Genomic DNA, 72089 nt, shown 5'->3' on the forward strand with positions numbered 1-72089 from the left:
TAATAAATTACTGCAATTATTTCAAGAGTACTTTACAGCCAAAAATAAAAAAACAAAGACGCACACAACATTTTTCGTATGGATTCGAAGTACTTCACATTGAGTGGATATTTGAGTTAGATATTACGTTTAACGTTACTGGTTGCAAATGTGAAGTACTTTACAGCAAAAAAAAAAAAAGACGCACACAACATTTTTCGTATGGAGTACTCTTGAAATATTTAAGAGCGTGAGAATTTGTTTCATTGAATACAAGATAAATTAAATTATTACTGCTTAAAAGGGACATAAATAATAGTTATGTACTTTTTAGAGTGGATTGTTGCAGTAATTTATTAATTATCAGAAATGTATCACGGGAAGCGGAAAACGCGTTTTATATTCAAAGGTTCAATCATTTATATTTATAAAATGACAGGCAATATTTGAAAGAGATATTACGGTAAATTACAGGATTTGAATTCAAATTTCTGCGATGAATTGAGATACCCGAGAGTGTTAGCTGTAGTTTAAAACCTCCGTTTTATCTATCTGACTTAATTTGGCCCCAATATTGTCTCAGAGATATAATTTATTAATTTACTAATTCTATAAATGTGCCCATGAATTTTGGCTACTTTAAGTACAATTTGTGGTGCCTCCAAAGAATCATTTTTTCATTTAAATGAACTATAATTTGTTGGAAAATGTATTCCATGTTCAATTTTGAGACAAATTATCTAGCTTCCTTTTGGGTGGACGTGCTACAAACATGTAATTTTATTATAATGACTCAGTACTATTATGAGTTGGTCATAAGTTACATATATATAATATATTTTAATAATTAATTATGACTTAATTCATCTATATTTACATACCTATATGATTGGTGTACGGTTGAGTAAGGTTTTTTTTTTTGGTCCGCTGAAGCGGACAAAGCGCAATACTGACGTACGGCCCTGTGTAGCTTTATAGTTAGCAATTGTGCGTATCCTTCATGATAATAGTATGATGTTATACAAGCATAAATAACGGGGCGGGGAAATCTTTTTTGATGCCCTTAATAAGAAGTAATATCGCCGGATATTACTACATAATTAGCTGTTGCACTAAATCTTTACGATTATAACATTTTTTTATGAGTAGATTTATTGTCTAATTTTATGATTTTGACATTTACTTTATTATTAATAATTATTTAGATCTCATCGATCTATCCTGTGCACAATTGTATATAGCAACTTCCACATTAGGAAAAAAAAGGTGATAATCTTTTTAATTAAACTCCACGTCGGGCTTTGTTTAGCAACTTAAAGTTATGACATATTTAACTGAATTCATGTCAGAACAAGAAAGTATTATTTCAATATTCTGTATTTATAATTTATTGTTATTATTAGTTATATGATTCCAATTGTTTAATTTTGTATATTTAACAGAAATGTATGATGGTTTATTTTTTAGTATGTCGATTATATTTAATTTAAGCCTTCTTTTTTAAACTTGGAACTTCAAATATATTTCGAAATACTCTACTTTGTCGTTTCATTAGTTATTATTCTGAGAATATGGTTCATAATAAATTACAATTTCATGGAGTGTGTTCAAATCTACTGTAACTGATAAAAAAACGTCTAAGTCAATTGGTATACGTAGAAATCTTCATTAAATATTTTGCTAATAAATACTTTAGTTACACCCTCAAAAATCATAATAAAACAGGCAGCTGATAATCACATCAGTATTGTAAACAACGATACCATAAGTATTTCTCCCCCTCCCCCTTTCTCCTTGCATGCATTTTTCTCTACAGAATTATCAACTTTACATTGATATGTCTCACTCCTGCCACCTCCTCGCACTCATTTTTTCCTTACAAAAAGTCAACTCTAGCAATAATAAATATTAGATATTTAGCAATTTATTGCGGCCGGACTCATAGAAAAATAATGAAAAGTACTTTGTTGTTGAATTGCTTGTTTTTATAAATTATAAGTAAATATTTCTTATTATTTGATGCTATTCTCGAAAAAAATAAATAAAGGACATAAAATTAAAACAAAAAAATTAGTAATAGGTACAAGATCGAAGCAGCAGAATTTAAAGAACAAAACATAAAAACCCTGTTTTTTATTTACCAACTATAAAAAGTTACTCACCTATTTTTAGGATATCTTCTACACCTCTGAATCTGTTTATTAAAATAAAAACATTATTTTGCACTCCTGTCAAGCTAGGAAAAAGAGCGCGTTGGATATTTATTTGATTGAGTGTTCCCTGAGAGGTAGCTAGGCTATCTAGCTAGAGAATAAACTAAGTGAAGAAGAGAGAAGAAGAAGAAAAGAGGAGAATCAAGAAGAAGGAAAATAAGAAAGAAAGAAAAAGATTTACTATTGTTATTATTACTATTAATTATTATTATTGGAAGAATTATTTATTATTCTTAATTCTAGATCGAGATTTCGATGTCGATTTCGAGTAGGGATGAAGAGAATAATTACGATTGGAGAGGAAACTGTGGTAAATGGAGGGGTCTTTTATCGAGTTCCCTCTCCCGTGTGCTCTATCAAGTGCATCCCACTCTGATGGCGCAAGGAGAAGCATTGGACTATGTGGAGGGACTGATCCTTCGCCTTCTAGCCATGCTCACCACCAAACCCACTCCTATCACAGTTTCAGACGTCTCGGATCGTGTCTCAAGGACGTTTCCTACTCCTATTGATAAATGGGCTCTGAATGAGGCTCAAGGAGCCCTGTCTCGGGGGCGCAAGAGAGCCAATCTCGTTCTCCCTCTCGATAAAATACACTCCCTTCTCTCCAAGGAGGTTCTAGTCAACAAAATCGATGATGGAGTCACACTCTTCATCGTGGCTGTCTTGGAGTACATCTCCGCAGATATTCTCAAAGTGAGGCTCAACTCTTAGTAGAAAGCATCATTATTCCATTCTCTTATCAATATTTCAATTCTCTTTCAGCTCGCTGGAAATTACGTTAAAAATATTCGACATGTTCAAATATCCTGCCAGGATATTAAAGTTGCAATGTGTGCGGATAAGGTAATAATGAATCTCTACAATACATGTTCCTTTACATACAATTCAAAACATTCAATCGCTCTTATGAGAATGGAAATATCTTAAGCTTTCATCATCATCAGTATTATTATTAGTGATGTGTCACGAGTAAAATTCCCAATGAGAATTAGATTTGTGTGAAGCCACTCTAAAAAATACCCAAAAAACTCGCCTCGGTGGCATCAAAGTAGAGTATTACTCGGAACTAGATCTCTCTTCTCCAAGATACCTTTTTTCGTACATAAGTAGAGCCCTATAAGAGCTTAGCTCAGATATATTAATATTTTACTTACACAGTCTGCCCTGCAGGCACATAGATGGGTAACCCAGCGTGCCTAGAGCAAACACCCTGTCCCAGAAAGGCTCTTAGTGTGAAAGCATGTGTTGGCTGGCAATCCAAAAATATATTGCACATTCCTATAAGTCGGACTTAATCCATCTGTTAATCTGCGGAACATAAATTACTAGGACAATTTTTCAATATTTATATATATATATATGATTTTTTGTCTGACAAGTTTGTTAGCGAGCAAAAAGTGAAAGGGCGAGTAACGCGTGTAATTCGTAATCGTTCAATCCCCTCTCCTACATACATAAACTCGGAAATGCTCGACTCCAAAATTTAACTCGTAGCATATCACTAATTATCATCATCGTCACTTGTGGTTGGTGGTTGAGGAGGGAGGAAGTCCTCCCCCTTCCCCTATGAAAAAACACATGCTAGGGTTTATATTGGGACATTTATCCTATTTGATTTAGCAGCTTTTGTCTATAATTCATTATTGTCATCGCGCCATGATCTCTATAAAATGCTTATTTTTTATTGTCAATACGTCATTATAATTATTTTGAACCAATAAGCGAGGCTATAATAATAATATAGTTAAATATCAAGCAAACCACAAGTGGCCTTAATTAATTAATTATCTGCATACTTCTGAATATGTTTGCTTTGTTTCTTACTTTTCAGTTAATTAAACATTCTTTAAGCTCATTGGACCTAGAATACCGTACAAGTGACTGAGGATCTTTGTATATAATTTTTTTTTTTTTTGGCATTACTCAGCTTTTGTGTATATTTTCCAAATTTGAGTATTGTGCCATCATCAATAAGGTTTAATTTAATACATTTATTTTCCCCCTTTATTTACGCTGCAATTCTTCATCTAATTAAAAAAGGGTCAAGTGGTAAGAAATATGTTTTGTAAACGAACCTTATTGACGTTAATTTACTTCTTATTTTGTAGTTTGCACGAATTTCAATCATCTTTTTTTTTTTTTTTTTTTTTTTTAATTTATGCTCACTTTTTGATTGAATATGTATACTGAGATATCTTCACTTACTCATGTTCTATTAATCACAACCACACACACACTCACACAAACATGTAAAAATAGCGCTTTCATTTAAAAAAAAAAAAAAAAAGAGCAATTTATTATTCAAGTATTAATTTTTCTTCTTATATATAATTCGGAGATATCTGATAATTAAAGTAGATTGTTATCTATAAGTCAAAAACTTTTTTTCTACAAATATCAAAATACATATTTTATTATTGTTGTAAGCATTCAAAAAACCAAGAAAATAAAAACCTCTTCCATTCTTTTTTTTTTCCCAAAATATGTAAATTGTTTTAGTGATAATTTTGATTGCATGCCTATTCTTTATACTATAGCCCTAATCTTGATTGGTCATATTGTTTAAAAGAATTATAAGTTATCCCTTTTCTTTTCATAGGTTCTAATGGATATGTTTTATCAAGACGAAGTGCTCACATTTAATGACGATGAACTTGCAAACAAACAAGCCGCTCAAACATACGACGAAGTTGTGAAAGATCTCATCATGGATGAAAAACAATATCTCAGAGATTTACATATGATTACAAAAGTATTTCGTGAACTCTTTCAGACACATAACATTGGAACTCAGTGGGAGTTTGACCAAATATTTTCTAATATAACAGACATTACTGAGCTTACAATGACTCTTACTGGATCTTTGGAAGATACATTAGAAATGACGGAAGAAGGAAACGTTTCTGCTGTTGGATCATGTTTTGAAGAGCTAGCTGAGGCTGAAGAGTTCGATGTGTACGATAAATATTCTACGGATGTTCTATCTGAATCATGCCGATCTACTCTTGATTCTCTAGTCTCTAAACCTGAAGTTTGCGAAGCGCTTCTATCATCTGGTCATGGATTTAGAGAAGCCGTGAAATTCTATTTGCCAAAACTTTTATTGGGTCCTGTGTATCATTGCTTTCATTACTTCATATATATTGAGGTAAGGTTTTGAGTTTTAAATATTTAGTGTCTCAATTAGGATTATTATTTAAAATAATAATAAATTTTAATAATTATTATTTAAAATAGCAACTTATGAAGTTAACACCTTCAAAGGAGGAACGTGACATATTGAAACAGGTGACTGCTATGCTTAGTCCTCTCCACATGAAACTTTCTAGTGTTGTGCAAAGTGTAGGCTCTACTACCAAACGAAAACCGGGGTAAATTAAAAAAAAAAAAATCTTACATACCTGAATGCAAAATTTATTCTTTATCCATTAGTGATATATTTCATAAATATGGTCCTTGTCGTATGAGTCGACAACAGAGTTTATTTAAATTAAATCAACTTCAGCATTCTATCGTTGGATGGGAAGGGAAGGAAATTTCATCAAATTCTTCAGAACTAGTTTGCGGTAAGAAAATCTTAATGGATGATGATGAACTTCATGTTTTCATCTCTGTATAATACTTTATTTTTACTTATTTAATTAGAAGGAAAACTTAAAATATTGGATGGTCGAAGGAAATTAACTGAGCGTTATATTTTTCTCTGTGATGGTTTGATTATTATTTGCAAACATATAACAAAACGCACCTCTATTTCTGGCTCTCAACCCGAGTATCGATTCGTCAAAAGGTATCTAATACGCCGAATGGATATTTACGACCGAGAAGATGATGATACTTTTCGACATACATTTGAATTAGAACCTCGCGACCAGCCTCGAATTGTATTCAAAGCTGAATCTGCTGAAGAAAAAAATAATTGGATGGCTGCTCTCGTCATGTTAAACACAAAATCCATGCTGGAAAGGACTTTGGATCTTATTTTGTTCAACGAAGAGAAAAAACATCCACTTAAGTTTCCTCCCAGTCATTTATACAAATTTTTAGAGCCTAATAGCCCCCAAAATATCGTTTTCGAACAAACGGCAAAGACATCTGGTGTACCTTTGATCAAGGTATCCATTCTTCGTTATAAATATTGAAAAACAAAGCTATTTCTATTATTATTTTTAAGGGAGCAACGCTGATCAAACTGATTGAAAGACTTACCTATCATGTTTACGCGGATCCAATGTTCATGAAGACATTTCTAACCACATACAGAAGTTTTTCTAATCCTAATGAACTCTTGGATCTACTAATAGACAGATTCCATATACCCGATCCCGAATTTTCAAGTGACTCGGAATCTGAATCGGAAGAAAAAAGTTCCAAAATTCGTAATGCACTTGAAATGAAGAGATTTAGAAGAGAGTATTCACAGCCTGTTCAATTCCGTGTTCTTAATGTCCTTAAGCATTGGGTGGACCAACACTTTTATGATTTTGAACAAGATTTAGAGCTTTTGCACAAATTAACTTCCTTTTTAGATCAAATTGCGGGGAAATCCATGAAAAAATGGGTTGAGTGCATTAGTAAAATAGTACAACGAAGGGTAAGGTTGAATTTTTTTATTATTTTCCTTTAAATACTTTAATTATATTATTGATCAGTTAATTATTGTTTGTTATAGACTTCCTTTTTTCAATTTTAAGTAATGAACTCTAAGCCAGTGTTTGTCAACTATTAGATCTTCATGCTTCTCTAAATGTATAATATTAAATTGAGTGAACCAACAATCTGAACTTGGTTCTATATGAAAAAATAAAATTCAAACTTTGATAAAATATTTATGTATGTAATATAAATCTGTTATGACACTGTTGACTGCAAAAAAGTAACTTTTAATTGAAAATCAATGAAAATGTAAATCCAAAGTCTACCTGTTTTTTTTTACTAAGTATAGGCTATTTTTTCTGTTTGTAGAATAGTTCTGAAATAAAGGAGATACTTGAATTAAAAAAATCATGTAATTAATGTTTTAAGGAATTTAAGGAACTGAATTATTATTCTGATAACATAAAATAAATAGATTAAACAAAAAAAAAAAATTATATTCCTTAACACATGATTTTTTTAATTCCATAATCTATTTCATTTAATTACTATTCATCTCTAAAAAATAGTCATTTGTTAGTAACGGGTAGGTCATTGAAATCTGAACAAGCAATAATCTAATAATTAATGACGGTTGAGTGATTGAAAGTAATTCATATTTCGATATATTCAAGCATAAACAATTAGTTACAAAACAAACCTGAGCTCTCTACCTTACGTACAAGTCGAGAAAATGATACTTGAACCACGAATTTCCAATCGCACACTCCAAGCAGTTAAGCGTCTCCTGTACCACCGTCTATGCTGTCAGTAAATCTGAAAGGCTGGAGAGGGAGAAGGACTCTGTCAAAAAGACCAAAAGTAGACCCAGAAGAGTGAAATAAAACAGCCCAGGCCAATCACCTCTAGTCTATGAGGGTCCATGCAAGAGATCTCGGGATTTCACACCAGACTATACAGACAGCTATTAAAAAAGTGGGTGGAAAGAGCCTTGTGAGGGCGGAGAGGCCACTTTTTTTGAATGAGTCATTTGGACTCTTTTTCTGGCACTTTAGGCCCCCTACTGCCCTGATATGGGGCATGTCAAGAGGAAGCCCTGGAGTGCTGGTCATCCAAATACCGAGGCTTCAAAGCCACTGTCAGTCAGCAATTGGACGTCATTCCAAATGAATGCATCTGCAGCGGGTACCAGGGCTTCCGCCACTGCCCCCTGAAATCCATCATTGCCGCAAATGGCCGCTATATTAATGATTAAGAGAGCTCACACACATCTATTTATAGTATTAATTTTGTTGAAATTCTATTTTACTTTGTAAATTTTAGCTTGTTGAAGTTTTCAATTCAATTGTACATATTTTAATGGACCAGTCGGTAAATAAAAGGGGAAAGGGAAAAAATGCGTGCTGTATATATTGAGCTTGGGTACTCCTAGAGAAAGTTGACGAAATAAGTTAAATGCCTCACCTCAAGGAATTATATATTTTGTAACTCCATGATAATTCTCAACATTCACATAAGTAGAAATAATGGTCCTTTTTTTAGGGAGCAACAGTAGTTGCCGACTGTTGTTCTAATATTTAAAAAAATGAAAAGTTTTTCAATAAAAAGATTGATTATAATATATTAAGGATAATTTTGAGTAACATATCTTCATTTTCAGTTAAGCAACGAAGAAAGTAACAAGGGTATTACTTTCGATTTTGACCGATCTCCACCACCTGTAGAAGAGTTTATAAAAAGTCCGGATCCTGACTGGCCTAAAATTATGACCGTAAGCTTTTAATATTAATGTATAAAAATGGTTCAAGGACATTTTGCCAAACGGGTATTTGGAACATTTAGCCCAAAAATGGTATTTAATATATTGATATATATGATTATATATTTTAATTCAATTTAAAATTATAGTATGATAAATAGGCATTGTTTATATGCTATATATGTTTTATTAAGGTAAATTAATGAGTTTTCTTCTGCAGAAAAATGTTTATTTTATTAATGATATTCATAAATGATCATTATACATATAATACTACTGTGTTGGGTTTATATGATAATTAATTATTTAAAAAAAATATTTCTGCAATTTAATCCTAATTAATTTACCTAACAGTCGTATATATTAAATATCATTTTTCGGCCCAATGGTCGGCGAAATGTCCGATCTGCATAATGTTCGTTCAGCAAAATTGTCCTTCAGCAAAAATGTTTTCGACCAATAGTCCGGTCGCGGTGTATAATGTATATGTTTCTATAATTTCCAATATAGTATCATCCTATCGAAATTGCTAGGCAGTTGACCCTTTTAGAATTTTCCTATTATCGAGCTGTTAAGCCTTCTGAATTAGTAGATCAAGCTTGGACGAGAGAAGATAAAGATAAGAGAAGTCCTAATCTATTGCGAATGGTTCGACATACGACAAATGTAATTGTTATTAAATTTTCTAAAGTTTATTTTACAAATTGTGTGTGTGTTTTTATTTTTTATTTTAGTTCACTCGTACACTAGAAAAGTTAATAGTTGAAACGGAAAATATTGAGGAACGAGGTTGTTTAGTACAAAGGATATTGGAAATAATGCTGGTTCTTCAGGAGCACAATAACTTCAATGGTGTTCTTGCAATTACGTCAGCCTTAAACTCATCCGCGGTTCATCGTCTTCAGTTAACTAAAGATGTAATAATATTTTATTTGTAGTGATGGATTGAGTAATATTTGCCATTATTATTTTACAGAAAGTTGCAAATCATTTGTTAAAATCCCTAGAGGAAGCCTCTTCATACATCGAAGACCACTTTAAGATATATTGGGAAAAACTTCGGTCTATTAATCCTCCTTGTGTTCCTTTCTTTGGTCAATATCAAACCAATATTTTGTTTTTAGAGGAAGGAAATCTAGATTTTCTACCACCTCATAGTCTTATCAATTTTTCAAAAAGAAGGAAAGTTGCAGAAATCATTTCTGAAATTCAACAATATCAGAATCAACCTTACTGCCTGTCAGAAGTTAAGAAATTAAAAGTAAGTGTTTTTTAGAGGGTAATGTTAGCCTCCCAGTGATCTATAATATCTATTGAATTGATTCTAGGATTACCTTGAGAACTTAGAGCCATTTCCAGAATTGTGTGAAAAGGAGATAACGGATCATCTATGGCAACATTCTATCACAATTGAGCCAAGAGTTATGGATGCTGCAGCTAAGAAAAAAGTCTACGAAGGAAAAATTAGATGGAAGGGTCTCACTCTACGATCTCCTGGTATAAAACCTAAAAACCTACCCGGAAAAAATCATCCTAATCCTCTACCGAAGATTCGAACACACTCTGTTCGAAGTGGTGGTGATGCAGAAGATCCATCTCCAATAACTTCTCCGGTTTATCAGTCCCCTGCTTCTGGGCCTTCAACTCCAACGACCTCCCCTCCAGATTCAGATCCAATAAAAATTCCAGTTATACTTCCTTCACCGATCGTTACAAATATTAGTACTGGAGGCAGTGTATCCACTTCCTTGTCGAGTAGTAACAGTAATACCACCAACGCCACCACCAACAATAGTAGTAGTAATACAACACCGTTGGTCGTTTCGAAACCTCCTCCACTCCCACCTAAACCATCAAAATCCACAATAATAACATCTGATATACCCCCACTTCCTCCAAGAGATTCTTCTTCGCCCCCACCTATTCCACCGAGATTAATATCCCGGTCTCCTCTTATGGACCCTGTTCTTCCTCGTAGAAATTCGTCTTCTACTCAGTCTCCGCCAACGATTGTTCCAAGACGACATTCAGGAATGACTGGAGCTCAATGTAAGCTTTTAATATTTCCTTTCTTATTTTTATATATAATTAGATTTAACAGAGCTTCTCAAACTGTGGGGTGTGCGAAAATATTTTTAACGAGTATATTTATCAGGCCTTTCCTTTGATACATCCTTCTCCGACTCACTCATAAATTTAGGAAATATCCTGTCTCATATGGGACAAATAGTGCAAGTTGAAATTGATTGACCTATTGCACAAAATACTTACAGAGTCTATCTAGTTAGTTGGGTTCTAGGACGATTTGCGGTAGAATACTTAATAGGAGATTAGTGAAGTTTCGTGTTTTAGTAGATGGTTGAATATTTCTGAAAATAATGATATATTATTCATAATCACATATAGGAATATTAGCTGATGACTCTTGTGTGCTCAGAGTTATACTGGGTGGTCAAAAAAACTTAACACTTTGAATTTGAAATTCAACAAGATATAATTTATTAAAATTAATTAACAATAGAATATCAACAAAATTAATATATAATTGGATATGTGTCAGAATATAGCCCCCTTAGAGGCAATGATGGCTTCCAGGGTGGGGGGAGGGTAGGAAGGCCTAGCGCCCGCTGTAGATGTAGTCCTCAGTCATGGCGTCCCAGTGGTGACTGACAGTGGCTTTGAGGCCTTGGTATTTGGATGATGGACTAAAGGTGTAGTCGATGGGGTTGGCATCACGCTTTTAGGGGGGTAGAATTGTCAAAAAGAGTTCAAAACTCATTCAAAAGAGTATTCCAAGGTTTTTTTTATAGATGGTGTGAAAACTGGCCTTTCCACTAGAAATAAATAGCAAGCTGAAGGTTGCTGATCCCTGGTGTATGGCTAGGGAAATTACTACTTTAATGGTGTTTGAAAGGCGAGGGTACAATTCAAAAAAGTTTGAGAAGCATTGTATCTTTATTAATGAAATGATTTATTTGCAGCCACTGGTCGTTATCCCGCTCCTCCTCCACTCAATTTAAGAGCCGGATCGGAAGGAACTAGTCCTAATTCAAGTCCTCTTTGGTGTCAATCGAGCTCACCCTGTTGGTCATCGGGATCATCTACTTCCCACTCACAAAATCCACGCTCATGTCAGCAGCAACAACCCTCTTCTTCATCATCATCTACAACAACGACAACAAATCGCCATCAACATTCACAACCCCAGATTACTTCCTCTTTACTTAGTGATAATCGAAATCACTCTGATAGTCATTTTACTTTTGACTCATCTCTTTCTGGACCACCCTCCTCCTCCATCTCTCACCCGAATGGAACACCCCAGCTACCGCCTAGACCTCCTCCATATAAATTTATCTAAAAATTGTTTTCATTTTTTCGCTGTTGTGTGTGCAAACACTGTAGGTATCTCATATTTAATTATACCTATATACTGGGCTTTCCTGATAAATGTACACTTTATTCATCCAAATTTTCTAATGTGCATCCTGAGCTGAGTTCAACAAATTTGAGGAAAACTTTTTATTATTGGAAATTATTTTATAATATATATCAAAGATCACTTTTATTCGATATGTATCCGAACTCATCAAAAAGTCTTCAATAATGACGGAGATTTTCTCTAATTTTGTAATTAGAAATGGTTTATAATATATATCAAGGATCAATTTTATTCAATATACACCCCAAGTCCTCAAAAAGTTCCCGAAAAGAACAGTTATTTTGTCCAATTTAGAGTATATTACTATTATCAGCTGATGCAGTGTTTTTAGGTGAAGAATTCCAACAGCCACTTAGGGACGCCTTATTCCTGAGGGGATAATATTCGAGAGCTCTTCCATGTTTACAATTAAAATTAGACAGTCCCTTAAGCAAAGTATATATGTTGTGTACAAGTTACAAATTGCATAAGCAAACTGTACAAGTGGTAATTTCTTCGCCTTAAAGTCCGTGATTTATTTACAACATTGTTCATTCTAAGCACCATCTACTAACTGATACTATCATTTTATTTTGATCTATTAAGATTACATGGTTATTATGTATTTAAGAGTAATTTCACTGTGGGCATTTGAACTTAATAATGGGGCACAGATTACTCATATTTTAGTAATTTGTATTAAATTTTCTCGTATCAGTTACTACTTGTACAAAATCCCAACTTGTACACAACATATAAATACTTTGCAATTTTTCAGATATTGATTATTAAAAGCACATCTATTTAGCGTACATTTATCTCGAAAAACCCCTACATTTATTATATGTTTCTTCAATATGTTGGGAGTGTATATCATATATATTTATATATATGTGACCCCAAAAACCCCAACACGATAACAACCACCACCACCTTAAACCCAAACTTATACTTATAGCTGTGCATTTATACATTATAGAGTCCCTTTCTTTTAATTGTTCTCCTCGTGTCTTCTTCTAAACATTTCTTCCTCTATATTATTTTTAAATCAATAATAAAGAAAAATCATGTTAATTGTTACTGAAAAAATTGATAAATTACTATTATACTTCATAATATATTATAATATACTGAGTAGTAATGGGATGATGGTATAACGAAATATCTCCATATATTTATATCAATCCATCAAATGACGCGTAACGCGTCTTCTTTTCTATCTCCGTCTTATATTTTGACAAAAAAAAAATCCCCCAAAACGAATTGCTTATCTGTTATTTATTATATACAATAAAAGTGTTTAAATGGAGTGATAAACTATACTATACATATTATATTCCCTCCCCTGGATTTTGTTACTTTAAATTAATTATATACCAAAATATTGTCTTGGAATTCCTTTATTAGATGATTTTTTCCTTTCTGTAATCCGTTTCTAGCTACATAATTATGGTGCGATTATCAATCATCCTGACATCTACTTATTACGTAATGATTACCCTATATTGCCACACTAAAATAAGTCAATGTTAGTTATTATATTATATATTTTTTAAATTTTAAAGAAACATGTGATCCCTCAATATTAAAGCAAGATAAAATGATTTTTCTCAAAATTGAGCGTGGATTACATTGTATTCCATTTTTATTCTTATTAGCCCGTCGGGTGTGCCACAAATTACACTCTTAAAGAAGTAAAGATGGACTTTCACAATCAAAGAATGGTAAATTAATAGATTTTATTTAAAAAGGCCCATATTCAGGGTTGTGTCGGTCCTATTTTAGGACTGCAGTCCGGTCTAGGTCATAAAAACTTAGCAAGATCGGTCTTTGATGACGTTACTTTACTTTTTTTAAATCAGTTCTAGTATTGAGAGCCCTTATGATCGACAGTACCGGTCCTAAGACTGGACTGGACCGACACAACACTGGGCGTATCCGAGCCAAATTAAGTATATTAAATCTAAGAATGGTTCTAAACGACGAATGGCCAATAACCTTTTTAGAGCCGAAATTTCTTGAGGGCATCCTGCTCTAAGAATATGTACAAACGAATCAAGAAATCAAAAGTATACAATATTTGTAGAACAAGTCCAGGGAGCGAGTAAGAGGAAGACAACGGGTGCCCGCGGGCATGGGGTTAGTGGCCCCTGTTCTAAACTAAAGTTAAAATTCTGAGGTATCTTAATTAAACCCACAGATTTGATTAATAAGACAATAATTGGGTTATTTTTAATATATATATATGTGAAGTAAAAAAATAAATTGAGATTTTCTCCTTTTCTTTAAATTTAATTTTGATTTTTTTCTTGTTGACGCACTACAGATGTTGAAAAAGTTCTATCTGATCTTTGTAGAAATTAACGATTATTTAAAAAACTATAAATTAATAGAGAAGAGCAGAATATTTAAAAAAAAATATATAAAATACTGATGGAAGAAAGTCTAAAAGAAAAAAAACAACAACATAAAATACCTAAAAATCCTATCAAATAATTATTAAAAAGTCACCCATAATAGTTTTAAAAAAACATATCTAAATAAAACCATTTTAAAATAAAAAAAGAGTACATACACATACACCACTATCCATTCAGAAAATGTTATAATACAATCAATATATATGTTCCAAGTTGAAGCTTTTTATAAGAAATTAAAAGCTCTGAGCGTTTTTTCGCTTTATTTTGCCAATAAAATTAACATAGTTGGGTCCATCCGATTTCGATGGTTCAAAACGGTTTTCTAGCTAATCTTCAGTTCTTGGGCTATGAAATAAGTGCTCACATGCCGGTCCAACTCGACGATTTCCATTATTTTATCAACATTTTCGTGATTGGCCCACCAGAGCGTCCCTCAACTTTGCTTTGCTGTTGCATTTGATACTGTATTGGGTCCATAAGTAGCATCATTTTTTTTGGGCGCCTGCTCCGCCTTGTCAACTTGGTCGTATGTATTGATACTGAAGAATGTATCGATTTTTCTCCTTTTACTTTCATTTTGGAACGCTGTCTTCGCCAAACACAAAACTGTATATTCACTTTTTTAAGGGTAGGGGAGGGTGAGGATACGTGTTACATAAAATCAAGTTACACGATTTTATAGATAATTCAACGGCCGAGCAAAATGACCTAGGTAGAATTCAACTTCATAATACCCTTTTCCTATAAGCCCTCGTCCCTATTGGCAAAAACTCTGACAACCAATTTTCACAGGCCTCTATTGAGGGCAAGTTTGTACTCCCAAGGGCGTTCACAATAGGCAAGAACAGGTAGTAGTCACATGTTCCAGGTCCAAACTGTAGGTTGGATGCATAGGAACTTCCCATCCGAGGTCCTGGAGCTTCTGGCGTGTTATCAATGATGTGTGCTGCTTGGCGTTGTCTAGATGAAACACGATTCCTCTCCTATTCAGCCATGTTGGCCGATTCTGTTCGATCGTCATCTTCAAACCGTGGAGTTGTTCAAAGTAGAGGGAAAAATTGAGCGTTTGGTTGTAGGGGAGCAGTTCATAGTAGCTTATTCCATGTCAATCCAACCAAATACACAGCATCACATTCCTGACAGTCAATTCTAGGCCGCTTCGTTGCCTTTTAACCACAATCTCTGTCACTCGACATTGACGTAAGTGATCCATTTTTCATCGCCAATCACAATTAGTTTCAGAAATTGATCGAGTTGGTTTAAATTCAGCAGTGATTCGCAGATAGAACTTCGGTCCAGGAGATTTTTTTTGCATCAGCTCGTGTGATAACCAAGCATTCAGTTTCTTTTTTGGATCTAACCTTCTGTAAATGGTTCAAAACGGTTTTATGATCGATGTTCAGCTCTTGAGCGATGCTACGACTGCTTATATGACAAACTATCTCGATATTTTCCATGATTTTATTGACATATTCGTCGACAGGAAATGCAAAATTACTTTTTCCCCAGCCTTATATGTATAAATATAAAAAATGAAATATGTTAATAATACAACAACCAGGGCTGTAAATCATAAGCATTTTTAGGGAATGTATTTTTTTTTTGTTGGTAGCATGAACAGTGTTTATCGTGTCTTCAAAACATTCTTGAAGAGAAAACATCTAAAAATTAAGTAATCAGTAGTACGTGGGTTCATGAATGGCGAAGAGTAACACGAGGTTCCAAGTAGAGTTGATAAGTGTGTAAGGGAAAAAAAAGCGAAGGAGAAGGTGACAGACGTATGTCACTACTGAATTAAGACCCCTTTTAATATCAGCTGTCTATTATATGATTTGGGGTGGGGGGAGTAAATGAACTACTACCTTAGTTAAAGAAGAGAGCCTTCGTCATTTAAAAAAGCATTAATACAGGAAAAATATAATATATTTAAATTCATATACATATACAATGAGTCTCCCTTTTTTGAGTTTTTGGGAACAAGAAAATCCGCGTTCTACAGGAATTTTTGTAGAGCACAAGGTACTTTTGCTTTAAATTATTTTGCCTCAGGACATCTTGCATGAAGGATATTTCGCCTCAAAATATGATTAAATAATGATGTAGTTATTTCACAAAATTTCAATACATACATATTATAGAAATCTCATTATGTAATGTTTTCGATTCGATTCGAGCGGAAGAAGTTCTAATTACTACTCCGTTTTTAATTATCAAAGAAATGATGGATTAACGAACAAGTATAATACGAGGTAAGATCATAATTCCATGGCTATTCCAACGGAAATCAAATATTTAATGCATGTTATAGTAATAAATATTATATATTTTGGTTTATAAAATTTAAAAGGAACATCAATTTCAATCAAAAATGAACAATAACGACGTATAAACCTCATTTACTTATATTTCAAGGCAAAATATTCTTGAGGGAAAATAGTTTAAGGTGATATTACCGCCCACCACTTTTTACTATTAAAACCCGTAGAATTGATTTTTAATTAAAATAATATATGCCAGTATGCCACACAAGATACTTGTTAAGTAAATCTATAATTTAATTTTAATTGTGTATTTAATTGATTTGTAATCAGTTCATTTCAATACTGTAAAAATTAAATAGTTTAAATTTAACAAATATTTATTCAGCAAATTTTTTAATTGCATGCTTGTATAATGAAATAAGTAATAACCAAAAGTTTTAAATCCATGTATCAAATCAAATACTTATAGGACACTCTTCCCTATGCAAAATTAAACACTTTTATTATATGAATATATAGACATAGTATTAATAAACTCCTTAACAACTACAAACATTCTTGTTTACCTCGATGTATAGATTTTATAATTTATTACTGTAATATCAAAAAACAAAAACAAAAAAAAACCCAGCGATATTAGGTGAATATACCGCACTACATGGGAAGTCAGAATAATTCCAAACACTATTATGTGGGGACTTCCTGTAATTTTTACTATGGATTTCAAAACAATTTACTTTAAGTCCAAAGATAGGCGAGAATGCTTACTTCAGAGGGAGAATTTAACATCACGACGACCTATTAAAGAGGAACAAAAAAGAAGAAAGAGCACATGCAACAACCGGTTCTCCTTTTCAAATTATTAAAAGTATTTTTTTTCATTAAAAAAATATCAACTTTAATTATAAGGGTAAGTCCTTGTTGGACTTAGAGTAGAATCAAAGATCTAAAGCAGATTATTTCCTGCCTTTATCTTTCTAGATAAATATAGGGTGGGATTTGTGTTTATTTTCTATCAAATTATAGCTGCTGCGTGTTCCTAATCCATAGAGATAAAGAACATAGAATACTTGGACTGAGCAAAAACAATTGATTTTTTTAAAACCTGTAGATAGTTGGCCAAAACAATAGAAAATATCGTTATTTACACATTAATGACTCAATTTCTTGCATGGAGTTATCCTACAATTCTATAAAAACAAAAGAGTTTCATAAATAAATATTGTAGGAACATATAAATATTTGAAGCGCCCTCTATGATGTCAATATATATTTTTATTACTACTACAATTTGACTATTTTGGTCAAATAAGACGGCGTCAACTTCTTATTTGCATAATCATCCTCTGTGTTTTATCTCTAGAGGGAAAATCTAATCAAACGTCATGACAGCTAAGCTCCTTTCCTCCAAAACATTTATTAAATTGTCAGGGTTAACATGTTGTTTTTCGTATTTGTAGCATATTGGCAGGTCATATTATCTACAACTCTAACAATAAATAGATAAATAATCAATCCAATATTTTTCTTCAATAATTACATATGTACGTAGGGGTAAGGAATTTGATTTTTTTTTTGGGAAGGCATTCATATTTGCTCTAAAATTTGTGTCTTGCATAAAAAAAACAACGAAATTCCCTTTTTCAAAAGAAAATAAATTGAAATATTATCCAAATATACAATGTTGCTTGCCCGAAGATATATTTTAATTAATGATGTAAATCCGGTGTGTTTTTTAGCTTAATTTGTAATTGGTAATATTTTTCTTTTTTTTAATGTTCCTTTAATTGGTTAGATGGAGTTGCACTGATTAAGTATATACTATTCATGATAGTATTACAATTACTACATCTAACCTAGGAATCTTTTGGTGAAATCCACATACATTAAGTTTATTTCTTTCTCTAGGAATTACCGGGGCACGAACGTATACATATAAAAAGTTCCCTTTCTTTTTAGGTATTCTCCTAAATTATTATTATCTTCACGTATATGTATACAAAAATAGAAGACAATATAATAATATACATTTTTTTCCTTGAACAAGGCTAATAACTCTATACTCTGCAGTACAAGGAAGGGAAATTCCTCGGTGTTCCTTTTATAACAGGTTCCACTGGACTTCAACAATGCATTGTTACATTGTACCTATTGGAATCATGGAACCTGAAAAAAAACATTGTTGGTTAGGATTTGACTCAACAGCTAGCAATAGTTACATCAACAACAGTGCAGCAAAACTGATTGAAGACAAACCTGGGCAAAAAGTTTTCTACTTCGCTTGCCAACATCATGTATCAGAGGTGATAATTGGAGGAGTATGGTAGGCTATTTTTCGCAAGACTCAGGGTCCGGACAATACAATGTTTGGTAAATTAAAGAAAGTTGGGTCCATGATAAAGACAATCCAAGAATTTTAGTCAACGTTGAAAAAGATTTGGCGATCATGAAAAGAAAAAAATAATTATCAATTAATGCTAAAAACAATTTTCTAGGGAAGACATCTCCAAGGGCAGACATCAAGTAGTAGAACTGTGCCTGATTATTCTCGGTAAGAAATCTAGTCGAGATATTCATTGGACCAAGCCCCTTTGATGGCTAAGAATATATGAATTTGCTATGAAAATATGAATTTGCTATGAAAATATTCATATTTTCAAATGGACTAAATACAAAAACCATCATCAAACTAGAGAGGGGGGGGGGGGCTAAGCCTTTATTTTAAATAAAGCACGGGATAACAGCAAAATCTGCTGCCGATGCTCCTATCGACGATTTTTAATTGAATAAGAAAATGCTTCACTATTATCAAAGTATTGATAATGAACTCGCAACCTCTGTTCTGAAGAAAATGAGAAATCACGGTTATTGTTTGACTCAGAAATTAGTAGTACCATTCACCTTGTTCAGTTCACATGAGAGCTTGACAACGCCTATAAAACAAAAGCTGGAAATCAAGCTATCAAAAACCAAAATCGGGAGTGTTATAGGAAAGGCAAGGTAACTTTTACAGTCATCACTCAAACTACATCTCTCACAGACTTGGTAGGACAGGACCCGAGTCACACTTTTTTCTTTTTCATACTCTCGGATTGAAACGTGACTGGCTTATTGCACCGATTGATACCTGGAAAAATAATAAAAACTATAGAGGAGTATTGGAGTTTGTAAAGTCGGTAAAAGTGTCCATGAGTAAATTTGCAACTAGGATTACCACCGGTCAAGACCAGAGAAACTGTAAAAAAAAGCAAGCTGTGGAATACCACAGAAATAAATATATCAGTTTCAAAAAATTTATTATAAACCATTGAGAATCAATATATTTTTAGTAAGACTAAAGGCTAAAGTGTGAATAACATAATTATAAAAATTGAAGCACAGTTTATTGGCTTTTATTTGATACCCATATCAATGCTCTACGAGAAGGAATTGTAAATGATATATATATTTAGTTTCTATAGACCTTGGAAAATGGGAAAAAGTCAAATATTGAAAGTTTAAAAAAAAATGTTAAATTTGTACTGTGTAGTTATAGGTGTTACCTCTTTAGATATTTATAGAACCGTTGAACTGATTTCTTTAACATTTTCTAAATAGAAAAAAGAACGAGATCCGGCATTTTTTGAAAATAAATGGAAAATAAGAATCAAAAACTTGTATTTAAAAAAAGATATAACGAGATTTAATCGTTTTTTAAGTAGGAATAAAAGGATATAAACTTGGGTTTTGTGATGTTTGTAGAAGTTGCAACCTGTAATACCAAATCGTACAAGTTAAATTTCTACGTTTCATTTTGTAATATGTAATTACAGCGCTAAGTCATTTTGATATCTAGCTAGTAACTAGTATTTATTACTATGAAAATTTTCCTGTATTTCAATTATTGTAAAACCTGGTCTTACCACCACCTATTTTAAGCGTGTCACAGCCCTAAGCGGCCATAACCAATTTTCAAATTTACAATTGTTCCACAATAGGAAAGCCTGTTCAAGAAATCACCTGTACTATGCGGTCGCTCGTTTAGTATCCCTTGCTTGGCCGTTTAATACAGGTTTGGCTTGATTTGGTCATTATTATGCACAAAAAATCAAATTTTTATGAACTACGAGTATGTTAAGAAAAAGAAACTGAAAATTAACGTGAGTGATTTGCGTAAAGAAAAAAGCGATTAGAAAAGGAAAACGGTTGATGCGTTTGCTCTTTCTTCTTTTTTGTTCGTTATTTAACTAGTTGTGTGTATTAACATCTCCCTTTAAAAGAAGAATTCTCGCCTATCTTTAGTGTAAATTGATTTAATTTGAATAATAAAATAAATATATATGAGAATAGAAATACAATTATAATATTTTCCCTGCACGAATGCTTTTTATAATGTAGGAGTAGTTTATATTCATTTTCTTCCTTCAAAATAATAAAACAGGCAGTTGATATAAAAAAGTCTTAATTCAGGTGTACCCTATGTCTCACACCTGCTTTCTTAAAAAGGGTTTCTACCAAAACCCAGATTTAGTCATGCCCAAAAATGGAATTCCTTGAAATAATAAGGTGAGTGTATAAGAAATTTAGAAAAATATATACTAATATTGTTCGAGTGGGATGTCAGTTGTTGATGTATGAGTTCGAATATGAATACGTCATACTACTGCTGACTTTTTATAATAGCTATTAATATTATACTAAAACTAATTATTAATTAAAAATTATTATTCAAATATTAATGTTGATCTGCGTGTAAAGTATAAAGTAATCCATGGTGATTTGGATGGATCTTAATTACAAATCATTCGGATATATGGATCCGCATCCAGGGATCCTTCTCCTTCCTAGAAGTAGTTCATAATTTTGTCATTTGGAGTAGAATAGAAAATACAAATTACATTTAAGAATATAACATAAATGTTGTTTTAACTAGGACTATTAATGAGTTCATATACATTATAGTGTGAAGAAACGAAAATTCAGTGGTTATTGCAAAACTCCCTTGCCTCCAGCACCAATTACTACACGTTAGGGAATTTGCTTAAAAGCCGTTGATTATTATGTTAAACAATTCAATAAAGTAAAGAAATTAATTAATGGTAGGAATGAGATGGAGTAAGTAAACACATCGTATCTAACTTAGTCATAGGCATGAATTACTTTTTATGTTGAGCCTCAATTCTACTCCGAGGACAACAAGGACTTACACAGAACAAATCTTCAGAGTTGCTCTTTGTCTTTCCCGTACTAGGGATCATTTATACTTGTTCTTCTTTTTTCTAGAATAAAGAAAAAATGATGGTAGCTTTGGTAAATAAAAAAAAAATCAGGTTGCAATTACGAAAAGGTTGATAACTTCAAATTTCATATTTTCTTAACCTCTGTTTAAATATTTAAGATTAATATATCTGTGGGCATTTGAATTTATAATGTGCTACATCAAAAATATGCGACCATCCATTAAATATTGAATTTTTGTATTATCCTGACCACAAGCATGGTAAATTATTCACTTCGCTTGTTCGTTTATAAAAGTTACAATCTGTATAAAATTGTATTTAATATATATACAGGTAGATCAACAAAACATGGACTGTTAATTAATGTTTATTTTCTCACTACTATGAAAAGGTTTAGTGATTATTTTTTGATACTATGTTTCTGCTGTCCTTTTTACATAAACAACCTATACTAATCATTAAGTCATTTAATCATAATGGGCGAGTATCAAGCAAAAAGCAGCGTATCTCAGATCTCCTAGATGCTGGAGTTGATATATAATGCCTGATGGTCTCAGGCAAACTATATAATAAAAACCATTTTATACATTATCTAGGCATTATATATGATGATGGGGGTCACATGTCGGTAAAGTGTATAATAAATATAAATGAAAGCCTGTAAATAGAAAAACAAAGCCAAGCATAGGGCATAGGTAATTGTGCTTTGTGCCATTAACTTATTTCTTGTAATCAACAATATATTTTGATTGCATAAGTTCATTGAGTTAGTATGAAGTAAACACATTTGAATTAGAAAAAGGGGGAATTATTTTCAAATATAATGATAATTGCCCTTCAGAAACAAACCTTAAGATAGATTTAAATATATTCGAAAATGCTAGATGTTTACCGCACAAATAGAAGTTTGCATATGACAAACTAGGTAATTCGGGCTTGAATCTGCTTTATATCCTTATAAGTAGAGATAGACCGATGAAGGGTCAACTGAAGTCGGGCCAAAGGTCAAAGTTAGAACTTACCTTCCCCCCCGAAGCTGAAACCACAGGTGACATAATATAAATACAGCCTGCAATAAATGACCAAACAAGATGAGATAAATGACGTTAAGTAAAGATTTTGCTAACAAATGATCCAACATTTTATAATTTTAGACAGAGTATATAATATATATAAATAAATTTCAATATGATGTAAACATTACAGAACTACATATATATATATATGTCCCATACCCAAAATAATAATAAAAAGTTCCATATCAATAGTTCTTATTAACCGTAGTTGAAGAATGGAAATTTCTTAGAAAGAAAAATTTGGTCTTCCGAATTTTCTGGGCTAAGACAAATGCGCCTAACATTTATTACGTGCTTGCAGTAGAAATTAATATCTCAGAGTCAAATGACCCAGAGGGACAACCAGGTACTATTTTAGCACCTTCAAAAACTTCAGGGTAAACTTTGCTATTTTCCTACCAGTACGAAAGGGGACACAAATCCTAGCAGCAACGTAGTGCCTCCCGATATAAGGCCAGGGTTTCATCATCCCTTGTTTCAGAAACTATGGATTACGAAATCTGATTATCTTCATCTTCAGAATCAGGAAATGTATCCCAAAGTTTTCTCTTCTTATTTTTCGGTATTTCTTCTATATCTGTAGCTGCGTACATTGAATCAGCTTTTTGATGGGAAGCTGCAAGGGCCCTATCTTCTATGATGTTTTTAATACGATGACGAAGAAGATCCTTAGCCTTCTCCCGACTGGATAGGAAACCATGAGCTTTGAGCCTGTATTACAATATTGTTTAATTACATGACTTAGAAAACTCTTTCTCTTCAGCTAACTATGCAGTCAGCCTTTTCACCAGCCTCTTATTGTAGGGCTTTGATCTAAAATATCAAAGAGATCTCAAACTAGGCTTCGAACTATAACTGGACTGCAAATGGACTAGGAAACCCTTTTTCTTTCACAGAAATAAAGATACAGGAGAGAAAGAAAGATTGACCATTAAAGCAGTACAATATTTTTCCTCTCAATTTTGGTTGGCATTTGAACATGAAAACAGATCAAATGAGTAACTAGATTATTCCAGTTTTGACTTAGTACCACAGACTTGAATAATAACTGGACATCCAGCTTATATAGTAAAAACTGAAATATGAGCTTCGATATTTTTTATTGATATACAGAGAAACTGAATATTTTATATGATATATATATTTAATAATCGACTTCGCCGCTCCGGAGGAGGTGCTCAAAAAAACTTCGGATTCCAAAGAACCTCGTTTTCCTTGGGCAATTGAAAAGCTTCGTCTATCTCTACTTATAAGGATAACTTTTGATGAAGTCATAATAGTGAAGTAATAAATTTGATGAGTTTTAAAATGATGAGTATTACTGTGATAGTGACTTTCCATCATTAGAAATGACACATCAAGTATAAATAAAGTTTTCTTTTGTTTGGTGTATCAGAAAAATAGGATAATTTAAATTGTATTTGGGGGTACGATTGTATTTAACACAACTCTCCCAGCCCTGTTAATCTGGAACTTAGGCAATGTATTTACTTTCATCATTTATTGCAAAAGAATTTTCTCAAAATTTTTTCCCCGTGATTTCTAGTGCTCGTGGTGTCCGATAAAATGATTGTGGTAAAAAGGTTACGGACAAAAACGTTGGGTTAATAACGTTGCGTGGTAATATCGTTGTGTACATTATCATTGTGAGACAATAACGTTGTGGATAATATCATCGTGAAGCAATATTATTGCTCACAATAATATTGGGAGTAATATCATTGCAAGACAATATTATCGTGTGCAACTTCTTGCAATTTATATTATATTTGGACGATAAAACTATTGTATGATGAAAAACGTCGCAGGGTGGAACTCTTTTAATTTATAATATACCCTGGCCCACCGGTTGTGTAGGTGAGCTACTGGGCCCCGAGGCATGTTGCATTTATCCGCCGCCGCTTCCCTGAGCATCAAGGACCCTTCTAATATCCCAAAATACACCCCGGCCTATAGGCTGTACAGTGGAAGTGCTAGGCATCGAGGCAGTTTAAACTCCATCGCCGCTGCGTTTCTAAACACCAAAGAGCCCTTATAACATGCTATAATATATGCTAGTCCACAGGTTGTGTAGGTGAGCTAGTGGGCCGTGAGGCAAGTTGAATTAATCCACCGCTGTTTCCCTGAGCATCTAAGTACCCTTCTAATATCCCAAAATATACCCTGAGCCACAGTTAGTACAGGTGAAGTGCTGAGCCCCGAGGTATTTTAAACTCCACCTCCGCAATCTTCAATTCAGGGATATATTCTTGCACTCTGCTTCCGGTAGAAACCTTTGTCGACTATATAATGATTTGATATCCAAATAAAGGAAAGCATCATGCGCCTCTAAAACATAACCTATATTTAAAATCGTGGGGAATAGCTAAGAAGATAATAAATGATTTATTTAGGTTATCTGAATTGAGTTAATTAATTATATATGAATTAGGATTTTCAAATAATTCGAAAGAGATATAGATTTAAAATACTATATTCGAATGTCTATCAAAATTTGCCAAAATAAACTTTTTTTTTATTCATCAAATGTAGAATAATTGAATGATTTACATTTTCAGGGTCCTCCACTGGATTATATTTTGGGGGCTTATTTTTTTTGAAAAAAAACTCTACTTTGGGAAATATAGGGGTGCTGTTCAAAATATTTTGGGATGAAGCTCCTCTGTCATTGGGAAAAAATATATATTTAGTGCATACCATAAGACGAATAACGAAAGATAACTGTACTTCTCCATATATGGAGTTACATTTAATCCCATCCTGATAAAATTACTTTTGAGATCCACACAGAAATATTTCCTGAGAATCTCAGAGTTATTATCAATTATTTTGAAGATAATTAAATCGGTAGATATATGGGAAGAACAAGAAGAGGGCCATAATATCGACCAGCTTTATGGAATATCAATAAAAGAACGGAAGAAAGTTTACCTTAAACAAATAACTCCTTAAAGTCTTCGCATATGGCTTTCCAGTCTTCCATGGAGAGCCAGAACCCTTCACTTAGGAAGCTTCTACAAGTCATTATTAAGGTAAATGACTTACAAGAAGTTGTTCAACTAATTATATCAGGATCAGTTCCTTTAACACCCCAAAAAAATATTAAAAGATAAATGATGGACTTAATAATTTAATTTAAAATATAAATAATATGCCTATTCTTGATTTTTTAGGTGGATACGCGTTAAATATAGAAACAAATGTATAATTTGAAAATTGTGGAAGTGGAAGTAAGTAAATGGAAAGATGGAGGACTATACGAATAAAAAGTGTATTATTATTGGTAAGATGAAGGTCAAGATGGGCACGTACAAGATGATAGATTGGTAAAATTATTTTAAGTACAAGTTGTAACTTACACTAATTTGCTCCGATATACAAATATCTAAGTAAAAATAAATCAGACCTGACCTATCAGCTATTACTGATTAATATTATACTTTTAACCATTAAATATTTTTTGTTGTACACATGAAACATAATAACCAAACCCCTAGTTGATATAATATTCGACAAGAATGTGTCAAACTGAAACAGCCATGTTGGTAAGTGTGAGTAGATATTCGTATGATATTGATGTTGCATCACCACACGCGCTAAATAGCTTATTAGTCAATAGTAAAACATATTTTAGAGTTAAAACATTTTTTTATATCTTATTCGGAATAAGTGTGACTATTTATTTTATTCTATAATTCGTAACTTCTATTAAACCAATCAACACAATAGTAAATTAATGAAAATCATGATTTGGCACAATAATTTAGCTATCATCCACGATTAATCAAGATTTTTCAAAAAGTTAGAAAATTATTAAAAAACTCCATCTACGTCTTTCACAGGTTTCCAATCTATATTCTTAATGAGAATAATCTATAAGTTTATAATACATTTTACATTAATAATTGGGAGAATCTATAGTTTAATTTTGTCCTATAAGAATTTCTACTGTCAATGAAACTAGCAGAGAGATGAAAGAGTACCCAAAATATTCATCCAAACTCCCGTGAAACCTTCTCCTAAAAAGAACAAAATAAAAGTAATATGTTTTGGAATCAAGTCGAAAATGGTTCATGAATTAAAGGTTTACTGTCATAACATTAGACAACAAAAATGATCGGAGAATGAACATACTTTTTCAAAGATCCTACTCCAAGGGGACCCATAGATCGAAGTGTTTGAGTACCATCCTACTTTATATGTTTTGTAATTCATCCTTCCAAATAAGCTTAAGGAGTTGTGACGAAATCCAATAAGAACTCAGTGGCTCCTTCCAGACTTCTCTATTTTGATTTTGAACACAGCTCTGGTGTGTGATGAGTGATGACGTCTAATAATGAAGTAATTTATTTGAAAATAATTACTATATTAAAATGCCGCTGAAATGAAGCATGCGGAAATGAATACTTGCTCAAATGAATGTTAATATGATGACCATCGCTGAAATAAGTGTTGCTCAAATGAATGCACGCCATATATGTGGCACTAATCATTATGGCCACGGACCAGTATATATTTATATTAATGTAGTAATATTTACATTAATTTTTTAAATCCAAAGTATTCCAATGTAAGACTCTCAGCTCACTCCTGTGTTTAAAAATTGTTATCATTTATCATTTTTTTTAATGTAGGACTACCAAAGAGTTTACATATTTTTCCATTGTTTGTATTAAAACGTCATGAGCATATCAAACTTATTGGGCTGGGGTATATTATAGTATGTTAGACAGTTTTCTTGCTTCTTAGAAATGCAGCGGTGGTGGAGTTAAATTGGAGCCAGCACTTCCCCTCTACAACCAATCGGCCGGGGTATATTATGGTATATTAGAAGGATACCTTAATGCTCAAGGATGCGGCGGCGGATAAATTTACCTTGGCTCGGAGCTCAGCAGTTCACCTACACAACCGGTGGTCCAGGGTCTATTATAGAGTAACAGGGTTCCATCCTGGGAGATTTCTTCATCATTCAATAGTTTTATTGTCCGAATATAATATAAATTGCAACGAAATTACATACGAAAATATTGGCTTGCAATGAAATTAATCGCAATCATATTGCTTCACGATAATAAATACCCCAATGTTTTTTTCCGTAACGTTTTTACCACTATCATGTTATAGTGACCCAGTGCTTGTATGTCGTAAGACAGTGAAGTGCCAGAGTATGAGCCACTTCAGGCTGACATGCAACAATGATTCTACCATGTATTGTCTCAAATAAGAGCCAACGTTGCTAAAAATAGTGTTTCTCTTTATGAAACGAGATAACAAATTTTAATTGATCAAGTTAAAAAAGCAAAAGCAATCATAAAGAATACACCATAAGTATATTGGCTTCTTAAACATTATGACGTAATTGTAGTCGGAAATAAGACCAAATTAATACATCCCTTCAAAGAAAATTTGAGTAATATTTTATTTTATATCTCAGGATCTGAATTATTTGTCATTCTGGATAAGACCCTTTCGCCTATTGGTCATGGTGGAAGAAAGAAAAGGTGGAAATAACTTGCTCAAAAATACAAGAACATTTTATGTTTTTATGTTGAACTATTTCTTCAACTATGTGAGCCATGCCAGAAAAAAAAGGTACAAAAAGAGGTATTGTGGTAAAGCCAATGGTGTCTTTTGAGTTTAACTCTCACTGTCAAGTCGATCTTATCGATTTACATGCCTATCCTGACCGAGAATACAAATTTATAATGGTGTATCAAGACCATTTCACTAAGTATGCGGTTCTCAAGGCATTGAAATCAAAGAGGATAAAAGAAGTAGACTATCAGCTCATCGACATATTTACGTTGCTTGGTACGCCATCTATTCTACAGCTCGATAATAGCCGTGAATTTGTAAACAGAGTGGTAAATAGTCTAAACGAGTACTGGTTGGCCTTAAAAATCGCTCAAGCTAAACCATACCACTCATAAAATCAGGAGAGTATCGAACGAGCTAATCAGGACATTGAAAATATGTTGTAAACTTGGATGCAAGATAAAAAAACCCGACTGTTATAACGAGAGATTAAGATTCGTTCAGCTTATGAAGAATAGAGCCCTACATTCTGGGATGAAGCGGTCTACATACGAAGTTCTAATAGGCTACAAAGGTAAGAGTTGGCCTTTCGAAGTCATTTCTACCAGATTACATTTTTCAAGATGTAGAGACTGAGGACGAACTCGAAAATATAATAACCCACATTCAAATAACGGGAGAAAAAATGAATAACGGATAAGCCAAAGCAACAATCACCAATAAAATTAATAGATAAGAATCTAAACTATGATGGAGGAAACCAGAAGAATTTTGATTCTTTTTGTGTCGAAAACTTTCTACTTCTGATGGATACTAAAAAACTATTTTTCCTGACATTTGCTGCTTATGTAAAAAAAAAGAAGAAAACAGCAGCTATTTCTCAATCTAAAGAAAGTGGGCAAGGGTTTGCCAAATTGTATGTGCCATACAAAATGCCAAAATAATAGGTGCTGTTGCGTAAAAAAGTAAGTTAAGTGCAATTCAAAATGCCTTCTAGTCTTTCCTGCTGCAATAAGTAAGATTTATTAATCGAAAGATGTATTTGTGAGTACCATCATTTCATTTTCAGTTTTGCTATCATTTTTTTTTCTGATTATAATATCAATTTTTAAGGTTTATTATTTCAAATGCCTAATTCATATTAAGGTTTTCTAATCTCATCTTGTCAACATTTAATACTTTTTCTAAACAGTTACTGGTCATTATATATAATACCTAGGAAAAGTATAGAAAAATTTCCTTTATTATATAGTTTACTTGACAACATCAGGCATTATATACATTACCTAGGTATTCTATATTATGCCTAATTATGCATATTACCGGTGATATATACATATATCAGAAAGAAAGAAAGAAAAATCAATTGTAATGTATTTTGGCTCTCAGACACTACAACAATAGGGTACGAGCAAACTAAAAAATATGCATATATTATCCGCAAGGAGTGTGACTCACTGCCGCTTGAGCTAATATCAGTATTGATTGCTTAAGGGCGCTAGTATCGCTTAAGGTTACGTCAGCTATTGTGTGACGCCATTTTATTCTTTAGCTATTTTGATAATATTTCATTTTTACAAATTGGGATATTCCGGTATATTTGTAAGATAATTATTAATTGTCATTATAATATATAAATATGCCGTCGTCTTTTGTCGTCCCTGTGTGCTCGAGAGGAGGATAATTTCCATTTCCTTCAAATGAAGCTACATGTCTTAAACATCGCAGATTGCTCTGAGACGAGAAGACGATAATGTTTAACTCTGGATGTTATTACCATACTCTGTATTACGTGAAAAACACTTCAAGCCAGAAGATTTCCGAGTACCATGACAAATTCTAGCTTCCGTGGGAGGAAAAACATTCGAAATTTGGAACGAGATCCAGTCCCATCTCTTTTTCCTTGGTATCAAGTAATTAAAAATCCATATGCTGATTTTTTTTGCTTGATCAACATTGAAAATGGGGCAAGTTTATTTATAAACCCATACTTTTTTATAAAATGATAACATAATTAATATCGATGACAACAGCATGATCCCTGATCAATATTTGGATGTGTTAGTGCAGGAGGTACAGACTGACACCATCAACGAGGGTATTTTAACTTCAACACAAGACGAAGATGACCAATCAGAAAATTAAGAAAATCGTATTTCAGTTGGGAAAATTCACTTTCAAAAAAGAAAGATTTATCTTCCAACGTAATCTCCACACACGAAGAGCTGGCAGTGTCTCTGAGGGGACTGATGTCTGAGTCTCCATAGAGTGACCTGTTACATGAGAGGCAAAGTCTTCAACGAAAGACAGCAGAGAGCAATATATACAGTTTAGAAAAAATATTTTAGCTTATCTTGAGACTTAGCTTCAACCTTCTTTTCTTGCAATCTTTTAAATAATTTTGTAACTCTCAAAATTTATTTTTATTAAATCATAGTTAAAACATGTATCCTTTTTAAATTGGAGTAACATGAATAGTTTCATAGCATTGCGACATGAATCATCATAAAATATTTATTTTTCGGCCAAAGGACCCTACTGTTCCTCTACACTCGTTCCCTTATGATGAATGGTTAAAAAGTGCATGACTTAGAGGGATTCCTAGGTAATCTGATAAAGTCTAGGTACCTTCAAAGAATCCACAAGTTTGCTCTCTTCATTTTCAAGACGATTATTTTTTTACAGAAAGTCAAGATAAGCTCTGGAAGGGTAAAACAAAAACCGGTTAAAATCGTTCAATCTCATGTCCTATAATCTAGAAATCTTTCAATGTGCAGATGTCACTATCACATCAAGGTATGTGATAGTGACTTCAGACCTCTTGAATAATTGCATCCATCCTCAATAATACATAAATTCCTCCAGATATTCTACGGAATCATTGTATACTTCTACATATATAAACTATGGAGTTCAATAAAACGACAGAATAATCGAATGAAAGATCCAATGAGGACCAGAGAGAGTTGTCATCCACCATCCACGTAGAAATAACTCATCTCTATTATGTTGATAGCAATTCATTTTATTTGGTAGAGTTTGAGATGTATGGTCTCTTTGTATAATTATATAACCTGAACACTTTAAGCCTCATCCCTAATTAGTGATTTCTTTAATAGTTGTGAACCTCTTTTGGGATTGGAAGCGGAAGGTGATTCTAGTCTTCGCCTCTTTTTTCTCGATAGTTTCGTCTGAAAAGCATTTTTTATTCTGCTATTATATATAAATATCCTGCATCAAATCATCTTATATTTATATTATTAAAATGAAGAGCTATACAAAGAAAAATAGATTGGAAGATACAGTAAAGAGCAAATAAATTTTTCATTCTCTCCCCAAAAACTTTCAATGCGTTATTCATTTATGCTATAACATACCTATAAATAGTTATTGGGAATTTTGAAGTGACTAAGTGCTTTAAAAAAATATAAGTAACTTCTTAACTTTAATAGATTTCTATTGGAGTATCTAAATATCGTTGAAATTCCCAAACTTATTGACTCTTCTAAACAATTAAATTGCTTGCTATTGGAATATCCCTTGCTCGAAGATCTGGAATCTTTAGAAAAATAAATAAATAACTATAAATGTGTACCATATGAGCTAATTAAAAGTTTTTTGATAGAAGACAATATAGTTAAAATGTATCAAAACAATAATAAGATTGTGTGAGTATTAATTAATAAAATAAAAATAATGAGGACATAAATTATATTTATGAGTTCTCTGTTATTTTATTTTTTTATCTTATTGATTCATTTGTTTTTATTTTGGATATGGAAATACTATTTCTTCATTGAAATTAGACAGCAAGGAGTCTTGCAATATTTGTATTTCCAATGATTGTATAACTTTACCATCAGCCCATTCATGTGAATAAACTTACTTTTTGTTTACAATCAATGGGGAGTTATCATCTTCATCAAGAGAATACTTATCTGTCAGATTTAAGTCCAAAAGAGAGTTGCTCTCTTAGTGGTTGAAATTATTACTGCTCAAAAGAGTTGAGGTTTTTTGGAGGAAAATTGTGGGAATAAAAAGGATTTCAATTAAACTATCTTAGAATCAATAAAATTTAGACTAATATAAAATCCTCTTTTATAAATATATATATTTTTTATTCTAAAGAGGTATCGAAACAAATCATCTTCATTTTAAATTACATAGAAAGTTGATTGCTCTCATAAATAAATTATTGTTAATTTCTGAAAAAAAAAATATATCCCTCCCCCCCTGCAACGTGAAAAAAAGTGTGAGTCTTTCATGAGTCTAGTATTCTGTGAGCTGAGATCCAACAGTAAAGGCCATAGATGAAAATAATACTATCCATCCTATGTTCAAAAAGAGGAAACAAGAAATTTAACGTGGTCACACTCACAATTTGAATAATGTTTAGGAGGAGAGCAGCTTAGCTCGCATGACGTTTCATTGAATTAGCTGCGAGCAGCTATTATATGAATGAAATAAACACAAATCCAATTCTGTATCTAGCAATGATATTACTCCGATGTCAATCCTCTACTCTACTCCAATTCCATCAAGGACTTAATCTCATAATTTATCGGCGTTACTCTTGGTCATTTATGAACAAACCTATTCCTGGTAAAGACTATAGGTAAAGTTTCATCAATCTATAATTCAAGAACATAAAAAGGGAGTGGATATGTTATGTGGTAAAATGCCCAAGACACAAAGATGTATAAGGCAAAACTAACGACAGCAAAAGTTTTTGAAACAAAATTACCAGTCACAGGAAATAGTAATATGCAATGCAGGAAACTGCTTCCTAACTAGTTGAATGTTACAGCCATTTCATAATGAAATATGGGGCTTGACTCTGCCAAAAATAAACTTTGAGGAAAGTACTGAATAAACAAACAGTTCCATTATTGTATGTAGAGGTCAGTGAGAATACATGTTACAAAAATCATTTTGTTTAAACTGTCATAAGTTTCACAATTTAAAAAATAATTCAACGCCGGGGCAACATGTCATAGGTAGTTACTTATGACAGATAATTCCAAAGTATTTTTGATGTAGTGCAGTAATTAACAGCCATTTATTGGTGTGTTTTCGAAACTAACTAAAAGTGGGATACTTGATACACCAAGAGGAAGTTCAAAATTTCAATGTCGAAATTCTCTATAATTGTAAGCATTAGGCATCCTGGGTACTTGCACATTTAATAAACAAAGGAAGACATTCAATTTCGTGTAAGAAAAGATTGGATAGATAACATTATATTTTAAAGTTATTGGCATTATAACATGTCTCCTCTATAACAAGTATCCTCACTCTTCCTTAAATATGTTTATCAATACCGTTTTTTAAATTATCAAATTAGTAAGAAATAATTTAATTTAAGAAAGACACTTACAAGATGTTCAAGAGGCTGATTCAAGCCTCAAATCTTTGTGCTCATGTTGGAATCTAGTAATGAGTATTTTTAATTCGAATATGAGTGTAAGGAAACTTCATTCGAGTCTGAGTTAACATTTCTTATTCAGACAAAATCAATTTTAAAACTAAATCATATAAAAAGATAAATATAACAAAACTATAATTTTTCAAAAAAAATTCAATTCCATATTCAATTCTAGGAGTATTAGTGTTGGATCGGTCCTAGTACTGATTCCCTAATAAGTCACCCCCCCCATGCGTTCCATTTTTTTATCATTCCGATTTTTTTTTTACCATTTAACTGTCCCAAGGACCGATTAGTTGACCTAAGGTCCGAGATATATTTATATTTTCTTAACTCTGAGCTTGGATTGAAGAATATAAAAACAAATGAAATAATGGACGATACCCAGAACGTATAATAATTATAGTTGATAATATTGTAGAGAATAACGCGTGCGAGTAGAAGGGGGGGAGAAAGACATATGGTATTATTGTTTAAATACTGATGAGATTATCATCTGCCTGCTGTATTATGATTATTTATATATATTATTTTATTATATGATTTTTGAGGGTATAACGAAAGAATTTATTAGCAAAATGTTTAATAAAAATATACTACGTATAATTGACTTAAGACGGTTTTTATCCGTTACAGTGGATTTGAAAACGTCACATTCTATGAAATTGTAATTCATTATGAACCATATTCTCAGAATAATAACTAATAAAACGACAAAGTAAGAGTATTTCGAAATATTTTTGAAGTTCCAAATTTAAAATAGAAGGCTTAAATTAAATATAATCTACATACTAAAAAATAAACCATCATACATTTAAGTTAAATATACAAAATTAAACAATTAGAATCATATAACTAATAATAACAATAAATTATAAACACAGAATATTGAAATAATAGATTGATCCAAATAATATTTTCTTGTTCTAACATCGGAATTCAGTTCAATATGTCATAACTTTAGGTTGCAAAACACAAGCCAGACGTGGGGTTTAATAAAAATATCATCACCCTTTTTTCCTCATGTGCAAGTTGCATATACAATTGTGCACAGGATAGAAAAATCTCTACCGATAAGATCTTAATTATTAATAATAAAGTAAATGTCAAAATCATAAAATAATGTTAGATTTAAATCCATATCTTCTTCCAATCTTAGTACGAACAGCTTCTAGAATCCCACTTTCATTTATTTCATGTTTATCTAAGAAAAGAAAAGTTAATCCATGCAGTAAAATTTTAAACCTTAATTACTTATCTTAGATATAAAAATTATGTAGTAATATCCGGCGATATTACTCCTTATTAAGAGCATCAAAAAAAGACCCCTGGTGATTTATGCTTGTATAACAACATACTATTATAATGAAGGATACACACAATTACTAATTATAATGCTACACCCAATGTAACTACCTCCGTTGTTGTGACCATTTAAGCCGTTTTTTTTGCCTTTTATGAGTTTTTTGAACATCATTTCTTGGAGCTTATGAACCATAGCTAATCCTTAAGTGACAAAAAAGTAATATTTATAGACTATGTAATATTAGAAAACCTAATGATCATACCAAAGTCTTTAAGTGAAGAAACTAGTCTCAGACAAACTAGTTGCAAACCATCCAAAGCTACTACCCCCGTAGTTGTGACCATTTAAGCCGTTTTTTTTGCCTTTTATGAGTTTTTTGAACATCATTTCTTGGAGCTTATGAACCATAGCTAATCCTTAAGTGACAAAAAAGTAATATTTATAGACTATGTAATATTAGAAAACCTAATGATCATACCAAAGTCTTTAAGTGAAGAAACTAGTCTCAGACAAACTAGTTGCAAACCATCCAAAGCTACTACCCCCGTAGTTGTGACCATTTAAGCCGTTGTTTTTGCCTTTTATGAGTTTTTTGAACATCATTTCTTGGAGCTTATGAACCATAGCTAATCCTTAAGTGACAAAAAGAAAACCTAATATTTATAGACTATGTAATTTTAGATAACCTAATGATCATACCAAAGTCTTTAAGTGAAGAAACTAGTCTCAGACAAACTAGTTGCAAACCATCCAAAGCTACTACCCCCGTAGTTGTGACCATTTAAGCCGTTTTTTTGCCTTTTATGAGTTTTTTGAACATCATTTCTTGGAGCTTATGAACCATAGCTAATCCTTAAGTGACAAAAAAGTAATATTTATAGACTATGTAATATTAGAAAACCTAATGATCATACCAAAGTCTTTAAGTGAAGAAACTAGTCTCAGACAAACTAGTTGCAAACCATCCAAAGCTACTACCCCCGTAGTTGTGACCATTTAAGCCGTTGTTTTTGCTTTTTATGAGTTTTTTGAACATCATTTCTTGGAGCTTATGAACCATAGCTAATCCTTAAGTGACAAAAAAGTAATATTTATAGACTATGTAATATTAGAAAACCTAATGATCATACCAAAGTCTTTAAGTGAAGAAACTAGTCTCAGACAAACTAGTTGCAAGTTATGACATGCAATAAACATCTTTGTAAGATCAATGTTAAAGTCTGACTTAATGTATTCATCATTAACTTGATTTTTTAGATGAATATCCATGCTCTTGATATGAGATGAGGATAATGAGTGGCGTTTAATTCTAGACGGGGGACTAAAAGCACATTTATATCGACAAATCCGACAAGCCATCTGTTTCTCGGCCGATAAGTATTTCCAAATTCCTGGGCCTCCATTTTCAGAAATCCAGACAGAAGTGCGACGTTATTTTAGGCATTTTATTCAGTTCTCTATCGACTATTATATATTAATATTGAATAACAATGGCGGGAAGGATAACGTTTTTGATAGAAGAATATATTAGTTATATAACTTATATTATTCAATCAAGGATACCATGCGTATTTTTTCTTTCCTCATCGCACGCTTTTGTATTCTTACCAAAATTATCACCCTTAATAATAATTGAGTATTATAAGTAGAAATGTTTTTTTTTGTAAGAGTGCAAGGAGAAGGCAGGAGGGAGACATATGGTACACCTGAATTAAGACCTTTGTTATTATCAGCTGCCTGTTTTAGGATTTTGGAGGGAAAATTAATAATTACTGAGATAAATACGAGAACCTTCTACATCTAAAATAGCAGTCGTGCAGTGAAAGTATAATAATTATATTTAAATTCATATATATACTTGGTTGGTCAATAAGTCCCGAGGCATACATGGCACTACTAATACAAAATGCATATTATTTTTGGAAAAATACATTCTTCATACGTCTTGTGTCAAAATTTCAAACTAATGTCATCTTTTTTTAACAAATAACAGTGCTCTAAATGACGCTACTTTTTTATTTCAAAAAATATGGAAAAAACTTAATTTTGGGGTTTGATAAAACATTACTTTTTGATGGGAAAAATACCGTCACAGAAAAAATTGGACTTGATAAGTGTTATCTGGGCTCTGCTTTATCGAAAGCGACAGTGGAACGTTAGTTTACTGATTTGGGGGGTGGGGGGAGGTTCAACAAACATCGGTGATGCTGAACGCTCTGGACGTCAAAATGAGGTGATTATAACGGAAAATATCAAAAAAGTCCACAAAATGGTTTTGGAAAACTGTGTAATGAAGTTGCATGATATATTTGAGATCTTAGAAATATCAAAAGGCAGTATTTTCACCATTTTGCATGAACATTAGTTCCTAAGAAAGCTGATTTCCAAATGGGTACCGCGTTTGCTCAACAACGTGTCGATGATTCCGAGAGCTGTTTGGAGCTGTTTAACCGGAATAAAAAGAATTTTTTTTATGCGTTATGTGACAATGGATGAAACCTGGATCCACCACTACACACCAGAGTCAAATAGAAGATTGTCAGTTGAGTGAACAGCATCTGCAGAAAACAGTACAAAGTGAGCAAAAACGCATAGGTCAGCTGGAAAGGTTTATGGCTACGTATTTTGGGATGCTCAAGATATTTTGTTCATAGACTACCTTGAGAAATGCAGAACCATTAATAGTAAATATTAAATGGCATTATTGGTGCGTTTGAAGGAAGATATCGCAGAAAAACGACCCCGAATGAAGAAGAACAAATTGCTGTTTCATCAAGATGCACCGTGTCACAAGTCAATAAAAACAATGGCAAAAATACAGGAATTGCTGCTGCACCCGCCGTATTCTCTAGATCTGGCCCCCAACGACTACTAACTCTTCTCAGAGCTAAAAAAAAATACTCCAGTGAAAAAGATATGGATCGAACGATGGGGTGATTGCCGAAACAGAAGCCTATTTTGAGGGACATGACAAATCATACTATACAAAATGCATCAAAATGTTTGAAAAGCGCTGGACTGATAGTATCACTCTTGAAGGAAACTATCTTGAAAATTAAATTCCAATTTTGAAAAATAAATATTGTTTTATTTGTCAGCCTCGGACCTTACTGACCCACCAGATAAATTATTCATACATTTTTAAATCAATTTACACCAAAGGTAGGTAAGATTTCTTCTTTGAGAAGGAAGTGTTAACACATCATAAATTAACCCATTAGTGTATTATGTTATTCCATTGATACCCCAGCTATTACTTGATTGATAAGATTATCTTTTAACAAAAAAATGATTCTGTACCTTTCTTTAAATTCACAGATTTGAACTGTCCTTTTTTTGGACGCTACTTTTCACATTTAATAAATAAATAGCTTATAAATTACAACTAATATAGTTATTTTCTTTCATAATTTTAAATTAATTCTTAACATGATATTTGGGATGAATACCCACATTACATTTAACACACAGAAATCAAAGCTTTGCCCCTACAGTTTTTACATCCTTTGGATTTGCAATGCTGTATCCAATGATTTGTTCCGTCATACCGGACTTCTTCCAATGAAGCAACATAAATGTTTCCATAATTAGACTTTATCCCATACTTTTTCAGAAGGGAAAGTACCAATTTTCTCCTGAATTGAAGTTGTGGTGTGTTCTTTCCCTTTATCATATTCCAAAGCAACCATGCATTCACGAAACAACATACATGAAGTATAAGGAAATTGACCACCGCCATTTTCTTTGAAGCATTCTTCTCCGGTAGCTTGCAATACATCGGTATATTTTATAGAACCCACCCATATGTATTTTAACTTTGTACAACAATTGTCCTTATTTATTGATATGTGAAATATTATCTTGGTTGATAATTGACTTTTTGTAGATATTGCAGATGAACTAAAATTGGATGAGACATTCACTGTATTGTTATCATTATACTTCATTAATGTAATATTTTCTGTTGTCGAAAATTGATGATATTCTTACAAAAATTTCTTAAACTCCCTATTTTTAGGAAGAAGACAATGAATCAGTTTATTGTCGAGGATAGTTCTTGTCGCACAAATATCCATTCTTGATTGAAGTAAGGTCATTATCAAAATAAATTTTGTGGCCTTTTCCTCGAGGTACTTTGGCTTTGGTTGTAAGATCCAAGAAAACATTTCCTCCAACTCATAATTCTGGCATTTTCTCTTGTTCATTTCTTCCCATGTAAATATCAAAGGCATACATATATCCCGTGGCTTGTTTTGCAAAGTGGTGACCATAATAAGGAATAATAGATTTATCAATGAAAAGGGTTTCATCAAAAGGATGAAGTTCCCAATTTTTTTCATGCAGATGCTTTATTAGGGGATTAAGTTTGAAGAGATGATCGGTTTCATCAATTTTTGAATTGTCGTTCAAATACAAATAACGAAGGATTGAATCAAATCTATTACATCAAATGGACTCCATTCTCATTGGGTGACAATGTGACTCTCGATTTCAATACATCCTTTTATTATAATATTTAGCATAACCAGAACGCATGAATCCTCCCAAAACGACAAATAGTTTATTTTTATTCACATACAAAGTTTTTTTATGGTGTAGGGTATATAAGTTAGTTTAGTTGACTAATCGCCCAATAATCTATTATAGATTGAATACTTCAATTTCCGATTCCGAGGAAACAACTTTTTGATGCAGCCATAGATTTTCTTCAAATCCAACATTGATGCTAAGGTTATTTCTCTGAAGAAATAACCAAAAGTTGTGGGACGTCAAAAAAAAAAATCCTTCATCATCATCACCCCCATCTATTATTGTTATGAAATTGGTCGTTTTTAGCCTGCCTAAAAAAAAAAAAAAAAATATGCAACCCAAACTGTTTAAATATATCATGGTGATGGAAATTTCCGAAGTTTGATGAAAAATTAAATAAAAATATTTCACAATTTAAAAACAAAAAAATAAGTTAATTTTATAGCATTTGTCTTCCTTAATGTAAGATAAAGTAAAAAAAATATTTCCATTTGTATAAAATATAATGTGCATATTATATATTTTTTTAAATATATTCATTCTAAAACTTATGGTACCTATAATTTCAATATTACTTATTTTCGTTTCTTATGAAGAATTTGAACATGCTTTAAACAAAATATTATGCATCTAACAACAACATATAAATATGACAATTATATTTAATTTTTAACATTAAATAACATTCAATTTTATTATACAATTGTTATTTGTAAATATTAATTCATTTTTTGCCGATAATGAAAGAGAAGAAGTCTAGATTTATGTCAAGGCTTTTATAATTTTGTCCTGTGCCTTTTTTGATTTTGGAACCCAAGCTTTTAGAAAGTTCAAAATTCAACATAATAATAAAAGTCGTATTCTCGATAATAATTTGAAGCTTTATTCAAAGAATATAATTTAATTATGTCCGGATGCTTCTAATGTTATGTCAAATATAAACAAGATGCATGACTCCTGCAATGTCCCACTCCATATTCATAACCATCAAAATCTTGTAAAATTCATGGAACTTTATACTGGTAAAGCCATTCCTTCCTGCTACCTCATCGCAAAGTCAATGGAATCCCAAATTAAAGGATTGTTGTCAAAGATTAGAAAATAACTTGTAAGAAATGATAATCTTCTTGTCTTATACAAAACTATGATTCACGACTGCAGTATTGATAGGTTGCCCTTATTTAATAAATTTTGGAGATGATAAAAAGGCTGACAATAGAACAATTACATGCATTGAAGTCAAAAGTCTTAACAACATTTTGGACTCCGATTTCTGTGGCGAGAGACTAAAAGTATTCAGTATCGATGGAGCAAGTTATTGTATAGAAGGAGTCAAAAACCTTAAACACCATTTTCCAATAATGTAGCATATCACTTGTCTCATTCATTGTCTGAACAGACCAGCAACTTTCTGTCCTAATTAGTTCGAAAATACAAACACCCATATCTTTGATGTAAAATTTTTCTTTCTTAATTCTGAGGATCAAAACGATTGATTACTACGACGAGCACTTCAATTCAGTCTCTCTATGGTATGGATAAAAATAGTGCATTCAATAAATCAACAACGATAACGTTACCCATCCAACTTCTATTATAGGAAAATGTGTACGCACAACCTAAATGTGTACTGATGACACACATTTTTGTCGAGCTTATCATCAATAAAACCAACAAAGTACAATGAATATCAGAAAAAAATATTAGGATATAATATTATACTCGTATCTACCTATACTCATAATTATCATTAGATTTTTTGCATCTTCATTATAGATCCTTTATATATTCCATAAATAATTAATAGTTACTCATTCTAAATAGTAAATGCTAAATATAATTAAAGAAATGAGTAAAGATCCATTAGATCCAATATTCAGAACTGTATTTGAATTCACCTTTTTAGTTTTCAGGTAAAGTCCGAGTCCTCATGCTTCGGGTCTTTCTGATTCCAAGTCCAATTTATTGTGCTTTGGGTAGATGGAAACTAAATAATGTCCGGATCTACCTGTAGCCTTGTCTAAGTATAATATAAAGCTATAAATAAACTTACTAATGAATGAGGCCACTACAATTCTCATCGGAGTTATCATCATTAAAACCTACATAGGTTAACCAATATAAGAAACTAAATCTTAAGATGTATTTTCAATATTTATACCCGTATCTACCCATATTTATAATTCCAATTAATTATTTTGCAACTTCATCTAGATCCTCTTCATATTCCATAAATAATTATTAACTACTCATTCTAAATGGTAAATACTAAATATAATTATATAAAAGAGTAAAGATCCAATACTCAGAGCTGTATTTAAGTCCAACTTTCAGTGTTCAGGTCAAGTCTGAGTTATCATGCACTGGATTTTTCTAGTTCTGGGTTCATGGAAAGATATGTAATGTCTGGATATACATGTTTCCAACAAGTTATTCCTTAATTCTTTGACAACACTAATTGCATTTTGGACTCAATTGACTTTGTTATGGCGTAGTGAGTATAAAAAATTAAAGAATAAAAAAAAATAATGACAATAGCTTTGGTAAATAAAAATATATTAAGGCAAGGAGCATTTTCCCTGAATCAGGTAGCAACTGAAAAAATCAGGGCCCTCTTTTATAATAGCTTTTTGTAGATTTCTGGTGATTTTACATGCGCGGATAGCTCCAGAATTGTAGCACTGCATTGCTCCATGTTTTGGGTTATGACGCTCTTATTGCTCGGTTAACTTTGCTTATTTGTTGTTTACAGTTTCTTTAGATGATTGTTTACACAAATTGTTGCATTTTAGACTTTCACAAATTATAATTATTCCCCTTTCGGGTGTAAGTGCAAATTGTAATTAAAGTAGCTAAATTAATTGTTACAATAAAATCTGAACAGTCGTTAGAATAGACTGGACCAAATACATATGGAGTACCACAACACTACCCATATTGGGGCCCAATAAGTATATTCAATCCAATTAAGATTCTAATTTATAATTAAAATTCTTGGTTAACTTAATTCATACCATAAATTTGAATACAAATCCTATAATTGACTAAAATATGTATATAAAATATTAGGCTGCATATATATATATAAAAAAAAAATGGCTACATTTCACTATTCGTGTTCAATATTATTTTTAAGTTGATGCAACACATTTTTTAACGAACTAAAAAAAAAAAAATTTAGAAAAGATTTCATAGTAACGAGTTTTTTTTCTTCATGTAAGTATATTGGAAAGTTATTTTATTGATAAGAAGAACAAAAAATAAGGAAGCTTGTTAAAATATCATATAAAATTTTCCATGATTATATATTTGTTTCTAATTTTTCGGTTGTCCTTCTGGGGAGAGATAAAAAAGTCATTAAAAAATGAATTACTCTGCACAGAAACAAAGCAAGAAATGCAAATTCCTAAAAAATATCAAATAACGAGTAAATTGCCAGATAACCATCGTTACGAACTTTGATGGCCAGCAACAGTAGCCATCACCCTCGATATCAATCTCTCTAGTCATTTCATGTACTTCTTCATCCATGAGCTTTACACATACATTTGTCACAACTAGACATGGGCTTATGTCAAAATATTTTCCAATATGATACTGTTACAAAAATATTTTCGGATCGGATATCATTAAAAAGTTATGTTCCCATCCGATATTTTACAAATGATTAGACTTACCCATATCCTAGATACCATTTATTTTAAGATTATCATCAACGCCGTCAGCAAGTCTGAAACGTTGTAGAGGAAAAAGGGCTCTGTCGAAAAGGCCAAACTGGACCTGGAGGAGATAGAGAAAACAGCTCAGGCCAATCACCTCAAGTCGATTAGGACCCATGCTAGATATATCGGGGTTTTACACCAGAAATCTAAAGAGCTATCAAAACAGTGGTTGGAAAGAGCCTTGCAAGTATACCAGGCCACCTTTGACACCAGCAATGGAAGAAACCCATCTCCTCCGTTGCAAGATTATCTTGAACTCTTTTCTGACACTTTCGGAAATCCTAAAGTCCTGTTGCCAACCTCCTCGACTACACCTTTTGTATGCATGTCGAGAGAAAGGCCTGCAGTATCTGTCATCCAAACACTAAGGCCCACAAAGCCACTGTTATTCACCACTGGGACACCATGAAAGAGGACTACATTTGCAGTGGATACAATCCTTCTCCCCCCCCCCTTTACGCCATCTTTGACACTAAGGGTGGCTTTATTTATGATACACATTTATTTATTTTTGTTGAAATTCATTTGTTAATTAATAAATTATATCTTGGTGAAGTTTAAAATTCAAAGTTTTCAGATTATAATGGAACACTCGGTCACTGCTCCCAGTTATTCTAATAAAACGTCATATAAGTTGTCAGGCTTATCAAATATTTTATCGCTTTCTTTTATTTTTACATACCGATAGGTCATATTTTATTCAACTCTACTTATTGTTTAGAAGTTTTGCAATTCTTTTCATTGAATATGATGAATAGTTTCTCATAGTGTAGACATTGATCATTGCCATTAATTAATGTGCAGCTTTCCTTCTACAATATATCATCTCTATGACGTCATTCTTTTTTAATTAATGGGTACTTTTGAGTCTAACAATAAATATTAATATAGTATGTGCAAGAAATAAGATAATTGATATCCCCTTAGGACAAACCCCAAAATTATAACGTTCATGTTATAAAATTTCGGATCGACATACATAGAGCTGTAAATCCTACGCACTTTCTAGCGAGCGAGTTTTGACGTTGAATGTTTTTTTTATCGTCTGAAGTTGTTATCATTATTCTTAATGAAATAACATCTAGGTAAGTAACCACGAGGGTTTGTGCTCATGAATGGCGGAGAGTAACGCTGAGGATTTGTTACGCATTTATAAGTGTAAGTCTTTTTAGGATTCAGATTAGTATTGAAGATCGAGAACGGAGTAGTTTCTACCTATGCCCCTGCTTGATACAGAGTGGGACTTGCGTTTATTTCCCTCCTCTCAGAGCTACTAAAAACTAACCCAATGAAACGTCATGACAGCTAAGCTGCTCTCAGCCAAAGTATTCTTATTTTTGTTTCTTTTTTTTACGTACCGAAAATCCTTACAAAGGTTACTATTAAAAAGAAACTATTAGACCCTGAACATAAATGCCGAGTGGATGACTTATTAAAGTACACTGCCCATAACAATGTCATCTCAATTCAATGGGACGGTCTATATTCTATTGAGGAATCATCTCCTGTAGTTGCCGGAGCTGATCGTTCAGAACTGATCGATTCAGCAACTCACTCAATTAATCCCCCTAAGACTCTAAAAAAAGGTGAAAGATTAAAGAAGAAAAGGATCCGGGATGACTTCGATCCCCCTCATTCTCAGGGGATTAAAAAGAAGCAGAAAAGGGTTACTTAATCTGAGGATGATAAGACCAATGTTAACCCCTAGCTGTCAATTACTTTTGACTATTTGTAAAATATAAATATATATGTCCAAATTTACATAGTTACACAGTTTAGTTTTTATATGTATTTAGTATTCATTGACCCATGTTTACCCCCAGATTTAAAGTACTTTTGAGAAATTTTAAACCTTCGTGATAATCAATTATTTAGTTTAAAAAAGATCAATATATGTAAAAATTTAAATAGTTATTGAGTGGAGTTTTTTTTATGTATTCATTGAGCTGTCATGTACTTTTGATAATTCTTAAAGCTTTGTAATAATTAATTATATTTAAAAAAAAAAGATAAATAAATATCTCCCCTTAAGTCAAATTGAGATATGTACCTCAATTTCTTCCAAAGTTAGAGTTGAGAATGCTTTTTTCTACATTTTGTGTGACCTTGAAATTTCGAAGAATGTTTGCTGTCATGACGTTTTATCAAATCAGCTGCAAGCTGCTTTTAGAAGATGAGTAAAGGAATAAACACGAATCCAACTCCTTTTCTAGTAAGTGCATAGGCAGGATTTACACCTATTTCGAGCCTCAATTATAGTAAGAGTCCAATATATACTTAAATTTATAACTAAGAACCTATGAAATGTCAATTATTACTAAATCTTGTCAATTGAAAACCTGCCATACAAAACACTCTACTTATTTTCTTTTGTATTTTAAATTCAAATGTTATCAGTGGACTAAAAATATAAAAAAAAGTGATGAAACGACAATCACATGATCAATTTAAGTACAAATTATGCTGGCTATGTGACTTCATTTTTTTTCTGAAAGAGACGTAAGCGTGTCCTAAATAGATTTGAACAAAATATGATCGGTAGGTATGTATAAATAACGTTGTAATCCTAACATTTTGAAGAATGCATGGGAGGAGAGCAGCTTATTGGATAAGCCGCAAGAGGAAGGAAATCACGACAAGTAGTCCTTTTAAATCTGTACACTTGAGTGATTGAAACTAATTCATATTTATATAAATTAAAGCATAAGAATTAGTTACAAAACATAACAATCTAAATTCTCTGTCTTATGTACAAGTCGAGAAAAGGACACTTGAATGTGATCGACAAGTTGTCATGAGCGCACTCCAAGCAGTTGGGCGTCTCCAGGACCACTGTCTACGCCTTCAGCCAGTCCGAAGCGTCAAAGAAGGCCTCTGTCAGAAAGGCCAAACTGAACATGGGGGAGTTAAAGAAAGCAGCACAGGCTAATCCCCTCAAGTTCTTGAAGGCCCATAAAAAAGATATCGGGGTTTCATACCAGATTGTCCAGCGAGCTATCAAAAAAGTAGGCGGGTAAGAGCCTCCTGAGGGTGGAGAGAACACTTATGACACCAGCAATGAAAGAAACCCATCACCTCCCTAGCAAGATTCTTTTTAATGTGTCTTATGAACTCTTTTCTGACACTTTTGGTCTCAATACAGCCCTGATGCGTATCCCTTCTTTTACAGCTTTTGGGTGCATTCCTAAGGAAGGCCTACATTGCCCGTCATCCAAACACTGATACCCTCAAAGCTACTGTCAGCCAGCACTGAGACGCCATTACAGAGGACTACATCTGTAGCGTTTGTCTGGCCTTCCGTGCCGCCTGAAAGCCATAATTACCACTTATGACGGATATATTAATAATTACAAGAGCTCAGACACACATCTACTTAAAGTATTAACTTTGTTGAAATTCTATTCTTTTTTAATAAATTATGTCTAATTGAAGTTTAAAATTTAAAGTGTTCAGATTTTAACAGACCACTTGGTATATTAGGTAAAAATATTCTTTTTATGACTATTGGTAAATAAACTTGTCCTGAAAATATCTTATTTTGGGGATTTTTTTATTTTTGTGATGAAAATAATACATTTTTTTTTTCAAGCTTGTTGGTGAGTTATATGTTTGTGACCAAATAAATGAATGAATGTAAACAATACTCAATTGAAAAAAAGCAGGCATTGAGATTCTAAATTTGTAGTCTTTATATTTTATATATGTAGGGCATAAATGTTTTTGAATTATTGATTGATATTGGGCAATATTAGTAGAATTGTAATACTGAAAGGTACGGTGCTTAACATCACGTTTTTTCCCCGTTCATAATGGCCTTTTTTTAATTATTAACATTATTTTTTTTGGTTTATGGAGCCAAGTCCCCATAACACTTTTTAAGCCATTGTTGAGCTTGAACAGGCTAGAATTATAATATCTCTAGAGTGCCCAAATATCAGTAATGATCTATACCAGTTATACATTTTATCCCTCCAAAATCATATAATGGGCAGCCGATGTTAATAAGCCTCTTAATTGAATAAAACCACGAGTTTTGCTCTCGCCTTCTCTTCGGGCTCTCCAAAAATACCATATCTATGTAAAAAAGCTAGGGAGGATCATTTTGGAGAGTCCACTGAGAAGGCAGGAGGGAAATTTATGGTATTTCTGATTAAAGGCTCCTATCAACTTCAGCTACCTGTTATAAGATTTTTGAGTGGGAAAATGTATTTCTCCTATAAAGAGGAGAACCTTTTAAATTTAAAATTGCATTTTTACACTTGAACATATACAGGGTAAGACAGCAAAACATAGAATCTTAAGGAGTGTTTATTTTCTAATGACTATGAAAAGGTTTAGTAATTATCAGAATCAGAACATCAAAAGATGTTCTGATTCCGTCTTCCTTTTTGCATAAACAAACTATACTAATCATTGAGTCATCTCATCATCATGAGTGAGCAACAAGCAAAAAGGTTTATATTTATATTGCTATAATGCAATTCTTCCAGGTATTTTATTTAATCATTAATTGTAGTACAAAAATATAATAGTTATAAAAAAAAAGACCACATCAAAAAAGAAAAAAATAATAATACAATTTATACAGACCTACTTCGAGTGAAGTTATACTGTAATCTAGTTTTATTGAAGCTTTATGTTTGCTTGCAAAACCGGATGGTTATTACTGATAACCATGATCTATCAGTTATATCAGTATGTTGGACCATTAGCCTCACTTTAATATGAGTCATTATATTAGTTAAATAGTTTGCACGTTAGTTTTTTTGACTTACCAAATTATATCTTGTGAAATATAAGAGAATATATCAATGAAATGATTATATTAATTATCATAAACTTTTTCGTATGATAATATTATAAAATTTAACTATCCTTTAGGTATAAAACTAAACTAACCTAGATTAAATACTCATTAAGCATTATTATTCAAATCTCTGTTTTGGTATATTCTTCGACTAAAACAAAAGTTACATATCAATTTAAAAACAAAACAAAAATAACGAGTAACATATTAATTAATATTTGGTTTGTTATCAATACCAGCTTGATATAATATTTTATATGATAAATAATAAATAACATAAATATATATCAAAACTTCCTTCTTGTTCACATCACCCTACAAAAATAAAAATAGAAAATTAATTATAAAAATAGTCTAACACTTTTTAATTCCTTCATCTAAAATAAAATATCCCAAATTGCTACAATTTCCTTCAAGTTAATATCCTCAAATATTTACTGTGCAAATCACACCCTTCACATTAAAACACTTTTTCTTTCTTTTTTCAAGTGTTTTAAACACATCAATTGCAGATTCATTTGAGAGTCCTTGTTCTAGATAAAAATGGGTTTATAAGTTATTTGTAACATTAAATTGCATGTTGAGTCTGATAATAGAAAAGGTGTGGATTACAAATTAAACAGCATATTGTAGAGTGATACATTGTAATAAATTAGTCGATTATGTTGAAGGAGTATCTTCTCCTAGATAATTAGATGCTGAAGATAGAAAAGATTGAGAATCTTATATAAATTGACAGATGTAGGAGAAGAAGTGAATGTAGCAAGAAACCGTTATTTGAGGAAAATGAAGATTTATTAATTCTGTATTGGATAAGTTCGTATCATTTTTTATAGATTATAAGAAAAATTTGTTTCTTTTCATTATACAAAAACAAAGGAACGACATTCTTCATTAGATATTCCATTCTTTCATCTGATAAGTTATTATCTTTAGAATATACTCTACAGCTATGGAGAGAGGTATTATTTGGACAAAGTTTGGATATAAGAGGTATCATAAATAGATGAACAACAAATCGGAAGATTAATGACGAAAATATACTACAATATGTCCAAAAATTGATTGCGGTTAAAAAAAAAAAATCTTATGAAATAACCTAAACAAGTGATTTTTTAGGCGAAAAACTTTATTTACTTTCGAACCTTTAAGCTTCATACATTTTTGTGCGTTTTGGCATCCCTTCATACATACCACTTTTGGGCCTATTTGGAGTGGTGAGCAGGGACACCATCACTGGAAAATGGCTCTTGATGTGTCAAACAACATTTTCCTCTTCAAAGGAGGTCCAGTTTCTTCAGTAGAAGACAAAGATGACATCAGATAATTGCTGAGGATCTCTGTTTTGTTTCTTGGAATCAGGCGAAGATCTGAAACTGCCTGGTGGCTGATAACGGCCCAAACCTGAATTTTCAGAGGAAATTTCACAGTTGGAGTGGGCTCTCCCTTATCTCTTGTCCAATCCTGAACTGTGTGGAGATTTGGGGCATAAAATAGCTCAAATAGACTTTCAATAATTCAGTCATCTGCAGTCCAGTGTTTCCGCTCACGGCAAAGTTGAAGCTGGGCCTTCCTTTGGTTTTCTGAAATAGTTTGGGTTGCAGACGAGTTTTGTATGGCAAAGCATTCAAGGACTGGCTCATGTAGTTGTGGACAGATGACTTGGATATTGGATAGCCCTTTGAAGTCAATCTTGCTGCAAGTTTCCTCGTGGATTGCCTCTTTTTGGTCAAAGATTTTGAAATCACCAGTTCGGGAACTTTGTAACTCTTTTTCTTCCTTCCTCGACCCTTCTGATTTGCAAGGGCTAGTTCATCCTAATTTTCTTACACCAATTCTAAATGGTCCTGCGAAGAATATATAACCTTTGAGTAACGTCCGTCTGGCTTGATCCAGCCTCTATCGTTCCAACAGCTTTGGCCCTGCTCTCCAAAGAGTGCTCTCCCAGCATTTTCGATATTGAATTTCAACTAACAACCTGTGGTGTTTTCTGAGTCCTTTTATACTGATGTGTATTGCATCACAAAAATACAATATTGCCTAATGATTGTATCAGCCAAATTTCCTTTTATTCCGTTCAAATATATATATTTTTGTAACTATAAAACGGATATTTTTAATACCACCATCATTTTTTGGACATACTGTATATTAATGGCGTCGAAAGATTGAAAATATAAGAAGAATAATAACATCAGATCAGCAAGTTAAGAATCTAAGCCTACCAACATCAAATTTGTATTTTAGTTGGGGTATGGCTCAGAAATTTAAGTATTTTTTTTTAATATAAAAAAACTTGTAATCTTGCTATTTATATTAATGCTAATTTTGTCTAAAGTAAAAAAAGAAATGAGTAATGAAATTTTGGGGGTTATGTCATTGATAGGCCTATATTTTTAAAATGTAATGACACAGTAGCTCAATTTTATTATAACAAGGTTGGTCAGCAACAATTTTCAATTATCACTGAAACTTTACTATATAATCAATGACATCATTGGGGGTTCAAATGCAGGAATATAACAATGGATAATAATTGTAATGTCTAAGTCCATTGAACAAGACAATCTAAATTACCAAGTACATTTAGAAGTTTTTATCATTATTTATATGAACTATGTAGGTAATAAAATAGAATAGTAGATATAAAATTAAAAAAATATTTTACTTAACAGACATAATTTAACATTTAATCAAAGATAACGAAGAGACATTATATTATTTTGAGATGCGAAAAGGTAAATTTATTATTGAATATACTACATATTTAATTCGAATGAATAAATTATTGCCTATTCTATTTTTTATTAACATTTTACATTGATGATATTGTTCATTGAACAAGTTTAATCTTTTAATAAATATATTAAAGTGTAATATTTAATATCACCGAAAAATTAGTAGATATTCAAGATAAATTGTTCATTACTATTTAATATAATAAAATCTTGCTGAGGCTTAAATAAATATATTGCAAATTGCTTCAATAATCCAGAAGTAATCAACAAACTTAATATCCTTGGCTTAATTGGAAAACTGCTTTCTGGTCCATGTATGAAAAACTTTAAGACCTTACATAAAAATAAAATGTATCATCTAGAAGAGATAAAATCATTATTCAGCGAGTATGGACTTGTTAACTCTAAGAAATAAGTAAAAACTGAAATATATTTTTATGGTCGAGTTGCTTGTATTGATTCTACTCATGAAGCATTAAATATGTAAAGTTTGACAGTCAACATATTTATTCATCATTAGTTTTAAATGGAAAATATCAACAAGCTTGTTTGAATTTTTTTAGTGTCCACTGGAGCTGCCTTCACTCAAGAAGTTATATTTTAATGTAAGACATTAAATAGGTTTAGGTAAATCATTTCAAATTAACAAGACAACTATTTTTATGAATTCTTTAATTCACACACACAAAAAAAAAGTAATAAGAATCTCTTAATCTTTCTTTACATAAATTCTTTCACAAATAGCAATAATTATTTATACCACTAATTATTTAACTGCATTTGGCTGTCTTGAATTATTTTATTTTATTGTTAATTAAAAGAACTATAGTTTTTGTGGTTCATAATATAGGGTTTATACTATATTTGGTTCAGTGTCCCTTCATGTCATTTTCCTGTTATTGGTCCTTCAAAAGCGTCATCTACATGCACAAATTGGAGTAATTAATATGATACATTAAACGTTTTTGAAATTTTTTATAAAGCCACATTCAATTTAATTTTTAGGTCAAACTTCAGGAGCAGATATACTGTATTTCAAGGTCACTATATTTTTTTTCACATTACCTAAGGCTTGATTTCTTTACAGGGGGGAGGGATTTTTTTTTTTGACAAATAAACTCTAAGGACCACATTTTCTTAAGTTGTTTTTGGACTTTTTTACTATGTTCCTTCAAAAGCCCTCAAAACATTGCCATTATTTTCAATTGCCACAATAAGGAAAAATTGTAAGTACCTGATTCAAATCGTGACCCATATCAAAAAAGAGCTCGGATCGGAACATCAAACTAGCAGACGTCTATGTTAGATCTTGTTCACTGGAAAGTTTGTATTCGGGACATCCCTTGTTGGGATCAAATATTAAATAATAAGATCATGACATAAATCGTATTTTTAAGAAACAGTAAGCAGAATTGAAATCAATGCAACATATATATTTATATTTTCCAAGAATATTTAATATTTCTGATATAATCAATAGTAAATATGATATAAATTTGTTGAGCTATACGATTTTTAATAAAACAATCAAACATATATACAAGTATACAGTCAAATCTGGTCTATCGGTCCGCTGATTTAATGGAGCATATTCTGTTTCCACACAGGAATTTCATAAACTAAAAAATTGTATTAAGCGTGTTCTTGCAATTCCCGGCGAGCATTCACCCAAATTATAACAAGAGTTGATATGTTTGTTATGAAAAAAATACATTTAAAAGTTGAAAAGGAAAAAAGGTTGTTGCATGTTCCCTTTCTTCTTCCTGGTTTATTATTTAATAAGTCTTCATGGTATTAACTTCTCCCTGTGATGTAAGCATGCTTGCTTATCTTTGGTGTAAATTGTTTTTGAAATAAATATACATGAATAGAAATAGAATGGGCACTCAATACAGTACATAACAACCGTCTAAAATCAAATTGTGCTATGTATTTCAATATGTTCCTAAGTACTAGTCGATGATGCGTTTTTACGTTTTGTGTTTCCTTGACCTTGACCTCTTGAAAAAATGCACCATGTTCGATCAAAATCGATCTGTAATTTTTGCCGTAATACTAGTGACTAACAAACAAGCGAGCAAAGGAAAAAATATAAGCTCCGTTCAATATCGCCTCTGAGATGATTAAAGGATTTTCCGGTTAATGATATTAAATAAATGTAAAAAGTTCTCCTCTTTATCACAGTAATTTATTTTCTCCCCCCAAATCATATAACGGTGAGGTAATATTAACAATGGTCTTAGTTCAGCAGTACCATATGTCTTGTTCCCGCCTTCTCTTTGCTCCCTTTCTTTCCTTACGAACATGTCTACTGAAATTATAACATACCTATAAAATAGGATCATAGGTCAACCTGATTTTAACCGTCACTTTTTTAAAGATACATTGGCTTTTGAGTACAAAACAGAGAAGGAGTGACCGGATAAAGAGTTATAGACACAGATTCAAATTATACGACCTACGAGTATGTTAAAAAAGAAACCGAAAATGTACGTGGTCGCTCTGACAATAGCCAGGAGCAGCTCTGATATAAAGGAAATAAATACCAATCCCACTCTGTTTCTACCAATGATATGGGCTGCAATTACTCTGATGTCGATCCCCAATTTTATTGTTTGGATATGACCAGGATCTGAGATGGGTCCTATGCCAAGGAGTTAAACTGAAGTTATTGAAAAATGACTTATTTTACGACTGAAACTTATGAGATCACTCATTTCGAAATTCCTACCCCCAATTATTTATTCATGAAATACTATACCTCATATAATAATAAATACAAATTAATAGTTGGTAATCATGAACAAGCTCATTAAATTAAATCTAAATAGTATAAAATAAATATATCAGTTAATATATATGTGATAAATATTATGAGGTTATTATTTTCTTAAAAATACATTGAATTTATTGATTATTATCTGCTTTTCTTTATCATTAATGGAATAGTTTCGTCGAGAGTTTAAAACTTTTGGTACTCCAATCAACTTAACAAACTAATATATCTTCACGTTGAGGACAATGAAAGAATTGAGATTTACCTTTAGGGTGCATAAATTTAACTCAAACATCACATTCAGCATCATTTTTCTGAAGGTTCAAGGCAATCCACCAACACTGATCATACATGATAGTAGCATATGATCCCACAACAATCTCTTCTTCTAGACAGAAGACTTCATTAACGGTGTGATTGAATGCACATTCAACATTTTCGCATTTTTCGTTTAGCTCCAATTTTGTCACGACTCAGTGGAATGGAATGATGATAAGATCTTGTACCAGGAATGGAATATTCAATGTTTGCATACCGATCAGCTTGAAGAGTGTGGAATTGGATCATTTCCTTCTGATGAACAAGCTTAAATATCACATTAGGTATATGACTTTCACAAAATCTGGTTGTTTTTGTGTCTAGTTAGACTTTGACAAGACAAAAAAGTTCCAATGAGCTTTCAAACCAAATTTATGTTCAATCTGGCAGAGATTAAAAAGCGTTTTACTATTTTTGTATTGTCCGAGACACATATCTCTGAAGAAATGAATCCTACTCAACGGAATTTTTTTCTTGAGATTATTGATGATAATATCTAAGCCTTGTACACAAAATGCACATCATGTGTGTTGTCATCAGAGATGATGGTGTACGACAAGTGAGAAAGAACATTATTTTCATTTCGGTAGTAAATTACAACTGGATGGAGCGTACACATGACGTTGTACCAATGAAAACTCTGGACCTCATCTTGAACCACACACGCATAATTTTCAGCAAAATCACCCAAACAGATAACACTAGATTTATCTAAATCTTGTTTCAGCTGATTCAAATATCTAGACTGTCCCCTAGAAATGAAAAAATGAGGTCTTAGATCTTCTAAAGATTCAATTAACTTCATAATAATGCATGGTACATCAGAAACCATTTTTGAAAGAGTTGATCCATCAGTATTAGTCCACTGGCAGGTTGTTTGGACTTTACCACATACCTTAATTCTGGTGGAGCAGCCTTTGCCGAGGTCCATAGCTACCTCTTCGTACGATAATTGAAGACTTTATCAATGACACCCGACCCATTTATACCCACAGAAGTTATTATACCATCTGTTCAATTAATAAATGTATTAATTATATGACTGTGAAGTCCCTGTAGCTTGAGAATAATTTCTTTCTTTGTGTATATGGGTATATATTGATATATTTGGGTTGAACAAAGTAAATGGATAATACATATTTTCAATAGGTATGATATTAAAACTTCCATTCGCTCATATATTCATAATTCAATGTGGAATCCATCAACTCTTTAATTAACAATGAAGGAGAATACTGCTTTAACTCCAGGGCTCATATCAAATTATTCTTTAAAAAAAATTGCTAATATTTTGTTTTACTATATTGATTTAAAAATTCACTTAGAGAGTTAATATTTACTTCCGCAACGAAGTTGAACGGAGGTTATATTTTTGATACTATTAGTTTGTCAGTCGCCAGGGGTATTGAGAAGTTACCGCACGTTTGATGGCATTGATTAACAACTTCCCTATATTTATGTCTTTCAAAAAGCTAACCATTTTCATGGAGGAGATTCTTTTGATCCGTTGCTGATAGGTTTTTACAATACACTGCACTGCACATGGCCATTAGGAAAAATAAAAGTTAATTATGGGCTAATTATACAAAATAATTGTATTAGGTATTATATCTACAAAATAGAGGTGGATTCGGTTTAGGCCTTACTGCGAAAGCCCAACTTCCGAAACTTATCCTACCAAGCCCGAGGCCCGAACCTTCCAGCAGGAAATTTATTTCTAATGTAATATAATTTCTTTGTAACTAATAAACGACGTAATCCTCGATTGGATACCTGATGATAAATTAGCTGATGATGTCGTTATTGAATATTTGTAAGTCTTACACTAACAAAATATTATAGATATTATACAATCAATTAGATATATCAATATATTTACTTTTTTTTTAAATCTCTAAAACATTCTATATTAATGAGAAAATTTACATCAATTAAAAATTCATGTTATACTGTAAAAACCCTGAAATAATTATCTATTATCAAAAGATACCATTTTTTTTTTCTATGATCGAGAAGGGCAAAAAATGTTTACTATATGTTTTTTCTCCTAATATTTCCGCTTTCCTTAAGGAAAACGGAAACCCCATATGAAATATATAAATGAGTTCCCCCCTAAGGATTTTTTTTTGTATATGGAAAATAATGATGCATTCAGTTTTGCTTTTAATAAAATATTAGCTTTTGACATTATGATGTTTTAGAAATAATATTGTGTGGGGCAATTTACTATCGAATATATCTAAAAAAATTGGATAAACATTTCTTTTGATAAAAGAAAAAAAATAATAACGGATGTAGAATAATATATAAATTTTGATAGCTTTTTTTTTTTTTGACAAATGTATTTAATGTTTTACAATAACCATGACCCTTTTTGGACAAAAAAATCTTTGAAACTTGACAAAGACATACTATTGTATAAGGCAGTGTGTCCCATTTTTTTCTAACTCGACCCTTAAAATATACAATATACGACCCCTACACATTTCATTGAGAGATGAATATAAAATTTGGAGTGCATTTGATTGAAAACCATGACTTAAAGGATTTATTAATCCTCTAAAGTTTAACAATCATGAAAATAATATTAGTTATTTGACTATATTTATCAAAAATAAACATTTTAATTCTATATATATAGGAAAATAATAAAAAAATATAACGACTAAATAATCGGATATATTGTCAATATAAATTCAGCGATATTATTACTACAATTCGATCTTTTTTGGTAAATAAAGTAAGATTGAGACTCACAAATAAATAACATTAAAGGCTGTGGATGTGAAAATAGACTTATAAACGAATTAATGTCTTAATGGGACTGATGATCAAAGCAGGTCTTACATCACTCCAAAATCATCCTCCACGTTAAGCCACGATCTTTATTTATTTTTGATATAAGTTAATAAGGAAAAAGTTCGTATATTGTGCCAAATGGTATAAGTTAATCTAAAGCTTTAGCTAGCTGTGAGTACTCCTTCATTAAAGAAATCCTATTTATGTCAAGTATTTTAGATTCAAAATCTGTTTATAGTGTCTACTCACATGAAAGTTTGATAAGCACATCCTCCATATCAGACGACATAAGATGATCCGGGGTGGTAAAAGGGTTGTATTCAGTTATGTATTTGTGGAGCACTATCTTCTTGGGAATTACTTTTTCAAAATGACCCAGAAGATACTTTTACAAATTATGCACATATATCTCATAGAGTAACGCCAATTTAAATTATATTCTTCTTTTTTGAAAATGATCTCACAGCCCCTCCGTTGTGTCTTACGACCTCCACTTTGGGAACCACTGATCTAAGAGGACTATTTCAATTATTTTTTTGCTAAATTGACAACAATGCAACACATGTACATAACTTTATTAATACTGTCCATTTATTCGGTAAAATTATAATAATATAATACAATCAAGGTAACTACGTGAGATAGTATCAAAAGTTTTTATTCTTTTCAAATTTGGTTTTTAATACCTACTTTAGGAAGGCCTGAGACTATGTGGGACTCTTTATCTAAAATATTGTTGTCAAATTTTAAATATTTTTAGTTAAAAACTGCAGTTGTTGTCAAAAGTAATTTGTTATAACTTGTCAGTGGTACCTGGGATTGCACAATGTCATTAGGCGTCTGCTAAAATAAACATATAGAAGAAAACTCCCAAAAAAATAATCAGTTTTGCTCTCCGTTTTTCATTAAAGCACACACATGTAACAACTCAATACTTATATCAATTCGTATGTGTTCCCTCCTAAAGAATGAAATAATAATAATAAGTGTTTGGAAAAAAAATAATAATAATAATAACAAAAAAAATGCTGAGATGACTAATGAGTACTTTAGTCTTTAGAGTGTTCAATAATAAAACAATCCAACAAGTTTTTTTTTAATATAAAAGTGTTTATATTTTATTATCATCTTAACATATACTGTAAATGCATATGAATCGGGGAGCACAATGCATCCTTTGACTGTTTTTAGAAATTCATAAATACAGATAAACTTTACCTTATTAATTAGATAACCCAAGTAAACAAAGTTAATTTTAATACTCAAAGTTTCTGGTTTTGTCGCTTACAATGGAATTTTTCGCCTTGAAAGATCTAAACATAAGACTAAAGATATAAAATTTAGTTTGTAATAAAGTGAAGACATACCATTTAAATCTAATATTTTTGAAAGGGACGTGCAACCTTTTTTTTTTCTTCAGAGAACTTTGTATTTAAAGATTAGATATTTTTAATTAATCTAAGCTTAAAAAACCCTGAAAACAACAAGTCAGATATTGATTTTTTTTTACCAGGTAGACGATTTTCTAATTAAAAAAACTAGTCATTTTCTAATTTCTAATTCAGGGACAATTTATTTCATTGTCGAAGTTGTGAATTTCCCTATTGTTGTCAGATTCTAGAAGCCCACAAAAGGGAAAATGCCAACGAAATTAAATTATAAATAAGATTTGTAATTTTTCGAAAAACACAGATGTTTTCGATAGCCAGACCCATTCTTTTTTTAAGTTATTACTTATTTAAATATATGTTTCTTTTTTTTCTTATCTTCTTTTTTCATTTTGAATTTTACAACTTCTTAATACTTGAAAGAGCCCCTTAAAAAATATTTAATATATTTTTAAATATATAAGATTTGTAACTTGAATTTTTTTGTAATATCATGGCTTATTTTTAGTATATAAGCTATTGGGTTCTAGGATGTTACGCCCGGTCAGTTTCGCCATGGGAAGTTTCGCCCTCATACATATATTACAGCATAAATGTATCTTCCACATATAATTTAAGATTTAAAATTAGTCTCCCCTTAATTGAAGTCATTTCTAATGTATTTTTGCATTCAGTAGTGTAAAATGAGTGCATTTAATTCAATTTTAATATATTTTAAAATAGAACATATAAAACGGTTCGAAATCATATTAATAAGAAATAAACAATTATTTCATATTAATTACTCAAATGACATAATTAATTACAAATGACTTGAAGTTGTAGTATACGAAGACCTTAAATTATAAGTGGAAGATCCAATGATATACTATATGTATGAGAGCTCTACTTCCCAGGGCGTAACCTCTGGTCACGAAGCTATTTTTATAATCGGGTTAATTTTTTTTTCTAGTGTAATATATTATTGACGGAAAAAGATCATTAAAAAATTTGTCTTTTACAAAAAAATGACTATTGTTCTATTTTATTAAAATATTATCAAAAACTGTCAAAATAATTATAAGTTTTGTCAAACATTAATCCAACGTACATTCAGATGATCAAAATCAAAAATGAAGACGTCAAGCTCTCAGTGGACAAAGTGATCTAAAGAAATTATTCTCTTGTAGTCAATGTATGTGTGTTCGATTCAGAGTCACTCCTAGAGAAGAAAATATACAGTATGTATATGGACTTCACTGACAATTATTATATTTTAGAACGGGTATTTGTAATTAGCCTTTCCGGAAATTTTCCATGGAAACTTTGCTTCGGTAATGTTCAAATTAGTAGGCCATGTAGTTTTGAAATGCTCTGTATACATTTAAAAGATAATATTTTAGATTATTTACTGTTCATAGTTTAAAAGTTAAACATTCACTTTATGAATGTGTTGACGACCTCGTTTTCCCCGTCACAAATATAATTTGAAAAAATATATAAATTTTCTTAACTATAGTAACTTTAATTAAAAATTCAGTCATTATTTTTTGGTCCTAATCAAAAACATTAAAAGCAGCGGAAGAGGGATTGTATTCAATTAAATTTTTGAATAGTAGTGGGTTATCAGGAGACAGTGTAGCTAATGGTCCAGGGCCACAATTTAAAGGGAACACTTTTTTTTTTTTTTACAAATGATGGATTTATTATTTTAAAACAATCTATTTCCCAGCTCATTTATGAATTCCCCTTTACATGTCTGTACAAAAATACTATTTTACCGAGTGGTTTATTAAAATATGAACACGTTGAAGTAAATGGATGTATGTCTGATCATGAATTTAGCCGTTCTTAGTGGCAATGATGGCTTCCAGGTGCCTGGCACCCTCTGCGAATGTAGTTCTTGTTATGGCGTGTGGGTGATGCATGAAAGTGGCTTTGAAAGACTCAATTTTTGAATAACAGACACTGCAGGCCTTACCCTAAACATGCACCCAAAATATGTAGTCGAAGAGGTTGGAATTAGGGCTGTAGGGGACCAAAAATATAAAAAAAGAGCTCAAAATACTCATTCGAAACTCATTCAAAAGAGTCTTGCAAAGGAGGAGATAGGATTCTTTCATTGCTGGTATCAAAAATGGCCTCTCCACCCTAACAAGGCTATTTCCACTCTCTGGTTTGATACCTCTCTGGAAAGTCTGATGTGAAATCCCCAAGATCTCTTGAATGGGGTCTCATGTACTTGAGGGTATTGGCCCGGACTGTTTTCTTTAGCTCTTCCGGGTCTAGTTATTGTCTTATTGACAGAGCCCTTCTTCATCTCCAATGTTTCGTACTTCCTTACGATGTAGACGGTGGTCCTGGCGACGCCCAGCTGCTTGGAGTGCCCTAATGAAAATTTGTCAATCACGTTCACGTGTCATTGTCTTAACTTGCACGTAGGCTAGAGAGTTTCTGCTTAATTATTTATGCTTTTTATACATCGAAATATGAATTAATTTCTATCACTTAACCATTATTAATTATCGAATCAGTATGTGTTTATATGTTAATGCACCACCTGACAGGCATTTAGGGTAACGGAAATTTATTTTAATATAAAATAATGTCATTTTTTAACAATTTCTAAATTTTTTTGTTCGTATCCATAAGCAATTTCCAAAGTTCATACTGAAAAAAAATCATTTTTCTTAAAGTTGCATGAGGGAGTTTTCAAGTATATTTATTTTTAGTTACATATATGTAGGAGTAAGCAGTAAGGCAGCAGGCTTGTAAAAAAGAGCTATATTGCTTCATCACGCTATTAGGTAATTACAAGTTGTTTCCAAAGTTTTGACAGCCTTGGAAAATGTCTAAAATGATAAAATATATAAAAAATCAGTTTATATGTCAACAGTAGAAAACTTAAAATAAATAAAAAATGTATATAAATATGAATCAAAGAAAATTTGGATAGAAAACAGAGAGGGGGGAGGAGAAAATGTCAGTCATGACTTTGAAATTCAAGTGATATGAGATGAAAGTTTTTCGTATATAATGTGTCCTTGTTCCATCTCTTTAAATTTATTTACCATACTATTTTTTTATTTTTATATACCGGGAGTTCTTATTTTATATACCTCTATCAATTGGTTTTAAATTTTTTTTTTTTAGTTTTAGTACCAAAAGTATCAAAATACCAATATTTAATGTTATGTCAGTCTTTACTAATTCGGTCCAGTCCAGTCAGAGGACCTTTCCTATCAGTCCTTGGGATCGGCCCTCAAGACTACAGGTCCTTTGGAATGTCAGTACTAGAACTAATAAAAAAAAAGTTGAGTGACGACATCAAAGACCGAACTTTATAAGCTATTAGGACTGATATCCAGGACCAAACTAGATCAGACTGAGAATGAACTAGAGGGAATATGGTCTGAGACAATACTACCAATATCTATGGAGTCCTGTAATCACAGTTTTGATATTAAGGGGCCTGTTTGTAGTGACAATAATGGACTCACAAAAATAAAAGTCCATAAATAGTACTTTAAAAAAAAATATTGGGGATTAAAGGTTTCAAAAAGGTATCATGAGAGCACAAAGTAATTGTATGTAACATTAATATATGTTATGTGCTCCTATGTATAATATATGCTTAGTGTTTGTGTTATACATCGTTGCAAACACACATATGTGTATGTATGTTGTATGTACAAATTTGTTTGTTTATTTTTAAGTAACTCAGAAAGCTTTGATGCTTATAATGAATTAAAGAGAAAGATAATATATTTAACATGTGAATAATTAATTAGATTCAACAAACAAAAAAAAATAATACTTAAATATGTATATATATATATCAACACAAAAGCGAGCTAGAATGATTTTTCTGAAAATTGAGTGTGGATTATAATTGCTCTCTTCTACAAATCATCGTCCACTTTTATGATCAAATTATTCTTATTAAACCTTTAACTGTGTTGCAAATTGCACTTAGAGTAGTCAAAACTAAAGGAATGATGAATCAATAGAATTGAAAGGGGTGATTTAGGGGCCAATATAATTCTTTGAAATCAAATAAGGGTTATACGCAATAGCTGATATTTTGGAGTACCTTATCTCATCCCACAAATTTGAATACAAGGCCAATATTTGACTGAAATATGTCTATAAAATATTGGGCTGTATGTGTACCATTATTTGGGATTTTCGGTCCAGATCGGTCTTGAAAAAGTGTCTTAATACCGAACTAAGAATACAAGTTAGTCTTCAACATTTTCTCAACACTATTAGTTACGTCGTCACTGGGATTTTTTTTTATTTGAAGTAGTACAATTTTTAAGTATCCCTATCAAGGGCCCATTATGTTACCGGTATATACAAAAACACTTCATGGACTGAAAAGTCCCCTACTTAAGAAAGAAAAAATGTTTTTTTTTTCTACATTCAAAATTGGTTTTTTATAAATTATTATTATTTATTTTTCTATTAATTTATTTACTTTAAAACCCTTTTCAAGCCATTGATTAGCTAGAACGGTATTTTTTCCCCACCAAGAAGCAGTGTTAAACTAAAGCTAGAAATTATTTTTTCTCGACTGTTTTGGAAATAAGAAAAGTATCGTCACAATTAGCATAATAACTCACAAACTAAAGAACAGATTGTCATGACATTTTCACCACCATATTTTAAAGGTTTGTATTAAGTGAAAATGAGGGGAATGAAACAAAATAGCGTCATCTATGTGTGAAGTACGAGACTTTTTAGCCCATTTGCTATATGAATGACAAATATCTGTTTATGGGTAATCCATAGTGATGAGAGTAGTTGTAAAAATTATGAGCTATCGTTATGTTAAAAAAAGAAAACGATAATTATCAAGAGTACTTGGAAGCATATTTTGGTGGAGAGCAAGTTAGTTGTCATGAGTTTTATTAGATTAACTGAAAGCAAATAGAAGATCAAGGAGTTAAACACAAATACCACTCCGTATCTTGCAAAGAGATATACAAGAATTACTCTGATGTCAATATTCAATTATTCTCCGATTTCAACAATGACTTACACTTAAAAATCCACAACAAATCCTCCGTGTTACACTTCGTCTTTCACGCTCTTGTGATTACTTTACAATTAGATGTTCTCCCTTCAGGAATATATGAATAACGGTTTTGCAAAATGAAAAAAAACAACATCTATACAAGTAATAATTACAAAAGGTATTTCCCTCGTCTAAAACCATATTTTTTACTACTATAGTGATCAGTTATAACTATCTAAACAAACTTTAGTTATCAACAAATGCATTTTATAGAACAACATAGCAAGTAATTGTGATGAAAAGCTTTCAAAAAACTTTTGTTTGCTTATTGCTAAAAAATCAAAAGAATGATTAATAGATGAATATAAAATATATATTTAAATATACTTTTGTACATGGAGGATGCAGGTAATTAAAATGATTTTAAACGAAAATTGTAGAAATACAAAACTTTTCTTGGCTTAGGAGATATTAACAAAATAAACGGGACCTTAAAGGATTTTCGAATGGCTAACAAAACAATGTCAACACCTAAAATAAAGAGCGAAAATTGTCAAACTTCTTTGTTTGTTCGTAAAAATAAAAGATTACGTAACTGATAAGCTACAAACTAATTTTGGGTATTTACCCCATTTGTAAGAAAGGTTTAGAGATATATATGAAGTAGAGTTTCTCATTTCCTTGAAAGTTAACCTTTAGCGAAATCTCTGAAATTTTAATTTAAGTTTCGGGATCCTGGGAAATTCCGGGATGAGATATAAAACACTAGTGGAGTAATATAGGCCAGTGGACAAAGCACTCGGGATAATTATATATTTTGAACTCAATGACAGGGTTATACCATAATACGTGTACGACTGATGTTTGACTTCTACCACTCTTTTTAATATTTACGTCATAGTGTATGAGTGGTTGCATGTTTTCTCAAAATCTGTCTTTCTTGCCAAACAGTCGGTACGATACATCAAATTGAAAATTCTAGCAAAGTGACGTTATAAACTATGATTGTTTGCGGGGTTTCATAAAAATCCCTCTGTCTTGTCCAGCCGTCGGTACGATACATCAAATTAAAAATTCTAGCAAGCCCGATAACATGATGGTCTAAACTTGTATTTCCATTAACCTTGGTAGCTATTAAACATAGAGACATAAACATATGTTCAACTCTATGTTTATGTCTAGCTAGGACGTAGCTAGGAATTACTCCGTTCTCATTTCTAACCTGTGTCCCTTATAACTTTCTAATGTCTCCTCAGTATTATTATCCGTCATTCATAAGCGTGAACACTTGTAGTTACATTTTATACATATGTGTTTTCTCCTCAAAAATTAAAGAATAATGATAACAGCTCTAGAAAAAAACCACATTGCTCAGGTTACAACTACCAAAAATCTTGCGTGCGTTGTACGTGATAAAAGCTCTAAATATATACATTATGTATATGGCACGTCGTTAACTTAATTGTATCACACAATCTTTTCTTTTGGTTTTTTATAGGTGCTTCGTGCTTGGGCCTCACTTTTTGTACATATACTTTGTTTGCACTGTAGAAAAAATGGTAAAATACTAAATCTCAAGTGGATTTCCAATATGTGATCAGGATTATATATATATATATATTTGTTATTTTTTTCAACAAAATCGAAAAATTAAAATTTGTAGAAAAAAAAAATGAAAAATGAAATTGCAAATATTTAAAAAAAATATTTCAATAATTAAATTTCAAGTATTCATTTTTTTTGGAAAAAAAATTCTAAAATTCAAAGCTGTTTGAAAAAAATTAAGTTTTTTTGTAAGCAATTCCAAAAATCCTCGAATTTTTTTATGGGGAGGGGGGGGGGCAACAGCGCCTACAACCCACCCCTGCGGACACCCTTGTATTCAACTTTTCTGTTAAAACGGGATCATTAATTACCGGGAAAGAAGTTCTTCTATGAAGGTTGTCATGTTTATATAAGAAATTTCACTTTATTTCCTTGTCAACTGTCAATGTTTGGACTTCTTTTGTCGCTTATTTTTGTTTTTAATGTTCATTAGTTGAATTTTAATTTTGGTAGAAATTGCTGAACGCAATTCCTGACTATTAAATGGGGAACGGTTGCTGAGAAATGGCTAAATACTAAATTTTTGTGGGTATTTTTTCCCTCTCTATTTTTCAAAAAAATAGGTTGATAACAAAAATGTAGATAATATTTTTATAAAGAAAGAAACACCATTTTGACATAATTTCATTTATTTTATATCGATTATAAATATCTATATTATAATGATTCGCTAAAAACACTTAAAATAATGATAATATGCTCCTACATTTTAAGTGTTTCCAAATCCTCTTTATAAACGATAATAACACATGGGAACTTTCATTTTGTATAAATGAATTCAAGCCAAAAGAGGAATTTATCTATGAGCACAGAATCCAAAACTGATCTCAGTTTTTCTCACAGTCGTATGAATTCTGAAATATTCGGGACTAGTATCGTTCAAAGTCATTTTTTACATTTAAAATAATTGCAAGTTAAAAGTAAGATTAATTATTGATTCTTTATCTTGTTCTAAACTCGATATATTTTCATTTTTTGGCTGAAAAATGATGAAAAACGACACTCTTCTTTCGACCCTTCTCACTTATTCATAATACATAGTCATGAATAATATCAAACCTTATGTTATAGAAAATTTTCAATATATAATATTAAAAAAAGAAGATCCAATTAAGGAGTCCACTCTACTCCTTTATGAAGTCTGGTAGTTCTCTCCAGATAAAATCTCCTCCCATAGTCCCCCGTGGAATTCGGAATCCGAATTTGACCATCTCTTAAGATGGATGATCAAGTTAGAAGTTTCTTCCTTACATTTCTTCAATCTTTCTTTTATGAGGTATGACGTTATGAAATTGGCATTAAAATCGGGGAAAAATATGTCAATAATGTAGTTTATTTGTTTGTACAACCCAATAAAAAATGAGATCAGAACAAAATTCCTTGGAGATGCCTATTTTTAAATAGATCTTTTTTGAATTATACATTGAATATTTTTACTATAATACAAGCTATAATATTCTGATACTAGAAAAACTAACCTAAGGATAATTGCCAGTGGAAGATTACCCTGGACACAATTGCCCTTTAGGAAAATTGCCTTTATTTTGTTCAAACTTCGTGATGAATAATAACGCATTAGTAATTCGCTTAATATTATTTATGACAAATGTCTAAACATATTTGTTTTTTCTATCTCCAAGGGAGTACTTTTAAGTCTGAGTAAAATCATTGTAGTACAATTTCCTTTTTAAATTCAATCCAATCTTCTAAGAAATGGATCGAGAGGATTGGTAAGGAGAGGGGGTAATAAATAGCTTAGGGCCTCTTAAAATATGGTTGAATACCCTCCTTCCTTGGATTGGCCCGGGGGTAGTGTGGGATTGGTGAATGCCTCACGCTTTTAATTTTTCAAAAAATTTGCATAATTATTATATTGAATATACTATAAAGGAAATTAAAAAAATATGTCAACGATTAATTCGTGCAGAAGTAATATTACAAAAGTATACATTGATATAATGTAGCCTATAAGATTTTCATTTTTTTAGCGAATGTGAGACATGCACCTAGTGGATTTGCCCTATGACTTTTGGTTTTTTAACACAACCAAGACTTCCACGCTCAACCGAAGGGCTTGAAACTATTTATTGGTATTGGAGGGGTTCTTTGGATGAATGTGATTCCCTTGGCGGTGTTTTTTTTTTAAGGATACAGGGGTACCCTTTTCTCCACAACAGTTTTCCCCACACGTAATATTCCTCATCACAATGTATTATGAATAAGTTATAGGGGTCTAAAGAATTTGTTTTTCATTATTTTTCATCCTAAAAATGAAAATATATCGAGTTCAGAACCAAAATACAGAATCAAGAAAAACACCATTTAATCATAAAAACACTTTGACATAATTTTAATTTATTCTACTTTTAATTTTGTGACTATTTTAAGGGTACAAAATGTCTGAAAAATAATAGACCCAAATTATTATAATTCCAGATATTTCATAATTCAGATGACTAAGAGAAAAAATGAGATCAGTTTTGGATTCTGCGCTCATAAATAAATTTGATTATTGTATTCAATTCATTTGTACAAAATTACCCACCGCCCCCCTCAATCTTCCCCACAAAGTATGTTGGAAATATATATATATATATATATATCACAATTGTTAGTTTTTTAAATGTTAATTTTATTGGTCTGATGGGCTTGTACCGGTTAAGTATACGTAAACATTATAATATTACATTTAATCTATCGGACATTGGAATCTTCTTTGAAGTCCATATGCATTAAACATATTTCCTTCTTTAGGAACGACCAAGGTGCAAACCTACGCACATGCACGTGCAAGATAATATTTTCTCCCAAGCGCGTTGTCCATTGGGCAACGTCGGTCCATATTCGATGTAGTCTTTTGGCCTACTCCATAATTTTCTACTATTGAAAAAAACAAAAAAAAAATCAATTTAGTACAAAATTATTTAAAAACTTTATAAAGACTAATATTCTTCTAAATTAGTTATCTTTAAAAAAAAGGTTAACTTTTTCCCCCCCCCTAAATTAATTTTCTCCATCCCTTTTTCAATAGTAGAAACTCCCAGAGATCACCAAAAAAGTATCTACATATATCAAAAAAATTAAAAAGCTAACATGTAGACATGCGTACTGACATAATAAATTTTTTCGAAATTACATAATAGCAGGATCTTTTTCTTCAGATCTCCAATAACAACTCAACTGATTTTTTTTAATTTGAAAAGCGTTTGTTTGCATATTAAAACCTTCTCTTATCACAATGTTTACTTTTTTTAATTACTTAAAAAAAAAAAAATGTTGTAAAAAGCAATTAACTTCTACTTAAAGGGGTGTCTGCATAATTTATGTTTGATGTGGAAAATTGGACTTTTTTTTCATAAAATAAAATTGTTATCCTTCCTTTAATATGTATTCGACAATTTTGTGTCAGGATGATGAGGGCCTTACATTTGAGGGTTTAGATCATAGATAAAATTAATATGAACTGTTGGTAAAAAAAAAAAAAAAAATTAATGCGTCACCCTAATTTGAAAAATGTTTGGGAGGAGAGCAGCCAAATTGTTATGGCGACAGCCCAATTACTTTTAACCTAGTGAAGCAGCATGTACGGGTTCCAAAATCATTTTTTAAGCTACCTATTTAAATTTATCAGAATCCCAGTAGAAATATAATTGAAACGAAAAAGCCTGTACCTCAATTATGATCACTTATTCACGAAATCTCGATCAAAAAATCTGTAAGGTTTATCTATAAAAACCCCATTCCTAACAATGACACAAGACTAAAGATGAACAAAGAACATCTGACATATTAAAAACCCATCACAATGCAAGATGATATTTTGTTATCTCCATTTATATGTTTGTCACCTGCTTCCCTTAGAGTCTCTTTAATACGGACTATAAATAGATGTATGTAAACAGAGTGAAATGTAAAAATGGGATGTTAGAAAAAGTGTGTTAAGGCTATTATTTTAAGCTATACCAGATTAGGTTATAAAAATAAAATATAATACTGTTTATATAGTATTTTAGTTTTTTTCGAAGAAAATTTATTCAAAAACGACACCACAAGAAGACAGTTAATTAATAGTTGATCCGCTTCTTCACACCCGAATTCCTACAAAAGAAAACAAAATTGCTGAATTTTAAGGATTTTGAGTTTGAACTGTTGAACTTATTGCAACTAACAAAAGAGCTGGCAAGAACACCAGGCAAAAGTATCAGAATATATTTTGTGGGAACTAGGGCTTTTAAGATTTTTTTTTTACCCAGATCAGAACGTTTTTCAAAATTTATAGACAAAAACACTCCATTGAAATAAACAGACACAATTTGAAGATATATGACGTTCATCGTCTATAAGAAACACACTTATCACATTCAACCCAGAGTCTGAAAAGAATGGAAAGAGCAAAGAAGTTGAGGTCTTAATGGGAAAATATAATTATGCCTCCAGAGTCCAAATTTGAGCCCGGTTGACAGTTTTGAGTTAAGAGTCCTTCAGAAAAACCTCGATTTGGATTAAAGTAACCATCCCGACGGAGGAGTGGTACTCATATCCGACTGAAAAAATTGAATTTCGGAAGTTCATTATAATAAAATGTACAATTTTCTAAAGTTATGTTAAAATATGTATATTGATTCCTCAAAAGTTATGAATGGTTCAATATACCATAGCTTAATCCGCCATTTTTTGTCGTGCACCCTGTATAGAAAATAATGCTCAACTATTATGAGATGTTATGTTTCTAAAGAATTTTATGTTGTTAGAAGCAAGAATAATATCGTAATTTTTAAACTTTCTTTTAGGAGCCTTATAAGGAAAAAAGTAATGTGTTTGTATGCGAAAGTTATTTCATGTCTAGAATGCAGTAATTTACCAATAATGTTATATTTTTATATAGTAAGTCAACATAAAAACAATATTGACTAAAAATCAAGACAAGGAGAAAATCCCTATATATTTTTCTACTTCATATAGACAAATAACCCTAAAATTCATAGACATATTTGAGACTCATTTGAACCAATTTAGGGCGTTTTATTCAAATTTGGGGCATGTGTTAAGATATTTAACAATTATGGCTATAATTAAGAGCCTTTATTTAAATTTAGTTACTTAATTTGGCCTCGATTTTTCGTATAAAATATGTAAATTTTTCATTATTTTATAATGAAAATCATTCTTGGACATTTTAAGTGCAATTACACCGAAAGAGTTATTAAGAACAATTTGTATATAGAAATGCATGATAATTCGTAGAAATATAGAAATGTTTTCTTCACTCAATTATGAGGAAAATGCATTTTTGTTGATAGCACATAAATTTTATTTTTGTCATATTAATTCAATAATTTAGTGTTGGATTTTTCTCAAAGTTTTCGAGTTCAGTTTTGTCAAAGCTATAAATCAAGTGGCAAAACTAACACTACGTGATCAATATTTAGCCCAATATAGTTTGCTACACGACTACGTTTTTGTTCAGCAGGCAGACCCGGTGCTTTTTTCTTAGGGGGAATGTTAAATATTGATTGTCAGACTGATATCCCAATTTTTTCGACTCTATAAATTAAATTTATATAACTTTTTTTTGGGCCCTTTTTATAAACTTTGTCAATAACTAATTTAATTACGTTTTTTAAAAGATTAATATTTTCTTATTTAATGTTTGTTGCTTGAAAAAAGATTTATACAGAGTGAGGACAAAAACTTTCAGAATCATGAATAATTTTTTTTTTTCGTGGAATGTTGAATAGTGTATTTAAATATGTTCTCCTTTTACGATGTCTACAAGGTATTTCATATAATTTTACATATATTTCTACATGCATCTAATAAATAAGATTAATGTGCTTCATTAATACAACACATCGATATTTGTTAATATATAAAAATAATTGAAATCAAAATAAATTATAGCTATCAAGAGTCCGGGTTAAAAATTCTAAAATTTCTAAGAATTAACTTTAGTAGCTTCTTATGTTGGAGTGATACTAATGGATATAATTTTACTTCTTTTGCTGCCGGAATCCAGAACGTGTCATCAGCATTGGGAATTTTCAAAGGAAAGAATGGTATATGTAGCAGCGGATATCATAAAAATTGCTCTGAGTTTGTAAAGGTATATTGACTCATAGATTGTAAGCTTTCCAGCAATTAATGCCTTAGAGTTTAAGAAAGCAAAATCAAAGGCTATATACTTCTGAGGAAACTACTTCTTCCTTTGAGATTATCCAAATAGTATAGAAGCTTTGATTAAATTCAAAGGATCATTTCCCAGATCCTTGATGTTGATGGTGACAAATCTTTGTAGAATTTTGATAGCCCAGCAATCCACAAAGGCATGCAGTATATTGTTAAAATTTTTCCCACAATCTTTGCATGATTTATAAAATGTGATACTATTGGCAGAGATCTGAAATTGTGCGGTAAACATCCTACCATTCGAAATGTACATAGGGTAAGATAAAATTATTTTTCTCCAATTTCTGGAAGTCCTAACATATTTAAATGGTAATCGCAAATAGATTGAGCTTCGTCTGTTGGTTTAATAAAAGTAATTTTGAGATTCAAGGGTCTAGGAACAATAAAATCTTTTGTGGCTCAATTTTAAAGGGAAGTAAAAATGACCATCGCAAAATTGGGTTTGCGCCTTTAGGTCATGAAAGGTTAAAATATTTTTTTCAAGGGCTTATTCCTATAATTTCTTTGGAGTGTTAAGATTCCTAAAGAAAACAGGCTTCTTAACCTTGCCTCTGATTATATCTAGAAAATAAGCCCCATTGAATAAAGGAACAGCTGACCAAATAATGAGTTGAGCTGCAGCCCATACAGGAGAGTGAGCAACAATTTTCTCGTTGGTGAGCTCAGTACTAATCATGATCCTATGGCAGAACTCGCAGAGTGAAACCTGTCTCCTCTATTCAACGTCCGATTTCCTGGACATACCGATAAAAATCTTGATATATATTTCCATAATTATATTCACTAAAAGTACGATTCCCCCTCACTGGAGGGATTTAGGCCCTTGTATGGGGTCAAATAGCATTGGTGAAATAGCTTTTTAAGCAACTCTTATTTCTCTTTCCTCATTGTCATAACAAGTTGAGGGGAAGCAATGGCTTTGTATATAGTTTGGGGAACGACATGTTTGTTATGTAGATCCATCCTTCTCTGAATATTCAAATGTCTCCACCTAGACAGGTTTTGGTA

At 31.7% G+C, this 72089-nt stretch overlaps 1 protein-coding gene and 2 long non-coding RNA genes across 9 annotated transcripts; 1 reads left to right on the top strand and 2 right to left on the bottom strand.

Annotated features, from left to right (window-relative positions):
* Positions 1-2259: 2259 nt before the first annotated feature.
* Sos (Son of sevenless) lies at positions 2260-13060 on the top strand. Of its 7 annotated transcripts, none has more exons than XM_071891274.1 (15): positions 2260-2377; positions 2436-2888; positions 2958-3038; positions 4795-5343; positions 5433-5566; positions 5628-5761; positions 5841-6310; positions 6370-6789; positions 8452-8562; positions 9061-9216; positions 9285-9467; positions 9527-9811; positions 9879-10599; positions 11532-11955; positions 12839-13060. In XM_071891274.1, exons 2-14 carry the CDS (start codon positions 2448-2450, stop codon positions 11909-11911), a joined length of 4065 nt encoding a protein of 1354 aa, XP_071747375.1. In that variant the 5' UTR covers positions 2260-2377; positions 2436-2447; the 3' UTR covers positions 11912-11955; positions 12839-13060. The 7 variants fall into 7 exon arrangements, with proteins under 7 accessions (XP_071747375.1, XP_071747376.1, XP_071747371.1 ...); XM_071891275.1 differs by having other exon boundaries at positions 11532-11951; XM_071891270.1 differs by having other exon boundaries at positions 11532-13060.
* Positions 13061-26613: 13553 nt separating this feature from the next.
* LOC121124511 (uncharacterized) lies at positions 26614-27352 on the bottom strand. The gene is made up of 2 exons (XR_005866321.2): positions 27082-27352; positions 26614-26966 (listed from the first exon to the last, which is right to left on the bottom strand). It is a non-coding gene; the product is annotated as an uncharacterized lncRNA (long non-coding RNA).
* Positions 27353-34626: 7274 nt separating this feature from the next.
* LOC139906360 (uncharacterized) lies at positions 34627-36387 on the bottom strand. The gene is made up of 7 exons (XR_011781841.1): positions 36344-36387; positions 36128-36281; positions 35913-36065; positions 35692-35845; positions 35476-35629; positions 35324-35413; positions 34627-35264 (listed from the first exon to the last, which is right to left on the bottom strand). It is a non-coding gene; the product is annotated as an uncharacterized lncRNA (long non-coding RNA).
* Positions 36388-72089: the final 35702 nt, after the last annotated feature.

The sequence above is a fragment of the Lepeophtheirus salmonis genome, chromosome 9 (assembly GCF_016086655.4).
Source record: "Lepeophtheirus salmonis chromosome 9, UVic_Lsal_1.4, whole genome shotgun sequence".
Taxonomy (NCBI): Eukaryota; Metazoa; Arthropoda; class Copepoda; order Siphonostomatoida; family Caligidae; genus Lepeophtheirus; species Lepeophtheirus salmonis.

Bases quoted from the DNA above. Each gene is read 5' to 3' on its own strand.
- Sos (XM_071891270.1), top strand. From the start codon at position 2,448: ATGTCGATTTCGAGTAGGGATGAAGAGAATAATTACGATTGGAGAGGA. The intron at 6,311-6,369 runs GTATCCATTCTT...ATTATTTTTAAG, and splicing joins CTGGTGTACCTTTGATCAAG to GGAGCAACGCTGATCAAACT. The intron at 9,812-9,878 runs GTAAGTGTTTTT...AATTGATTCTAG, and splicing joins CAGAAGTTAAGAAATTAAAA to GATTACCTTGAGAACTTAGA.